This window comes from Anoplophora glabripennis, unplaced genomic scaffold (assembly GCF_000390285.2).
Source record: "Anoplophora glabripennis isolate ALB-LARVAE unplaced genomic scaffold, Agla_2.0 scaffold215, whole genome shotgun sequence".
Lineage (NCBI taxonomy): Eukaryota > Metazoa > Arthropoda > Insecta > Coleoptera > Cerambycidae > Anoplophora > Anoplophora glabripennis.
In genome coordinates this window covers 642667-713290 of record NW_019416309.1, presented here as the reverse complement: position 1 = coordinate 713290, position 70624 = coordinate 642667, and the positions used below count along the sequence as shown (strand labels likewise).

The window sequence follows — 70624 nt, the reverse complement described above, 5'->3', positions numbered from 1 at the left end:
TATCCCTATCAAGGACTTTCCTAAATTCCTCGTTTTACAGTCCACAGATTAAAGGCAGGATCTGTTCACCTTCGATAAACTTTATTTACTTTAACATTTTAATTATACCTAGCAGAGTCAATGAACTAAACTAATTACAACATAAATAGGAGTATATTACTAATGATCTCTTGGGAAGCAACTACTCTGCGACCTACAGCCGCGTCCTGTATTGAAATATCATTCGTAAGTAGAATTTCTACGTATCCACGGTATCCACTTAATGGGTGTTATATTTGTACATCTTCATGTTTAACACCATTAGAGATTTTTAAGATTTTAATAAAACTACTCTGCGGACTACAGCTCCGTTCAACATTGGATTAGAACCGCAATATCCAGTAAACAGTTTTTTTTACTAGATAGCTATAATCTCCATAAAAGTTTCCCACAAGAACATTTGTTACAAACTTAATTTCACCTATTGGGACATTAGTCATAGTACCTAGGGATCAGTAGGTCGCTCTTTGCCAGTAGGTACAGAGCGAAGGTTTGGGCTATTAAACATGGGGTAGAAACTGTATCAGTTTTACATGCGCCATTTTCCGTGTGTTTTTACTAAAAACTAACAATTTATCGAGAATCCCATTATTATGATCCAAACAGTATTATGAAAATACAATTCTTTCAAATTATCGGTGTTCAGGTGGTTTATATTACTGACGGTATAGAGGCTCGATAGACTGTTATGTATTATTCGGTATGCGTTAATAAGAGTAATCTTACTTGTTACGACCATCTCGAACACGCTTTCAATTAACTTTGGAATTTTCTGTAAAACATCACGAGAGAGCAAAGCGAGAACAGTGCGTCACGTTATGTCGACTTCCATGTGATTTGCTTCACGTGGTAAGGGACCTTGTCGACTGTACACCGAACAACTTCTCTGTAAAATATTAGTGAATTAAACACCGAGAAATTAACCACGTGTAAAAGGATTGTGACTAATCTACCTGCTTGAAAAGGGTTAATAATGAAAGGTTTCTTGATCCACGTCATATATCGATAAAAGGTTAGATGTTTTTGTGTATAGGCAGCATATTACTATCTTAACAATTTAATAGGTACTAGGGCAGTTCTGAAATTTAAACAAAGTACAATACGTTTTCACTCCTTTTTTATTCAGCCACTTCATGCTCCAAACCGGTACAAGATATTTTATATGAACGCAAAACAACATAAAAATCATTAAAAATTAAGCCGCTAATGATAAGCACGAAATGAAAACTCATACGATGTGCAATACAGTTTTATATGAAATCGTATCTTTCAAGAAGATTCTCACTCAATCTGAGTCGACCAATAGTTTTGAATCTCCACGCATTTGATCATTGTTTACATGATTGGAAAATACAAGTTAACTTTACACCTATGATGATTATATAATATGTCAAGAGAGGGGTAGAAGCGAAATGCTTACCGTTTCATCTTATTATATTTATTTTAGCTTTCAGTGCACCTTTGTAAATGAGTATTGGGATCATATGGTACCGAAAACCTCTTTACGCAATTGAAATAGCAAATATCAATGCGTGGATGCACAATTAAGAAGTTGTCAGTGATCTTTTTCAATAAATTTTCCTTTAATGAAGTCTGACACTGCAGTCTATAAATCCAGATAAATGTCACAGGTAATTTGCTGCAACAGAAACATTTGCTTTTGAGTCACTGTTAGGGAGACTAGGACTAGTGAGAAACGTTCTGGAATCAAGTGTGATGTTTACGAAAGGGTTTGTTTACGTCTACTAAATGTCCCGCGATATTTTTCGAGCTCCAACCTTTTGATGATTTTTATAACTATATGTTATTCCAATTACTGTGTTTATTAAGAAATCTATAGCGTTTCAATACGCATAAGAGGCCTTTGACGTTTTTATTTTCGCGCCATCAATTTGTAAACAACTTAAAAATGAGAAATATTTGTTATGTCGAAAATGTAAAACCATTTTCATGCTTCGTATAATTCATAATTAATCTGTTTATAATATTAAAATTATGCCTATATGAGTTTATTAATTTGCATCTAATCTTAAACATATTTCACATAATTCGGATATACGGCTACATGGTGCAGCAGCTAAATTCATTCAATATTAGTAAATAAGAAGGACTTGGTAACTTCGAGTGAAATCACAATGCTTAATTAATAATTTGCCATGAAAGTTGGTTAGTACCATTTCCAAAACAATTTTTCTAGACATAGTGACAAGAGAGCTAAAAAATAAGATACTTTCAATGAAATAATAATACTTCATGTAGTTTAAAATGTAGTACTGCTGTTATTTTTCTATAAGCTTTAATTCCCTGGTTGTTTGTGATTGCGCGTGATCAAGAATATAATGAGAAGAATGATATTTTCGTATTATCTATACAGTTCCGCAAACATTTGTGAAAAACAACGCCGCAAATACTAATATTATTCCCCGGTCTGTTTGCCCGAAATTTACATTTCATTAAATGTGAAAAGACTGTTTCGAAATGTTCCAGAGTGTTTTGTTTAAGGGCCCCATATTCTTTAAATAGTGTTTTCCGCAAAGACAAATAATTTCAAACATTTAATAACTGAATAATCTAAAGCTTATCAAATAACTTGATTGTTGCCACCTGAGTATTTTCAAAGACGCCGCAGTAAAACTAATAAACAGGTGCAAAAAACGATCAAACCATCAAGGTTTTAGGTACTGAAATCTACAAAAATACTAACTTTTTTATATATAATTCCACATGTAAATATTCTTATAACATTTACTTGCTTAGTCCTACATTTAAAATTGTTTACTTTTATTTATAAGTACGTGAAAATAATTCTTAAAATGTGGGGTTAGGATAATAGCAAACGCATGTTTTACAAACGCTTTTTTTTAGTTATTATTTTATTTGAGTAAATTTAAATGGTAACAATGAATAAACAAAACATCAAGGATTTTATTTTTGTGCTTACTTTTGTTCTACACGTTTTACTTTTAAAGATTTCAGTACCTAAAAACGCCAGAAATTTCACTATTTCTCGGCCAGAAATATGGCCACCTTAACGCGGTCGATAACATCACACACATTCACTATTATTGCTGTGTTAGGGGATGTTTATATGTGCAATTTTTTCTCCAGCATTTTAGAAAATCTAAGCAAGTTAGAGTCAATATCTCTTCACTGTACCAGTTATATAAATTTATACAATTATTTATCGATATTTTATTTACCTTTATTTATTTTTTTTAATTTACCTTGTTTACCTTGTTTGTTATGTTTTCCTTTTAATTTTTGAAAATCGTTGGGGTCATTATTCAGAAAGGGTGGCTTTTATGTAACAGTTTTATATTTATCCCTTTGGCAGGTATTCATTTTTCATTTTGACTAAAACCATAACAAATTGATATAATCATCGATTTTAACTGGACTTCCTCTAAAATATTGTTATCCAATTCAGTACAGTTGAAAGAATTTAATATGGTAGATGGAAACGAGGTAAATGTTTGAAAAGGTATGTGTGTGCTGTGGGTAGGAAATCTCTAAGGCAAATACACCTCTTCGCAATTTATTTGATAAATCGGTGAAACACAATATTTTCCAGAGTGCATTGATCCCAGCAGCCAGACTGTTATGGGGTATCATTGGTTGCTATTTTTAGAAGCTGCATACCGAGTTAACAAAAGATCCGGTGACAAACAAATAAAAAATATGTTTCTACAGTTGAAAGCCATATGCGATTGCTGCTAGAAATATTCCACTTCACAGTATAAAAGAAAAGTCTAGTGCGTACGAGAGAGCATTTTTTTAAAAATAGACTCCAGTTTCAAGACAGAAACATTTCCTGTCACCGTGTTACGTACAGGGTGAATTTTAAAACACATACATATGTTTAAAATGTCTCTATAATTTGTACGATTCACAAAAAATGTATGATTTTTTTTGGGCGAAATTCGATATGCTGTTTTTCTATATAAATAAAATTTATGCGACACAGAGTTTTTTATATTTGTTGGTTACATTTGATTTTAATTAAGAATATATCGAGTATGACTTTATATCTTATCTATAAATTCCTATTAATTTTGGCCGAAATAGCTCCTACAATTGCATTTAACATGTCAACCCGTTTTTGCTTAAACTGACTACGTACAATATAGTATTTACCTGAGATCAACGAACTTGTTACCTAAACCTGAGAAAAACGACGTCTACCTACCAATATCCAGTGATATATTACTATATAATACGCCTACATGGTCTTGATACACGTTCGAGTAATGCGAGAAGAAATTTACTAGGAGAATAATTAAATTAATGAACGTCTAACATTGGCGCATTCACCATTTATTAGACTACCCCAAGATAGAAGGATAATAATCTCTTAAAGTAAAAGTAAATATAAGAATGTCAAACAAATTAAGGGTCAATTCTTTCTCATGAGGACCTTGAAAATAATTCGTTACACATTTTTAGCTAATAATGACTTTTCATTTTTAATAAATACAAAAATTCACTGCATACAAATTAATTTCCATTGCTTTTAATTTTTGTAGCAAAATGACTTATTTTAACTGGATACAACTGATATGTCCTTACACCTAGATATTTTGAGATAAATTGTCCATTACCACAAGCTTCTCCAAGTCCAAATTCGTCTATATTTAGAAGCCAAGGCTGCTAGCGTAATTAACTCTTCTTTTATTATCTGGCGACTGAAAATTGGAACCGTATAAGTGTTATATCAGCTAAGAATGATGAGGTTATATTTTCTCGATGTATATGTATAGTAAATCCATGACCTGCGACAATAGAGAAATGATTGAGGAGCCCCGCTGTGTACGAGATGGTGTTCATTACAGCCTCTTGATTGCGTGTCTCATCTCTCATAGGCGTAGAAGTCTTGTATATATATATATTGAAAATAATAAAAAGTTTATGAAATAGAATCTGTAAATAGCGCAATTACTTTTTTGTATACAATGTTTTACTGGAATTCCCCAAATTAATGTTAACATGGTAACGTAAAGTAAATGTTGACACAACGTCACATTTCCATATAAAAATGCTGTAAACCGGACGACTATGCTCTCCCCAGGAATCCAAATCAATCCTATTCAAGCGTCGTCAGTTAAAGTTCATTACGTAAAGTTTGTTTTTTAATGTTAACCAAGGACGAGATCATTAGGAGTAATTAGATGCCGTGTTTTTTGCGTTGTTGATATCCCACGACGAAGAAAAGGACAAAGTGAAATAAGTTGATTATTGTGTCTAAGCAACGAGAGTAATTTGGTCTTGATATATTTATTATCTGATACTGTGTTAAAGGATTTGAAAGCAAGAAAAGGACCTTTAACGATATTAAAAAAGCAGCTGTCAATGCTCAAGTTACTAGTTTTTAACCTATGTGTTTGATATCGAATAGTTTCTTCAAGAATTAATATGATATCCCTGTAATGAATGTAGTTACAAAATATTTATAAATATCCATAGCAATAAAGATAAATAAAATACGATTAATTCACTACAACTGAAAAAATGGGTCGGAGACAGCATGAAAAACTGTCAAACACTGACTGATGAACTATTACGTATTATATTACGCTGTTTTATTAATTTACTATTTAAAGATATTTAGCAGTCAGGTTGCTATTCTGGTTTAAAATGTAAATGTTAATAAATTCAGAGACCTTGTATACTTTTAGATCGACATAATATACATTTGATATTCTTATCCCGCTGTACAAATGCCTTCTAATACACACCTGTTCAGTTTAAATACATTTTAATTCAACTAAATAGTCAATAATTTTGAATATGACGCTTTAACAATGTCTTGAAGTATTGAACTTTTCAGAAATTTTATAGGAATAAGAAAAACCACATCTTAGGCCTAGAATGTATACTTTTTTTTCAGGTTCACAGTGGTAAAGCTTTGCAGCGAATAACCCGATATCAATATTTGGCCTATAAGTACTTTGACATTTGACTTGTGTTTATTTTGTATATAATTCTTTTGTTTATGGCCAATAAAATTGAAAGCCAGGTTCCTACGCATAAACATACGAATATCAGCCTCCCGAAACTATTAAAAAAATCTGATGCAATTTCCGATGTATTATTAACAGATTCTTCGGCAACAAATTTTGCAAATTACATCAGATAGCCTTTCATATATCAAGAAACTGCATAAATTTTTTTTAGTATATGGATGTCGGTGCCAACAAACTGTTTTTTCGTGTAGTGCGTTTGAATGAACTGTGCACAATGACTGGATTGCAGTGCTCCAATAACTTTTAAAATTGTAGAGGATTTACTAAAGTTTGGTATGTTTAAATGCTAGTATTTCTATTTTAGATTTTGGAAAACCTAACAATCTAATATAGCAGTATTCATACCAAAGAATATTTTTGAAAAACACAAAACTAGGTATTTATTTTGATAATAACTTTCCCGATGTTTGGTGTGAATATGGTTTTGCTTTTCTAAAAGAAATTCAGGACTAGTATGGGGGACCATTTTCTTAAATTACTACTTCTAACAACTTTGAAGTGTGGTTTAATTTTGACGATCTACGTTGATCAAATGCTGATAAAACGAGACTGTTACTCTTAACGTTGGTCATCTCACTCTAGCAGTCGCCATATTTATAATTAGACAAATTGAGCATGTCCCATATATTTTTAATATCTTTCTCGGTAGTAGGTACTGGAAAAATTAAGCCTACAATAATCTTATTTTTACCTTATAAACAAGCTTATCTTTGCTTTACAGACAATGAATGTTGATCTTGTTAAAAAAATTATAATTGTTCCACATACATTGAAAGCGGAAAAAATGTTTGTGGCATATAAGAATGATTATATTTGTTATTGCTCGTATAAATAGCAGTGACTTGAACCATATCGGCATTTTACGAAAAAATAAAAATTCAAAATTGGAAGCAGTTAGAAATTTGACATACAGGGTGGTGATAAATTATTTTGTAATATTTTTGGGATGAATATTACAAAAAAAAAATAACAAAAAGAGAGAAGTGGGATTTTAATAATACTATCTTTAAAATACGAATAAGATATCTTAAAGCATTTTTAAGGTATTGTAAAATATAAAATATCTACTTTCCCTATTTAAAGGGATATTATTTTCACTACTAATAATTTTTGGAAAAATTTTAATATAAAAATTCATACCATTGGTCCTAAAGTTCTGACTAAAACAAATTGTATTGTACTTTCAGATATTATTGTATGTTTAATACAACATTGAAAGTTTAAGAAAGTTTATAATTTGTTAGTGTTTCTTTCGTAGGGCGACAAAACGTTACAGTAGGCGATATAAAATTTTTACCTAATGATCTTGTGGGAACAACTACTTTGCGGACTAAAGCTCCATTCAGCATTGGATGACACCTGCAATATCTAGCTCAATAGCTCAAAACATGTGGACAGATACCTATTCAAACAGATAGATCATTCGCGACATCTAATACTGATGCTGGTGTAGTTTAATGCTTTAGTCCGCAGAATTTTATTAAATAATACATGAAGGCCTATAAACATAAGTCTCATTAAAATGAATATATGTTGTGGATATATATTTTGCTGATAGTTCTGATATGAAAATTCCATTAAGGACAAAGTTTATAGTAATTCTGCAGGAAATTTTTCAAGATTTATGTAATTGCGAATTCATATTTCAACTACGAGTAGAACAACGAGTTTTGTTAACTAAAACATGAATTTGTAGCACATTTCCGGTAAGTTATTGTTAATTCGCGAAAATTTCTGAATTAAAACACTTTATGAAATTCAAAACATGTATTTAATCAGAACGTATGCGGATACATCGATGAATCATTTGTAGCCCACGTAGGGTAATGGATAGCCTCTGGCAAATCCAGAATAATATGGGTATCCACCATAGTAGGGATAAACAAATTGCGGTTCGGCTCTTGGCACAGCCATGGCTACGGCGACCAAAAGGGCAACGAGGAGCAACTGAAAGAATAATGGGGTTAATAATCATACTGTGACATTGTAAAAAAAGCTGTAATTATTATTATGTTGTTTTAATGAAACTCAAGAACTACGACTTCTCTTAAAGATAAAAAATCGTTTATTACTGTAGTTGTAAAAATTCTAGTACTTACCAAGTATTTGAACATTTAGCTTGGTTTCGAATAGTCTTCAAACTATGCTCCCTGGTTGTCCTGATAAAGCTTTTATAGGTCAAGAAGATGATCTGCATATTGCATATTAAAATTTTGTGTTTTAGATGGAAAACAAAAAATCTAAATACATATTTTATTGCGATTAGTGTGGCGGATTAAACTAGTTTTTTAATATAGTAAAAATACGTACCTGCATATGGTCGACTTTAAATTTCCTGTAGTACTTACATAAATTAAAGTTTATTTCTGAGAAAAACAGTAGGTACATGAAGAAAACTACCAGTAAAACTGATACGGGGTGTACAAAGTTACCATCTGGTTCATTTAAAAAATTATAATCAAAGGAGCATTATTTTAAAGCCCTTTTAATTCTCGAGAACCAAAGATGCTGTTAAAATGAGTCTTCTGCTGGTAATAAAAACTAAAACCCAATTTAAGAGAGTTAATATAGAAAGAATGTGAATGTGAAAAATTAGTAAAGAATGAATCTTAGTACATACATTTTAGTAATATTTTATTCTAATCATATCGATTATTTTAAAAATCCTCCACAAAAATAACTATTGAATTTTTGTTGTTTTATTTCTGTATCGCTCGGCTTCCGATGACCGATATTAGAGATAATTTATTGATATTTAAGGTTATAAATATTATACAATAAGCCGCAACTAATTGGTGCTATTTAATATTCAAATTTAATATTCAATAAAATAAAACTTTATGCATAAATGATGAAGGTTGTGTAATTTTGATATGCAGATAATCTGTGAAAAAAATTGGCAACAAATATTAAGTATTCAAAGTTTTGATAAAATATTAATGTTTAATTAAATATATTTCAGTTTATGAATTTGAAAATAATATTAAAAGATTAGTTTAATTCGATTAATTATTATTATTATTAATTACATAAAATAATTGAAGTAATTATATTTTTGAGAATAAATTAATGTGAATGAAAATAAGTATTATTTTTTAAAGGAGCAATTAATTTTCCAAAAAAGAGAAAGTAGAGAAGCATGCTAATGATTTATTGCTAAAGATTTATCAAAGCTACTACTGAAGATGTCGACAGTGAAGAACGACGAAACGTTTGGAAGCACTGGATGCTACCAGTTACAGAAGTTTATCCGTTCCTAGTGGCTTTAGAACCAGCCACAATAACCGAAATCAGCATCAGTTTAGCGATTTTGATAGCGTTTTGACTCCCATAGAACTTAGCGCGAGAACAACTACGTCAAAGTGACCCGTTGGCACTTTAAGTAAATAATAAACTTTGTATTTTTTAAAATCTATATATAAACAAATATCGGATTCATTTTTTCTTCTTTTTCTTAGGATAAAGACATAATTTTTTTATCGATAGTTATAGAATCGATTGTGTACTGGGTATCTAGTTGCTACAAAGATACTTATATACAGCAAATTTCGACAAACTTCGTCGTCATATAGTTTATACATTTTTTTAAAACAAAAAAAAACAAAAAATAGAAAAATAACAGACATATCAAATATTCTCTTGTCTTTTATATTGATTGGATTAAAAAGTGGGAAACAACACTATTAAGTAACACAGAAATGTTTTTGAAACTTTATTGCCTTAAAAGTAGTATTCCATGTACAAAATCAAATCCGTCTTAATTAATTTAACCAACATAAGGATATCCATAGTTGCCGACGTAGCCAGAGTAGTATGGGTAACCGGAATATCCGGAATATCCGGAGTAGTATGAAGGGTAAAGGTACTGAGGCTCAGGTTTGGGTGCAGCCATGGCTACTGCGACCAACAGAGCGAAGAAGAAGACCAACTAAAAAAAAATATATTTTTATTACAAATTATAATTGTCAATAATAATGAACAAACTTTAACTGCAGAAACAACTTATCTGCGGGTTAAATGTCTAGTCACTAATATTAAATAGTGGAAAATATCTATTTTCGCTTCCTGTTGCAAATTATAATATTTTTGAAATAAGTTATTTTATAAAATTATGTTTCCTTTATTAAAAAATTTCAGGTACCTACTTTATATATCACCTATCAATTGAAATGTTATACTAATTAGTTAATATTATTAATATTTTATTTAAAAAAAGGGACAATATATGGGGAAATTCTTCAAAAACTATCATCAACATCATCCCTGCAATAGGTAGTAAACAGTTAAGATTGTTCGTCAGTCGAACCAGCAGACATATATCTGAGGTGTAGATGAGACAATCGATGAACTATCCCGCTGTTTTTAATAATACTATACATAAGTAGTGATTATACTAGAGATATAAAATAATAATTTTTCGTAAAATACAAAACTGAAAATTAAAAATGCAATATAATTTTCAAACCTTTTAAAATATGCAAAATGTATTTTTTGATGTTCAAAAAATAAAACAATAAAATTTTTATGTTATTTTAAAAAATAAAGAATTTAACGAAAATATGGAAAAAAGTATATATCTAGGTATCTGTGTTTAAAACTGATTTTAGGTATTATAAATAATAATAATAGATATACATAATATAGTCGAATGGATTGGCGTATTAAAAAAAATAACTTTGGAATACAAAATCTAAAATTAAGTAAAATAGTTAAGGCTAAAATAAATCTATACATACGTATTTGAACATTTTCGTTTGTTGTGAAAACTCAGAACAAGCTATGCCTAGAACTAATTCTGTCAAAACTTTTTATAGGAAATGGTATCAAAGGTAGGCGTGTACTTTTCAAGATGGGACCACCTACGGATATAAATTTATAAAAACTAGATTTTTATTTATTGTTGTATTTTTTAAAGAACTGGTAATCCCATTAAAATTCTACTAACAACAATAAATTAAATTAAAAGTTGGTTTCTTTTCAATTAATGGGTCTCAAAATACTATAACAGTTTTTTTTTAATCTTGAGACATTTTCCCGTAAATAATAATATTTCTTTTAAGAGATTATCGACAAACCTGCGAATACTTATCACACATTTCCAGAAGAACTTGTATGAAACACAATACCCACTAAAAATTTAAATCGATCACATCAATCATTTAATAATCCTTATTTTTTACAAATAAAAGATATCTCAGTATTTATCGAAATTTTAATATAGAAATTTAGGAAGTTTGGTGTACAGGGAAATTATATTTCTTTTTTATAGCAGTTTTCTCATCACTTCAAAATCTGGTAGATTATTGAAAAATGTGTACATAAAAAATTAACCTAGTTAAACTATGTGAAAATTAAATGATAATTTAAGAAGTCGTGTTGGTTACTGTGAGACACATTGTTTTGCGATAAAAAATTGAAATAAAATGTCAGTTACAAGAATCAGAGAGAAGAAATTCGTTCATTTATCGTTCAGGTATTCATTGTCATAAAATAATATCAATGGTAACAAAGCAGTCTCATTTTACCGAAATTCATACATAATACCTATTTAATAATTCTGTTATAGGTGACCTAAAACAATATTTCATAACATAAATCCAACTTGTTAGTTATTTCTTCTATATTTTTCTGTAACATAATATCTTTTATTTGTAAGAAACTAGTTTGAAAATAAAATACTGAGTTTGACCTTGCACTTTAGATTTCATAATTCATAAAAATAGAATAATTCTTTAACAGACATTAACTAAATTAATGAAAAATAACGATGACAATATAGGAAACTTACGTGGACATATTTCGTACGTACTGCTAAGTCCATTTGCTTAGTGATGTTTTAACAAAGCGGAAAGTAAATAAAGTGAAAGGAAAAGCAAGTGAAATTACTGTTCTATACTTTATTAAAAATATACACCTATTATTTGTACTATGTGAATATAATTAGCGAAAATTGTATTTGTTTCATTTTGTAATTCCTTCTATTCAAACGTAATATCCGTAGTATCCCCCATAGTACGGGTAAGCACCGTACACTACTTGAGGTGAAGCGACTGGTCCTGGTGCAGGATTAGGTCCTGGAAAAGCTCCAGGAGCGGCAAGAGTGATGGAAGCGACTGCTAGGACCACGAGTAGAACAAACTGCGAAAGAACATTTAAAATTATAGTGTTTTTGAAATTATCGCGAAAAATAAACAAACTTATTATTATTAATCTACTATAGTTCCGAAGCATAATCTGAATAACATGAATAAGACAGGGTGTTTTTTAAGGCCAGGTCACTATTGTTGAAGTTAAAAAAACATTGCATTTATTCAAATAGATATTAAAAATGAATGAACCTTAATAAACAGGAAAGTTATTTGTTTTCTTGAACATTAATTTTTTAACAAATAATTGCAGGGATATTTTGAATTTAAGCTTATTTGAAATTTTAAAAACTATGGTGCCAATATAGCTTTTCGAATTAACTGGAATACCTACGTCCTTTTTCTTTGAAATAACATTGTTAATTGCATATTCTTAAACAATTTTCAAAATACTCAGTGACATCGAAATTCTAAGGTGTCCCTAACTATGCTTACCAGTTTGAACATCTTGAGGTTGATTTTTCTCACACCGGTTGATAGTGCCTGCCGAATTTTACTGACAACAGTTCTCTGACGGTCTTAACATTTATATACACAATTTTATTATTATAATGCATGCTTGCTTTGGTATTCCATTCTCACCTTGATATGAATACAAATAAATAAACAATAAACAAAAATAATGCATTCAACGCACATCTCTAAAATTTTAGCCGCTGTTATCATCGTATTTCCCATTATATCACGACCATCTACGATCAACTTACATCGTTGTTAGGCGTTCGATATGGTACATTATATGTTGTTGCCTTAATAAGATAATAATTATGTTAGATATGCTACAAATGCTGCAGAGAATATGAACCATGTTAGCATTTCAGTATATGTAAGTAAAGAGAAACAACGATAAAAGTTCCTTAAGGAATTGGAAATAAAAAATAAAAAAAAACGGAGAAGATTCGGACTGTTTCGTAGGAGTAGTTTACAATAACAGTTATTTCAAATGAAAGGTTTTCTTTAACATACGATCACAAAAGTGGAGACAAAAGGATGGCGAGGAAAAAATTACTGGAGTTTTTGTGTTCATTAAAAACTTTTTATCGTAGCTATTTTTACAGGTTAAAGGCTAGCCAGTTTTCTTTTCAGATAAAATATAGAATATAACAAAATATCATGTTCCATCCGAGTTTTCAGTCTCAATTAATATTTTGTCCCATTTGCGTTATCGATGTTTGCATCCCGGACATTGGATAGCCTTGAAGATAGACAGAAACGTTGTAGGAATATTATAAACGCAATTTAATGTGACTTAAGATGTATTTCATCCCAGAATTAAACGATAAAAAAATAATAAAAGGATTTTATGCAAATTACTTAATTGTTCTCTCTTTGGAAATAATGGTACACAAACACATTTTAACAATATTTACCGTCTGCAACTGTTAAGACAAAAGAAAAAACAAGTTACTGCAGACAATTTCCATTTGCATTCTGCCAACACCTATATTTGTATTCGCTGCACCAAACGTCAATATAATGCAATAAATGACACTGTGTACGTCTTTATTTTTCACTTATGTAATACGCCTAGGAAAACTAAGAAACACATTACAAAAAACACGTTCAAACAAAGCTGACCTTTTCATAGAGTTATTACGTAAAAAATGCGTAAATATAAGTAAATTCAATTAATTGGTTGATAAAAGGTTATTAAGTACATTGCCTGCAACTGACTTTCTTTCACCGGATGAAGACTTGCAAAATGTTTAATAAAATAGATTTACGCACTTTCTAGGTTTTGCAGGTATATTTTTAAATCTATTATTCTCTGATATCACTTCTTCCTTAGTACTAACCAGATAAATTTTTTCTTATACATAGAAACAAAGATAACGTATTTTATTTTATTCTTTTCAACCACCTTTCGAATCGATCTAGATATTTGTGGTTGGGGAAAACTCATTTTATACAATTTTTGGGCCAGAGGTGATTTACTTAATTTTATCTACTTTACTGTGGCATCTCACAAACCCATAACTATAAATACAATAATAATTCATTTTATTATTCCCGAAAATGTATATATGAAATATGAAAATATATGATATATGAAACGTAAACAAAATTCACAATTGAATAAATCAGTACCGCATGCACATGATATGGAAAAATATTCAAAACGCGCTTAGAATGCATAATATTAGGATACTTTCAGTTTGAAAAACCTTTGACAAGACGGAAGAGCTCTATGTAAATAAAGATTTTTTTCGTATATAAAGCTGTGCGCGAGTTTTTTTCATCAGTACCAATTTTTACTTAACAACTCTTGTACACATCAGTGCACCAACAAATCATCATGTTCAAATTGGTATGTAAAAATATATTTCATTTTTATTACTTTATATTGGTCGTGCCACATCAATATATTTATAGAAAAAAAAAATTATTGACATTATGTAATAGTTTTTTTCATTTTAATTTTTTTTCAGCTAATGCTCCTCGTTGTTCTTGCCATTGCCTCAGTAGCGCTAGCCGTACCAAGGGCCTTCCCTGGACCCAATCCTGGACCTAACCCAGCTGCCGCACCATCTCCACAGTGGTTGTATGGAAGCTACCCTTACTACAGTGGTTACTACTACGGTTAAGGGTTTACAAAATTGTCGTCACACTACCTAAAAACACTGAAGTCGATATTCAAATTGAACACTATTTTTTGGTTTTTAACAAATTAGTTGTATATGGCTTTTTTATTTCTTGAAATAAATATACTGCTTGATTAGAACTAAAGTGTCTTATTATCAATTTCACCTCTACCGAGTATAAGTGAAATAAAATTTGAGAAAAAAAATTGAAACAAATGAAAAGAGGTAAATTCAAAGGGGAGAGCCACAAAAAATTATGTGATTTCTGTATTCTTAGAAAATCAATAGTTTTTGCATTTAAATACCAATATTTTTCATTTAAATATAATGCTACCAGCTTTTGTAAATAAAATCAGTCGTAAAGGCAGCAAATCACAAACATAATGGACTTATAACTTGTGCCCTATTGACATAATTACTAACCATTTTTTAAAATTGATCTCTGCAACAAAAACGTGTCAAAATGAAATTGCACAAGTAACAAAAACTCACTAATAAATTGAGGAAGCTAAAAAATTTGCTGCATAATATAGATCACATATGCCAGTACAATATGATCAATTTTAATGTAAAGTTTACTGGGACAGGGGAATCACATCAAATTTTATTATTTTGATTCACATTATTCTATTAGACATAGAAATGATTATATTATTATTATAGATGAGACGTAGGCAATACTGGTTAATGTCTAAAGCGTCCCTCAGCTAAACTGGCAGAGAGTGACGTGCTAACAACTACTCCGTTAACCAATGCCCTGACTCGCATTGAATTATATCCTCATTACCTAGTAAACAACCGACGTAGGTCTGGTGAATTCAACTGGCGAATGATTCAAACTGTTTAGTAGATATTACTGGAATAGTTCAATGCTGAACAGGGAATTAGTCCTCAGAGTAGTTATTTCCCGCAATAGCATCAGTTTGACATGCTATTCTTTACTATGTAATAATCTTATAAAGTAAGTCTTTTATTAGGTTGAATAAATGTTTTTTGCTTGTGCCGTTATCCAGAAATAGTCCATTTTCTCCAATTTTCAAATACTTCGTCATACCAAAAGATTCTAAAGAACTGTTGCACAGAGAGCATCGAAAGAAGTTTTGCAATATTGCGATTATTACCTTCAAACTTACCACGGTAACTTGTCTACAACCCTCAGAGGATTCAGGTGTGACTCTGATTAAACTTTTTGCACTTTTTTTAAGAGATTTTGCACCTAAGATTGGTAAATCTTTGTGACAATAAAGCAAATATCAGTTAACATACTAAACCAGAGAGAAACAGTTGTATATAATTTATCCTACATAACATACATTATTAAGTGAGATTGCAAGTATGTAATTTATTGCAGACATTATACATGTAAAGTAATTGCAAAATGACAGAAATCTGATTATACGAGATAAATTAAATCATCTACGTTAATTGCGACTCATTTTATTCACTAACCGCACACACTTTAACGATTTAAAATTGTATATACTCAAACTGGTATTCTGCCTACACATGCATCTAAATTAGAGCTCTGTTTAAAAACAATTAACGTGTATAATCGATTAGTGACGATATAATAGCACCAAAACAATCAGATTTGCATACATTTTTTAAATTTTAGATAAAACCATGAAATGGATGACGATAGAGTCATTATTATACATAGAAAAAAAATCATATGTGACAAGAAAAATTCTTTAAATTTTTCCGTAAACATAATAGTAAGCTTTGATAATAACTTCGTATAGAAGTTTGATTTCAAGGTTTTTCTTTATTTTTATCATAAATTAAAGAAATTAACACAAGGAAGACGCAAATACGTTCTGACAGAGAACTTAAAAATAAAATAAAATCGATTTCGTTGGGCGAAAATTTTTGTATCTTGCGCAGTACAGAATTACAACCGTCTCTAATGCAAATAAATTCGACGTCCATTCAAGAAGTGCCTAAATTAGAATACGCGAGATGATCTCATGGAAAATCCTCGTCTGAATTTTTAGTCTCGTGACGAGAATATGTAACTCTGCTTATTTGTTTGAACTAAGTACAAAGGAACTAATAACAAACGGCAAAATATGCAAATGCACCTAGTAATGTATATATAAATTGCTCTGTTTCATTGCAATATAAAGTATTTTACTTACTTCTACAGCTGAGTCTTGAGCAAGTGAAACAATTCGCAAAGATGTTCAAACTGGTATGTACATACACAATTTTTCTAATACTGATATTTGTATAAATATTTAACTTTTTTATTATATCATCAACTGATTAATAAGTTACTAAAATTTTGTAATTATATTAACCATTTTAGACAACATCTAACAATACTAATAGCATCATTCTTATGAATGTGTATCTTCTGTAAAGAGAAAAAAAAATAAGAAAATAGCTATTTATTGCTTAATTTAATTCGTTCTTTAAATAGCATTTTGTTGTTTTTTTACGGATTCTGGTAATTTATTTTATTTTATGTTTGTTTTCCGACTATTTATACAAGCACATTTAAAATTTATTTTTTAATCAGTTTGTAGTATCAGCAGTATGTTTTATAATTTTCTACTCAAATGGAGCAAAATGTTTTCAATTTCTAGTTCACATATTTTGCTGATAAAAATGGATCAGCTTTGAGTGTAAATGAAAAGTACATAATGTAGTTTTTGTAATACTTATAATACTGTATATTCCATTTTGCGACCTTATCATCAGTTTTTCGAAATTTTATGTTTTGTATAAATGACTTTCATGTCCCTTATTATGATTCAATTAGACATATTAGCACTCATGCAATTCAGTATTTATAAAGATTCTACCTCAACTTTGGCATCAAATAGAAGAAAAATTGTTAAATATTTTACAATAGATGTTTCTTCTATTTGTTTTTTATATGTCTCTTATACTTTTCTTGTCAAACTAAAAACAAAACCTAAAGATTTCTATAATATGCATATTATATGGGACATTTCAATTCTTAATTTGGCTGTTTATATTTTCACCCATTGAATAAATTTTATGGTATGGAAAAATCGGTTTTTCAAAACATCGGTACAATTTGATTAGATAAAACTAATATATTATGTAAATCAAACCATTTCAATTTCAGCTGGTACTTTTCGTGGTTCTCGCCCTTGCCTGTTTGGCTCTGGCCCTTCCTAAGGCGTACCCTGGACCTAATCCAGCCCCAAGTCCAGTAGCAGGACCTTCTCCACAGTGGTTGTATGGTTACCCTTACAGTGGTTACTACTACTATGGTTAAACTATGCTTAATCTTCATTCACTTTGAATTCACAAAAATTTAATTTTGTATAACTTGCCTAAATTTGTTTTTCTAACAGATCTGTTTATAAAACCCTTTTTTAACTAATAAAGTTTAGTTTATAGTAAAAAAATGTTTGCGTTTCTGTTATTGATCGAAAATCCGAAAGCTGCTAATCATCTATTATATTGCAGTTATAAAAACACCTGTACAAGGCAGAGAAAATTTATTTTAATTAAAAAATGTGTGTATTTTATTAATGGAGCACTTTGAACATAGGTAGAGTAAAACTTTTCTATTTCTAATATGAATTTGTATATTGAAACATGTAAAACTGAAAAATCGAAAGTGGGAAAAATTGGTAATGCACTTATAACATATTAATTAAATTTTTAGTACATTTCCTTGTCACTTGTCTAAAAATCTCAATGGAAATCTTGAATTATCCTTCCCCCTTGTTTTCAAATCAATGTTCTTCGGAGGAAGAATAAGAAGGCTATAAAGAAGCTCCTAATTGTCCACAAAGTAATGGGAGATCTTTTCAAAGGCCATTCCTAATGTCAAATGGATTAAAAAATACACTCAAACAGTTTGAATTGAATTAACTTTGATAAGAACCACAACCCAATATCTTTTTTATTACTTTTTTGTAAAGAATTTTTAAATTTAATATTTTGTTTAATAATCGCCTACCCTAACTTACTGTACTCAATATACGGTGATATTCTTTGTATCTAAATGTATGATAACACTGACAATATCTGCATATACATACTAATAAACACTAGGCTGAAATTAGTTATGAGAGTCTTTGTCTCTTTTATTAATTCATATTTATTTACTACAAACTCATTACCCACCACGTTTGTAGCACTATAAATAAACAGTGTTTGCTTTATTCATATCCTAAAAATAATATTTAGCTAGTCACATGAATTCAAACTGCTTCTAATAGAAAATTATCCCAACTAGTATGCATTATTTTCATGTACAGTCAAGGTTGTGCATAACTCCACGTCAGTAACAAAAATAGACTATTTGCGATCAACTCGGTAAACAATAAATTGTAAATGTATTGTCTATTTATTTTTTTTTCGTGTCAATTTTACTCGAAATCCATGAACGATATCAAAATTTTGCAAGAAGCAAAAAATCCTCTAAAATAGTGCTAATTTTTAAAATAGTTACGGGATAGCCAGTGGCGCACAGGCACTAGAAGGAGAACATCCTGTATATATATTCTCACTAAATTCTATATTTACATTGCCCTTATATAAAAAATATGTATACCAAATTTGAAGTTTCTAAGAACAACAGTTTTCAAATTATTTGAAAAAAACTAAGTTATCTGTTATATATTTAGAAGACTATATCTCAGTAGGCGTGCATTTTTGTAAGTTAAGCGAGATAGTCTTGTTTTCATCCAAGGAACCTGTGGTCAAGCGTTGTCCGTCCTTTTCAGGGACACTGTATAAATGTATCTGGAAAAATAGTTGAATAAATATTTGTTTTTGTTTCGATTTGCTTCAGTTTTCAATGTTTTCCAATTTGTTACTTCGGAAGAAGCAGAGTTCGTTTTAAGTTTGTCCAGCTTCTTCAAAATTGTTAAATCTCTATTCACGGCAGCCGAAGCGTTTTTCCTTCACAAGAATTTAATGTTTTTATTTATTCCTAACGTATCCTTTACTTTCAATTTGTTTCCGGTGTGTTGATGTATTTACAAACAAAAACCGTAAAAAATATAAACACGTAAAACAGGATGTTAGGATGACGCAGCGCTCTGAATTCCCGCTGAGATTCCTATGAATCGTCCTCCTGGTTTAATTCAAGTCACACAATAAAATTATTTTACCGGAATGATTGAGTTAGACTCGGTCCTTTCGTAAATAATTTATTATTGTTTCGAATTAGTTAATAGCTGACGTATATCGGGCTCAGATTTATGTCCGTTTGGCATAACTTTGCATATTTTCAAAGGACTGACGCGCGTTCACGTAAAAGCGTTCGCAGGCTCGAGTATTCTTAATGTTCTTGACAAATTAATTAAAATTACGTCAATTTTAATCACTGAGGTAAAAATGTCAGTTCTATAATTATTAAATACATGTTTCATCGGTTAACAAATATAGACAGATCCAGTAGCAAGCTCAGGAGATTTGAAACTAAGTAGATTTTTTATTAATCAATCGTTTCAATCCAATTCTACATGGTAATAATATTTTATTGGTGATCATATTTTTATTAATTAATTGAAGTAACAAATGAAATCCAATGGACCAATTCTATTTTATATAATAGTAAAGTCCCATCTACTAAATGACACTAAAATCACTACGCTCGAACCATTCCTGCGCCCAGCGGTTGGGACCACTTTAAATGTTTATACTCCCCTACATTAGATTCTTCATATTTTCATAACGTTACACTACGCACTCCTTAAACATTTCCAATATTAAACATCATCTTTAATTGACAACAATAATTGCAATAAGTATCAGACTAAGCTTGGTGGTTGACAATACATAGCTTAAATGGTGAACAAATTCAATTTGAGAATTTTAGGACAAGTTTGCTTCATTTTAGGTTCACTTTTTCAAAATTTCCAATATTACTGAAAAGGTGTTTGTTAACTCCTTCTAGTAACATATCCACAAGAAAAAATTAAGGGGAGATAAATATGGCTATCGAGTTAGTCACTACGTTTCAGACATGATCTCACCATGCTGTTGGAGTCATAGTTATTCTTTTGGAATATCAGTAATGTACAAGGTGAATATTTTCACCATTAGAGCACTTCTAACAAGAAAATGTTTCTAAATTGAACATATGTTGCAAATATTCGTCAGCTTAAATTAAAACAACTTATCAAAATCGACTTTTATTAACTTTACGTCATACGATTCTTTTATAGTGTAACAACTTTGACAAAGACTAATTATATAATCGAAACGTAGTCAAAATTTGCAAAAAAAAAGAAGTTTTTGTTAATCGCTCCTAAACCCATTACTCTAGGACCTAGACCCAGTTATCCTGGCAACCTAAAATTTGCCTGCCTGGCCCACAGTAGTTTACATCCTGATTCCTCTCATACAGCGTGCTGTGCTATTGCCCTACGACGATATGCCACACCCGGACTACTCCAGTTTTTTACAGACGTCCATGGCCGACTGCTTTTGTTAGCGCGGCGGCACTACGCAGTTAACTGACTGTAAAAGAATAGTTAGGGAGCATAGGAAGCAAATGAAGAAATTATTTATGTGAATATTAGACGAGATTTTTTAAATATGTAAAAACAAGTTGACTCTGTTATATTAATAATTATTTGTGAGTTTACCTGTCATGTAAAAAGTTTAGATTTGTAAATAGTTTTTTTTTTATTGAAATGCCACTTTCGCTTTCCACAGAAAAGAAAAAAAGTCGCTGAAAAATGCAAAAGCATTTTGTAATCGTGTATCAAACAATGTATTTTCTGAAACTATGTTTCAAAGCTTTTACATAAGTTGAAAAATATGTAGAAAAAAATTATATTTATAGTTCATTAACTTGACATCTAATTTATTCATGATATCAATAGCTCAATTTGAACATTAAGCGTTCTTATAGAATATCTCATAATGTTAAATAATTGTTAAAACTAGTAAATTATGGCTTTGTCTTTAACAAAAATTTGAAGGATATCAAAAAATTCGTAAACAAACAATATTTGTTTTAATACAGTTTTCGAAAAAAACCTCCTCAAATTTTTCATTAACAAAACTTACATTTTTGAGAAGTTTTCAAAATGTTGTGTGTCATGTCAATTAAGCATTACAACGCTTATTATTTAAAAATTTTAATTTTAATTTTAAATTTTTCATTTCAATGTGATCCAGTTCATAAAAACAGTATAAATATACTTATTGATCAATTCTCTATATTCGTATTCTTGTTGAAGATTATTTTTCCCCTTGCTCCTTGTCTATAAAGATATCTTCATCAATCTGCTACCTCCAAATTAGTCCTGCCTGATACTCTAATATATTAAATAAATGTGCCATTATGTTAATTTCGTCGTTGTATTTTACGCATATGTCAGTACCCAAAAATATATTGCTCAAATCCTTGCATTATATTTTTTATAGCAAGTTTTGGCGAAAAAAATGTTGATATCATTCCACTGATTGGCCTTGACTTTTGGTAACTCGTCTCTTGTCCTGTGCCGGATATTCGGGCTTTTTTTCTGAAGAAATATTACTTTATAACAACCTGACAAAATGCTGACATCGGTTTAGCATATATTATTATTAACAGGTGGCGTCAGAAATCGGGTACAGAAAATTCTGTTTCGTAACTTAGACAAGTTGTGTTAATGTTTTCACGTGAAAGACTCTTTTTATTATCTAATCGAAAAAAGAAAATATTAGGAAGATCATAACTGATTTGGCCTTAATATTAGAGATAACGTTTTCTGTAACAAGTCGGATATTCTGAATTTATACAATTGTAATCGATATCACCTTTCTTTTCTGTCTTCAGGATCAGAACGGAGACAAAAAATTAACTACTGTTGCATCAATCTAACCACAATTGTACTTACCAAATGCTTAAAGGTACTCAGTGAAATAAAACGAAAATATAATGCAAAAATTTTAACATTTATTGACTACCCAACTAAAAAGTTTACCCCAGTCTTCTATAAATTCACAAAACAAGTGAGGAAATAAAAATACCCGTTAAATTTACCATCCACTTTGAGAGAAAAAAGAATATCAGCTATTTATAACATTAATAAAAATTATTCTTAATGAAATTCAAACAGAACTGAATATCCCTATTTATAAATATTATGTTTGATACAGCTATGAATAATCCAATTGTAATTAGTTTAAAATAAAATGCAGTAAACACAGCGTTAGCGATTTCAATATAAAATCAATTATTAGAAATTCGCAGAAATGTAAATAAACAAATTTCTGCGCATATTTAATTTTCTACACCATCTACCGTTTTTTGGAAACGATAAACTGTGATTTAATATGGTCCAGTACTACATTCCAGAAGGATAGAACTTCATTGCTTAATCGCAATATATAAATATTTATAAGCACAACTCGTTGGTCGTTAAAAATAGATGATAAAACCAGAACTAATGCATTATTCATTGCCATTGCATTAGGTCAGAACAATCAGCTTATGAAATATGTTCTTTATGTAACACTAAATAACATTGTACCTAATTTGATTTAGAATTAAGTACGTACTATCTTTAATTTAGAACTGGGAAAAGATTTATATATCAAATATTTTTAATTGAATACGCTCAAACCTTAAGCGAGATACTCACTATTGTCACGTCACATGACATAGGTATAAATAAATCTGAGAATACGATCATGCATGAGTTAAATAGTTGTAGGAAATATTGTCATTACGTTACGATTTTCATGAGTCAGACACAACGTCAAACACTATTCACTGTTTCATAGAAATTTCCACATTGCCCAACTAGTACCTATTGAATTTCATCAGCAATATCTAGTAAATAGCACGCACCAACATAAAAACACGTATCTGACCTGTTATATTGAAATTGTTGAATAATATACTCGTTCAAAGAAGTATTTTGTATTTTTGTTTTTCTACTATCACCCTTGACAAAGGCCAACGCTTAAAAAACAGCTTTGTAGCAACTGTTTTTGTTCCCACATTTGACTTAACTGATTTTTCCATTTGGTAACCTCCTTGCGATTGGAATTAATAAACATTAACAAGACAAAATTAAATATGAAAAACACAAAACATTTAGAAAAATTGACATTTTACAACGACAGTGTCAAAAGTAATGAATTTTGTCCTTTTGACCATTTTTCTTTAAACACATATTCTAGAATCAGCTCTTGTATTTTTAATCTATTGTAAAAATATTAAGCCAATTCAAACAAATTTTTTCTAAAAAATATAATCGAATTAATATAGAATCTATATTCAAACCTACTCGTACATCTACAATTGAGAGAATCTTCCGATGAGTTAGTTTAACTGAAAGCACTTGTCAATATTTTTTAGGTATCTGTGCAAGAGATAAACTGTTTCTTTTTTGTAACTCAGTAACTTAACAAAAGAGTCAATGAATTACGACTATTATATTTTTTATCTAATACAGCATACAAGAAATTGTTGAGAAATTGCCACAACTCGCTATGTTCCTCATTATTGGACAATAAATTAAAACCAGTCTATTGTTTTCAATTTCTTGCCGGTTTGTTGAAGCTAGGATAGTGTCAATTTCTTGATCAGTGCATTGGGTGATAAACTGAAATACTGAAACGGGTTTTAGAAATAAAATATTGAAGTAGACAAACCACACACGCCTCTAAGGTCTGTTTCACTTTATAATTTTCTATTTTTTTCTTCAATGACGACCAAATTTAAGGCGAAACGACATAATATCTGAACTAACCTGATTTCGCAAGTACGGTGGTAAAAAATGCGCCGAATGCCAAGGTTACATTTGTTTTTATTAATGTTATACATATCATTATGACAGATAGGTGTGATAAATTATTCATTTGTTTTTTATGAGCTCGTTAATGCGCGCCGCTCATTGGACTGTTTGTAATGTGAGTTTTAGTGCCTCCTTTAATGGACCGACCTCTAATTGAGAGTTTTTGACACTTATCATTAGTCGATTGGTTTGTAATTATGTAAAAATAATTTTTCTGTATTAATTTAGATTTTCGAGTTTTAATAAGACAAATTTTACTTCCGCGTTCTAATTTTGTGATGGTTTTAGAAAAAAAACCTTGTAAATTAGAAATATTCCAACGTCAAAGTAGAAATTCAAGCGTAATTTGATTTCATCCGAGGGGGGAACACCTTTTGACTTTTTTCTCACGTAACTTCGTAGAGGAGGGTACAAACGAAGGCCTGAAAAAAAATGTAAAAGAAAATGGCAACGACCGTAAATTCAATCGCTTTATGTTCTAAATTAAAGCGGTTTTACGGGGCCTTAATACAAATTTTACTGATTACCAGTTAATGTTTTGATTTCACGTATTATGTAAACGTCGAGGTGAACGACATTCTGTATTTCAGTTTCCAGGAGAACCGACTGAACTTGAAGCAGTGAACCCTAAACTAATAATCTAATGACTCGCATATCGCAACGGGGTAGCAATTACTTTATATCAAAATATTTTGGGACTTAGGTAAGCTGTGTCCTAAATATGAGCGTAGCTTAGAATGTAAGTAATTTATTGTAGCGAGATATTCAAGAGAAAATTACATTTTTATTTTTCATCCCGAATACGTAGCCAACAAAAATTGAAAAGTCAGTGTTTCTAAAGACCATCGTGGATATCACCAAAATACAACTATTTTTAATCACATTTCTAGAAACTTCAGCCAATATCACCTTTTTTTAAGTAAAAGAGAAAAGTGAATCTTGTATTTCTTATGGATTTTTTCTCGAACTAAATGTGTATACAGGCTGTTAAAAATTCGCTTCTCACTACAGTGATCTCGGAAACCGTAAGAGGTGCGAAGTAGCTTAAATGGGGGCAAAGTTGCGTAATCAGGGTACCAACATTATGCCTCTAAAAAATCAAGGCTAACATAATTAGTTTTCGAAATATTTAAAAAAAAACGAAATTTTGGAAATCGTATTTGTTTCATTTCAGCCTTGTTTGAGGTGATATTGAAAAAAGAAGAACACTCCTGATTACGCAACTTTTACGGTTACGGTTATATGTGCTAATAGCCTTTTGTTACCTTTTAAAATGAACTGTTTAAAATAATTTTATAAAAACAGATTGCTTTTGCATGATAGTGCGACATGTTAATTTAAAGTCACCATACATTTTTGATGATGGACTGAATGAAACGTTGAATGTTAAAAAAATTAATATATTTGCAAGATTTATTAACTAATATTCACAGTCGAGTATAGGCATACATAAAATCAATTTATGATTTAAAATAATTATTTCTGCTGTTTTATAAAATTATTTAGGTACTATTTATTAAAGCACTGTGTTTAGTTTGCAAATCTCATGTGAAATTGACCTAGTTTAGGTGAACTACATAATATCAATACGCCTGATGTGATATGATAACAGAGCACTTCGGCAAAACTAGAATGGCCGAATATGTTAGGGTTTTATTTTATTACTTTTATTATAGTTTTCTGCTTATCGGTTTACGAGAAAATATGTATACGGTAGGCAATTTCTTGACTTTCTGCGTGAAGTATTAAATTTTTGTTACGGTATGTTTGTGTGTCCTCATTGTTCATTTTGTGTGATATGACAAAACATGTAGGATTCGAATCAAGAAAGCGGAAAGACTAACGCCCGCAGTTGTTCTAGGTTATAGGGTGGTATAAAAATTACGAATAAAAAAGGGTAAAGAAATTGAGTTATTTTCAATGAACTTATATGTGTTTCTAAAGGTCAAAGGTGTCCCAGTATAAGTATGACCTCTAATCAAATGTACACCCTACGCGAAAAAATTGAACTTTATTGGACTCACATTTCCATAGCTGTCTTGATAAAAAAAAGTTGTGGATGGTAAATGCAATAATAAAATCATTTAGCGTTTAGAAGAATCACTTAACGATTATGAAATGAAGTAATAATATGCAATATTCATCCTCGGATGTAAATGTTTCTAAAGCATAATTTCAAAGCCTGTTTTTTTTGGAAAAACACGTGTACCAAAAATGTATAAAAATTCAAATCGAGCAGAAGTCGACGAAGTGAAAACAGTTATTTTTTATCAAGGCATATTTTAGCTCCTTATTTACATTGAAATTAAATTCCTATAAAGGTACATGAGGTTTTCGGGTTGTTGACCTCGCTTTCGTTTAAATTCTCATTCATTCCAGAGAAAGCAGAGCTGAAAGGACAGAAAACGTACAAATAAATGCCAATTTTACAGTTTCCTGTTCCACCCACTAGAATGATTTTATACTATTGTCGCTGGTTATACGTCAATGCATTTTTAGTAAAATTTAGGTACACAGAATACTTCGAATATTAACAAACTTGTCAAAAGGATCAAAATTCAAATTTTTTATCTCATCCCAAAGCTTTTTTTTCGTAAATCTACACAAAGAACATGCATTGAACAATTTTCTTCAGTCCTTATACAGCATGTTGACGAATTAAAATAAAAAACGATTAAAACTACTATAATTCTTCAAACAGGTCTTAATATATCCGATAAATTATGTTTTAGGAGAACTTAAATTGGTAATATTTTATATTATGTGCATGGGATCGAGTTTTTGTCAACCTGTCGGAGAAGTTTCCACTTCGTCGTTTTAACCAGTCTGAATGACAACACATGGCTCACATCCTGATGTTAATAATAATCCATTTCACTGAATCCGAGCAAAAAATATGGTAATTTTAATCCTCCATCCCATCCACGACTTTGATTGTACCTCGACCACGCGAACTACATTTGGAACAGGATACGGTTTTATTTGTTTATGCTTTTTATACACATTTAAGTGTAACACTTCTAAGTACGGTCACAACTACAGTGATCGACAGTGGATAGATGTAGATTTTCAATCGTGGTTCCATTCACCAAATCTAACTCTAATTTGGATAGGACAGGCTTATTTTACTTAACGTTGTTATTATAATATTACGGTAGGCGTTACATAATAATAAGAAGAATATATTTAAATATTTTTATGAACCCTTTATTGTGGTCGCTAGAAGGTCATCTAAGAACTCATTAAAGGCGTACGTGGAATGCGAAATGTGAGATTTCGCTTTTGATAGCCGTTTTGAATGTCCCATAATCAAGATATAACATCTCCATTGTAATTGTTACGCCGATATGCTCGGCAAAAATAACAACATTAATGTTATCAGTACGGTATAAATTTGAATTTAATTTTCAATATCAGTAACTAGATTATTTCGTTAAGTTTTTGTAACACATACAGTGGCTATAAGCAGCGACTTATATGCAAATTCTATTTATTCTTCTATTTTCAAAACTGACCAAAACTCGTGGATAGGCAAATTTGACTTTACAAGTACTGGCCTTCAGGAAACTAATGCAAATCTTCATCATTTCCTTGATCCACCCTAGTTTTTGAAGGTTGACTGTTGAAATCACCAGTCGAATTTAGGAAACAATTGCACATGAGTCGAATATCAATTGTCAATATTAAAGGTAACTTGAATTTTATCGAAATATTCCTCAAATTCCAAATTGATGATTTTTAGTGTATTTTAGTTTTATTGGTATCTGTTTCCTGAACAGCAATATAATATTTACATAAAGTAACTTACATTACAATGAATCGCCCTGTATTTTATTTTAAAAACTGAAAATACACTTTATGTTCCATCATTTTTATAAAGACAGTTTTAAAAAAATTCCTATTATAACAAGTTGGCCGTGGAAAAATGACGGATATATATTATTCAGTAATAATTACTAGCTTGCCATTTAACAAACTTCTGTGAAATTTTGTATTGTTTATTGTTATGCACTACAATTTTTGTAAATAACTTTTTTTGATATCTTCTACAATAAAGAAGATATCGTACTTTGACTCACTAATGCCGCACCCTCTATGCGATATCTACAAAACTGTTGGCTGGATACATGATGCCTTTGAATCCAGTGACTCTCCCATAATATTTACGTCATATCTCTGAAGTCGACCACAGTTAGTGTTCTTCTATTGGGAGTTCCTGATGTTTTTCTTTATTTTCTGAGTACCTTTTTAATATATTTTAGTCAGATAGTATTGCTATATCAAATCCTGAAATGTTACATCCTATTATATGCTATTGTTTTATCAATGTGTATAGTCAGGTCCGAATATAATTTGTAATATTTATTCTCTAATACTGTTCGTGGTATGTATGTATAATTGTATATAATATATGGACCTGTATCTTTATGCAATTGATATTGTAATGTTATTGTCTGATGGACAGTATTATACCTACATATATGCTCAACAGTGCTAATTGTTTAAAACCTGATATGATCGAAAGTTTCTGGAAATAAATGGCATTTTTGTGTCAGTCTTTAGAATGTGCTTTTTGTAGGTGTTTGCGGTTATGATCTGATCTTGAGTTGTAAGAATAACACTCACAGCTTCATAGTATAACTATATTTTCTGTAAGAATTTGTATGCTTGTTACTTTTTATATATGTTTTATTATTAGTATTATTTTTGTTGTTTATTAATTAAATTTTAGTAGCACCAACCGTGTCTGTCTGGTAACCTGGCACCCCCACCAAACTTTATATTCAACTGAATTCACATTTGGGTTTTTCTAAAGCTGGGTGACTAAAAAGAGGCATTCCTTGTCGTTACGTATCCTACCGTGCCCAGATTGATATTAGCCGATTATGGCATGGGTTAAATATAAATTAAAATGTGTTTGATATTCAAAGCGAACGCGAGATATTTGAATAATACTGTTTGCGATTCTGGCCGGTATAAATACCGCGAGCGCTACCATAAGCGCTTTTAAATGTGGCTGGTTGCTCTTTATGCATTAGCTTAAAATGAACCGGAACAGTAGCGTTGTGGGAGTCATTCTCGTAAGTACTCGTCGAATTTCGACTTTTTTAAATTGCAAATTCAAATTTTAAAGGTTCAATTTTTTTGTTGTATTTGTAGTTGTCAAGTCATATGATTAACAATATCACAATAATTTTATTATTATTGATATGACAGTAATAATTTTTATTTTTATTTTAATTTTTGTTAGGTTTGAGGGATATATTTATTTTCAGATGCTCTTCCTTTTCTTCTGCAAGGGATTCGTAGAAGCTGCTCCAAAGTTTAACACTTTCTTCGCCTTCAGAGCCCCTGACGAGTTCTTCAGTGGAGAAATTGGCAACATTGTTAACGATATAGGATATATTGGCCATGGTGGATATTCCGACCCTTCCTCAGAATTTATATATTGAACAGTATTAGCAAATTCATTTATTCCTAGTTGTGATATTATTTAATTATTTTTGTACATAAATATATTATTTTTTTTAAACTTTTGTTTTATTTGTAATTATTTTTGAAACTTGAACTGCTTACTGTTTTACTTAAAAGGTAATAAGCTAATTAAAAAATTGAATAATTTCAAATATTTCGAATTTTCACCACCAAGAACGGCGGTGACAGCATTTTTAACATTAAAGCGACGTTTCGCATTGTATTAGCTATGTCCTGTCTAAATTTTGTTCATATAACTCTCTTGGTTTCGACAATGCAATAACTATGTATGTTTTCAGTCACGAAAATTGCATAATTTCAAATATTCATTCAAATTGTTCAAATTTAATAAAAAAGTATAAAAGCTAATAATAAAAAAAACGTATAATTTAATTGACATGAAAAGAAAAATATAATACTCAACAGCATCAACTTATCTTAAATAAGGTTTTAGAGAAGGCACTTTTCCAAATTTACGCTCGGAAATGTTATAGTTTTTTTTTCACATTTGACTTGATATCGGAGTTTCTTGGAGAGGTTTTCGACATATTAACTATGTCATGTGTTGCAGTAAATTGTGATGATAAATTATTCAAGACTTCTTTTCGAAAAACGATCTCTTTCCTTTTAAAAAATAGATAGCGATGTCATAGCTTCTGCATGTTCATTTTTATACCTAGTGAGACATTTTAGTGAGGCATTTAGTGAAATCTCGAAAATTATAAGAAAAAGAGAAACGGTTAAATGAAGAAGATATTATTTTGAAAATTCTTCTGAAATATTTTAGAAAAAAAGAACAAATACTGCAATTTTCGAAATTTAAGCTCCAATAAACTTTTTTTTCTGCGCCATATTGATATGTATGCTGATCGAGATAAGTAAAAAAAAAACATTAAGGTTTTTATAGATTTAAAAAATTTTTAAGCAAAAGAATTACAGTAAATTTTCGGAAATCCAACAATGGCCTTTTTTAAAAAATATGTCAAAAATGGAAAGAAGTAGAGCAATTCTACCAGCGCCAGTCAAAAACTTTCTTTACTCAACCATTTTTCTCTCCTTTAAATGAACCGTCATCTGAAAAACTTTCTACCTAACATCTACCCATCCTGTTGTTCACAGAAAATATAGTGTATTAAAAAGGTGTTATCTTTTTCTGATTACATATTTGTTACATAGATTTTTTTTACTTATGTCCACATTTTGCTTTATCTTAATATCAAGGAAATATATCGCATATAAAAACAGGATTATGGATTACCTTGTATACTAAACATACATTATTACCGTCAATGTCACAATTTGCATGGGTGCATCTTTGCCTAGTACCAGTAAATTTAACTATTAGCTCTAAATTGTATCTGTATCAACAGATATTCGTTAATTATCGTCAGTATTGTAATACTAATAAGATTAATCGCTATAATTTATAAACAAATGTCCGATAATCATAATAGGATTGTTTCAAATTAATGCATACAATAAAAAAAGTTATAGGCGTGGCAACGATGGCAGGTTGTTCTAAAATGATAATACCTCCTTGAAAAAAGACAGTCCAAAATGTATATATACCGAGGTAAGTGATCAGAAGGATAAGTTTGTTAGATACCTGTCAACAAGCAACTATACAAAATGTTCAAATACGTAAGTACAAACAATAAATGATCTTTCAATTTTTATACTTTATTATAAATAGACAATATTTCAATTGATTTTTTTATGCCTCATAATTTTTTTGGTTTGGGAAATATTTTCCAAAAATATTTGACCATTCTTACCATCTGTCTGCAACTAAAATAATTAAAATTGATCTAAATTTTAGGAGAAAAACCTGATCTTTATAAAAGAAAACAATACTTACATTTTTAGGACTAGAATAATTTGTTGGTACTACCCATTTAATAATGTTTCTGTTTTTCCTCAGTTGGTATTCTTCGCCCTCTTGGCTATTGCCTTCGCCGTCGCCTCCGCCAACCCAGACCCAGCTGCTCGTCCAAACCCTCAAGTACTCTCCTACGGAGCCCTGCCCTACGCTGCCTACCCCTACAACTATTATGGAGGAGTCTACGTTTAAAAAATTCCCCGCCAAATTCAACGTCAGCTTTAATGTGTACCACTTTTTGATTCTTTGAGCATTTAATAAAAATTTAGTTTTTTATGAGAGTGTTTCTTTGATGCGGTTTTTAACAAACAACCACCGAGCTCTTCAAATTTTTACAAATGATTATCTATTTATTTATTTTCTAACAGGCATACATCCAAGTTACATGGAAAGTATGATATTGAATAGTCTCATTAAAAAGAACGAAGGAAACTTGATAATACACAAACAAAAAAAATGTAAATAGTACAACAATTGCATTTTTAGATAACCATTTCTTATAAACAACAGAATATTTTATAAAAATTATTAAATAATTTATTACAATTAGCAAAACAAGATGATTTATGATTGATTTTCTATACTGATACTGATTGACATTGAAAGTATCAAGAAGGGATATTATTTTGAGACTTGAAGATGCATCAAAACGTTGGCAAAAATGTATAATAATTGTGTTATTTTAGTTTAATCTTTTTAAATTCATTGTGAATTAATTTCTATGACATGGTGGGAGACAGTGTTGGGCAAAATTAAATTGTTGGACAGTTGAAAATTAACAATTAATTACTGTCACTTATTGTTATTATATACTTCAAACTAACTTATATCAAAAAATCAGACAAGTTGGCCAAAATTGTGATTTAAAGACCCATTTAATTCGACTAAATAGTTAAGATTGGATTTTAACCACCCTCTTCTGAAACATACTGTCTGACAATGTAAGGCTCTTTGGCAGATTAGTCATTAAGGCAGAGGAAAATAAGTCTAGAAGTATTAAAGTTATATAATTGTTAGTTTTAAATGTTTTTTAGAACAATTGTTGCAAGAAACAATTAATATAGATTAATCCGAATAAATTTATTACAACGTGCAATTGATAGTTCAATTGCAATTAATTTTATATCCAATTAAATTAATCGCAATTACTTTTAAAATTAATTATTTGATTGAAAATTTAATTGATTAATCCCCAACATTGGTGGGAGGTTATTTTGAGAATGTTCAGCAAAATTCTTTAAAACAAAAATGTAGTTTGTTATATTTTTTTTTTTTGAAAAACGGATTCTTAACCTTGTAAGCATTTGTAGCATTTTCAGTTTTATTTATTTTGCCAAGCTGAAAAAGAAAAAAAATAAATAGCTGTTTGTCTCAAAAGAAACTGTTGATTTTATAAATTTAGTTTTGTCCCATTAGAAATATCTAATATTACAAAAGTAGATAATTCAGGAAACAATAATCAGTAAAACACATTGCACAGTTTATGTTTCAAAAACCTCTGTCAGCGTTATCAAAATTTTTCAAAAGTCAAACGTAACATTTTCTTGATATTGTGTATCTAAAAAAAATCAACCAATTCATAAATCAAAATTTAAGGAATTATTTGAAGCCCATCTATTTAAAAAATAAACACAGAGTGTTTGGCGTAGAGTTTATAATAAAAAAATGAAAATAGACAAATTATATTACCTACCATAGAAAGGCTTACCTATGCTGAAAGTGAATACCTTTGCTGAAAAAATCAGTATTAGATATATATTTTTACACTAAAAATGTATCATTAGTTGTGAAAAAAGCTTTTATCTAAATATCACCCTGTATATTAAAAAAGTAGCACTGAAACAGCATAGTTATTAATACTTTTTAGAAACATTGATAATATTGTACTGTTAGATTTAATCTCGAAGCTTGATAAATAGATGTATGTTGAAACATGATCATTTGGCAACCTTGTTTATGAAATCATTTATCAAAAATTAATATGCATTTGCTTTTAGCAACATTTCAACGGAAACAAAAGCTTTAGCATTTAATTTATCTCTATTAGAAACAAGAATAGAAAAGTAGAAACATTGCTAATTTTAACAATATTGAATAATTACAAGAGAGATTGGAAGAATATGATGGATACGGATTTTCATAGGAACTAGGAATATTAAAAAAAATTCAAAATATGAAAAATACGGATCTGCAGGATATATTGTTCTATAAAACTGACTATTTCTGAAGTTACGTAGTATATTATGCAGAATGTAATTTTTTCGTGTCAAATAGTAATAATAATAAAATTTTTGAACCTTAGACATATATACCATTCATTGCAGTGTATTTCTAATAGTGAAAATATCTAAGGTTTGATCTTAAAAAATTGTATCTGTTTTTATATAATTTGATTAAATATTTAATGAAAAGGGATAAATATCCTCCTAAGTATTTTCTTAGGCAAGTTTTCTCTTATCTATTAAGAAAAGAATAAAATCAGCAATGCAAGCGTTTTTCAATTAGAGTTATCTAAAAGGTATAAAACAAACTAAAAAATATATATTGTTGTTTTCTTACATTCAAGAAATTAATTGCATCCGTCTTTACAAAACACTTGCTATAATTAGTATTAATTTATACGATGTCGTCTTAATGTATTTTGATTAGACAATCGAAATTTGTGGAACAGATTTAAGTCGGTATCAATAATAAGAAAAAAAACACAATGGGTGTGACATTTTTACATATGGCATTTTGGATTAATGTATTCGTTATAAAAAAATCAGTAGCACAGGTATATATAGCGGTGTAATCGATTAGGAACTTAAGTTTGTTAGTGATTTACAACAAGCAACTCTCCAACATGTTCAAATACGTAAGTACAATTACTTGTATCTGTATGTTTTCCTAAAGCCATTGCTCTTGCACAGGAATATAACGATTTATTTTCTTTAAATTTCACTCGTATCTAAAGAATAAAATACATGGAATTCAAAATTGATTGTATCTTAAGCTTTCTCGGAAAACTAAACTTTACCAAGCCTTACAAACATTTTATTTTTTACAGTTGGTATTCTTCGCCCTTTTGGCCGTTGTCCTGGCTGTAGCTGTTGCCAATCCAAACCCAGCCGCCAGACCAAACCCTCAAATTCTCTCATACGGTGCCCTCCCAGTTGCTGGCTACCCCTATGGATACTCCAGCTACTATGGAACAGTAGTGGTCTAAGGACTGGACAAAACGGCGCAAATCTGGCTTTATCGTGGTACACATCTCTTCAATATGGACAATTTATGTATAATATAAACAAAAATAAAAAATCTTAGTTTTTTACTACATTGTTTTAATTTCTGCATTCTGGTGGATATCATGAAGACTGCAAAGACGCGGTTGTCATCAAAATGATAATAAAAACGTATTTGAAATAGGAGAATTAAAGATCTCAATAATATACTTGAAGATAATCAGTATACAGTTACTTTTCACAAAGTAAAGTATGACAACATATTAGCACTTCGTTAGAAATGAAAATTAAAATAATAAAAAATGTTATTCTGGGTGCGTTTTTGTTGCAGAATATTCTCCTAAGCAAAAACAGCACACAAAAAATATCTTTTATATTTTTTTTCCATCACAATTATACAGAGTGTCCTGCATAAGATTCGAGGAGTGTCCAAAATATTGGAATTTAACCAAACTTACCTATATACAAAGTTACATTTTTTTTACTTTTGTTAAATTTTAAAAAACTTTATGGTTTTCAAGAAAAACCGTATTAACTGACACAAGATTTTAACAGTGTTCATTAGAAAATAATCAAAAAGTCAGTATTAAATTAGAGGGTGGAAATTGGAGACAGGGGTGATAATACACCCCTTTCAGTTTTTTAATTATAGCTCGAAAACGAAGCATAATTTCGCTATTTTTTTTTAGTAGAAGTAGGCAAAGAAAATTGCTGTACAAAAAAACTAGATGAGATTCCCGTCAAAGTGATGCGTTTTCAAAAGTTTTTGGACTAATATTGACTGAGTTATAACCGGCCAAACTTAAATATTTTTTAGATTTTCGTCGTTTTTAACATAATAATGACTATAATTCGTCTTATTTTTACAACAAATTGGTTCTTTACTTAATAAAAAATTATTTCAAAAGTTTTATTTGTTAATAATAAATAAAGATTTTCACAACTTAGAGTCAAGAAAGTAAATAAAATCAAAACATTTTTTACTTATTTACTAATTTTTTGCTTTTTTAAAATTGTTTATTAACGATTTTTTGCATAAAAGTTTTCTTTTAAATTTTTTAAATAAGCCCTTTCGATGGGAAATTTAATTCTCTATAAAATTTTTGCTATGAACTATACCAAAATTTTGCAAAAAAATTTCAAAAGTGCATTTTCACCCCTATCTTCAATTTGAATCCTCTAATTTAATAACAATCCGGGGTTTTTTCATTTTTAATGACCCATCAAACAAGTCATGTGATGAAAATTCTTGAACGTCTTATTTCTTCCTTTTTTGTAAAAAAATGAGAATTAAAACGTATTAGGGTGATCGCGACGAAAATCGAAAAATTGGCTATTTGTAATTTTGAGCGGCCATATATCAATCAATTTTCATCCAAAAATACTTTACAACCTCTTATTTTGAAGGAAATTTTATTAATTTTTTTTTCTATGAAGCAATGCCTATACCCATCTTTACTCAAAAAAAAAACTAGAGGCAAAAAATTTAAAAAAAAAATTAAAAAATCGAATTTTTTGCTTTTTTTCAAATTATTTATTAACGATTTTTAACGTAAAATTTTCCTTTTAAATTTTTTAAATGAGCCATTTTGATGGGAAATTCAATTCTTTAAATAATTTTTCCTATAAACTATAGCGAAATTTTGCTTCGTTTACGAGCTACAACTAAAAAACTGAAAGGGGTGCATTTTCACCCCTATCTCCAATTTCTACCCTCTAATTTAATAGCACTCCGCGGTTTTTACATCTAAAATGACCTTTTGAACGATTCATGCAATAAAATTGATTGAACGTCATAGTTCCTTTGAACCCTGTTTTTTTGGATACGAGTATAATAATAATATTACAATGAATTTAGAATTCTGGTGTTTTTATTTATGAACTTTTAATTTGTTGAATATGTTCCAAAGGTTTATTAATATCGTCGGTTTTGCACTACAAAAAATGCATTCCTTCTCTTAAGAGAGAAAAATGTAAGTCTTCCTTTTCTTATAAAGCTTCATATATATTACAGGGATACTGTTACATTATACATACTTATACTTTCAATACCATAGTCTGTTGATAACAATTGTAAAACATTGGATATATCTTCTTCTGCCCTTGAACATTTCAATATGCAAGTATTTTGAATGGTATGATAAATTTGACGTTTAGTCTTGTATTGTTTTCATCCGAATGGAGGTGTTATAACTATTGAAACAAAGTTTATCACATCGATTGAACTTAATAGTGTCATCTGTATATTACCTCACACTGAAGTTTATTGCTTTAAAATACCACAATACTCAATGAGTCACAGCCCAATATTGAGTTTCAATTAAAAATTACTAGATACGACATATCAACAGTGGCTTTTTGGTTAGATACAATAAAATCTTGAAAAATTTTAAAGCAAATTGTCGCAAAATGTTCAAGCTCCGACCACTCTTGGCAACAGACTGTTTCGAAAGCTACAAATACATCAAATCAGTACTTCCAGGATAAGACAATAAGAAGTGGGTGACACAGTTTAAATTAATACAAACATTAAAAAAATATGGGTGTGCTACAGATTCGTGAGGAGATATGAAATAATTTATGCGTGAAAAAATCGAGAAGCATATATATACCGACTCAATACACCAAAGGGATAAGTTTGTTACTGATCCGCAACAAGCAACTTTTCAACATGTTCAAATACGTAAGTCCCCAATTTTCATAATTATCCGTCTGGTAATAATACTTGTTTGTCTCGCAATACATCTGCAATTATTATTTTTTCTATCCTACGTTTGTGTTTTCAGTTGGTATTCTTCGCCCTCTTGGCTGTCGCTTTCGCCGTCGCCTCCGCCAACCCCGACCCAGCTGCTCGTCCAAACCCTCAAGTACTCACCTATGGAGCTCTACCCTACGCTAGCTACCCTTACGGATATTCTAGCTACTATGGAAGAATTGTGGGTTGAGGTGTGGACAGGAAATGCAAGTTCGTCTCTAATGGTGTATAAAAATGTTTACGTTTAAAAACTTTCCTTGTAATGTATAAAAATAAATAAAAATAGGCTATCTAATATTGAGTTTTAGTTTTTTTGAATTTTACTTGCGCACGAACACCCCAAAGTGTTAGGAAAAATATCTCTGCAACACTTTACCGCAGAAGAACCAAATCTGGTACATGATTTAGGTTTATTACTGGTCTTCTTTGACTATGATTTAAAGTTAATTGAAGCACTACAAGGTGTTCATTGGGGATGACTCACCCCTAAAATAGTACCGAACTTTTTTTTCAATTACCAAATTGAAAAATAATAATATTAATTCACAGCAGAATTTAATTTTAAAAATTTTTTTACTCTTGTTAAATTTTAAAAAACTTTATGGATTTCAAGAAAAACCGTATTAACTGAAACAAGATTTTAACAGTGTTTATTAGAAAATAATCGAAAAGTCAGTAGTAGGCAATGAATTTATCTTTCAAACTAGTCAGTTAGTAACAAAATTATTTTATTTCAACAATTGCCTCTGATTGTTGTTGAAAACATATCAATTACTATTTTTATTATTTTTTATTTTTGTGTTTTACTTAATACAATATTCGCTTATGTAAAAACTACCTAGGTACTTGTTTTCTTTTTGTAGAATTAGGAGAGAAGTGAAGTAAGATTTATTTGGCCAAATGTCAAATTTGAAAGATAAAGCCTACTACTGACTTTTTGATTATTTTCTATTGAACACTGTTGTCAGTTAATACGGTTTTTCTTGAAAATCATAAAGTTTTTTAAAATTTCTCAAGAGTAAAAAAAAATTTAAATTAAATTCTGCTGTGAATTAATATTACTATTTTTCAACTCGGCCAATGAAAAAAAAGTTCGGTACAATTTTACGGGTGAGTCATCCCCAATGAACACCATGTAGTGCTTCAATTAAATTTAAATCATAGTCAAAGAAGGCCATTAATAAACCTAAATCATGTACCAATTTTGGTTCTTCTACGGTAAAGTGTGAGATATTAATTTTTTTCGAAATTTAGGGCCCCATTGATAATTTTATGAGGAGTTCTGAAAGATGCACAAAGAAAATCCTCACAATATCTAAGATTTAATGGAGAAAACATAGAACAAAGTTGGTACAATCAATAAAGTGGTTAATAAGACATTTGTCTAAAAGATACAGTGGACAAAGGACAAAATATAGTTTTTAATCCATTTCAAATACTTAATAGTAAATAAAATGAAACGTTTAATAATTTATGTGCTCTACGTTTTTAAATTTATTATCCCTATACCTTTGTACTAGAAATAGACTATGGACTGTATAGCTATCATATCTTACTAAAGTAATTCATCTTCAATAGTTTCTGTAAATGTCTTTTTAACTTTATAAACATTATGGTAAATTAGTTGTTGCCTTTCCTACATATTTTCATAGTAGATATGTATTATAAAAAGCATTTAGGTAATTAATTCCAATAAATAACATGCAAACAAGTTTCTATCGGAAATGTAAAGGTAGATGATAAGAAAATATGTAGCATCTACACTGTATAGTCAAAGTGTAAGAAATATTCGGTCATGACCGCTGGGCGCAGGGGTGGTACGATCGGAGTCATTTTTGTCGCTTTGTAGGTTTACTATGTTCATTTTCTGTCAGAAATTTTTTTGGTGGTTCTTTTTCTTTCTTGATTTTACTTTATTTTGCTACTTGAATAATTTCAAAATTTTATAATTACAAAATTGAGATATAAATGGGAAACCGTTTCCACTGCTGATTAAATCTAATTTTCTTGTTAAACATAACTTACTGCGTTTAAAAATAGACAAATATATAAAAACAAATTTATTTATTGTTGATTAGCTAGTGTACAGAATTTCCATCCAAATAAAAAAATCATAACCGTAGAGAGCGTTTCAGAAAGGTCCTAATGTTTCAGTAAACCACACCTCCATAGTATCCGGAAGAGTAGTAGGGGGCAGAGTAGGCTAAGGGTACAGCTCCATATGAAGAGTAGACCAATGGTTTGGGGGCTGGTGCAGGGTCAGCAGATGCTACGGCGAAGGCTACGGCCAACAGGGCGAAAAATACCAACTGGAAATGGAAATTTTGTGTTAATCTTGCAAGTTTAAATATAAAATTTCATTCATTCAACTAAATTTAAATTTCAATAATATTTCATTAGGTTCAGTACTGCTTTAATATTATTCAACTTATTTAATATTATTAACTCAAAAAAATATATATAGCAATATTAGCAGTATGTACTATTAATTTAATATAAATATGACTTACGTATTTGAACATGATTTCTAAGTTGCTTGATACAGGTTACTGAACAAACTTATGTCTGCATTGGTTTTTAGATCAATATATATAGTCTCCCATTTTTTTTTGGACACGCATACATTAGTACAATAATGGAACGCGTCTACTCTTGACACGCCCACTGAATTAATTTGACAATACAAATTAATTCCAATTAATTATCGCTTAAGCAAAAAATCGGCAATAGCAGAGAAGGTATTATTCAGTTACAATTTTTCTTGTTGGCAGTTTTTGTCGTCTGTTTCCTTGGTTTCCTGAGAAAGCCCTTAAATGTCCATGTCAACCTCTATTTATGGAAAAATTAAGTTTTGAAGATATATTAAATGTAAATATTTATTATACAGGTTGTCATTTTTTAGCGGTGACAAACAGCATTATATCGATAAGTACGAAAAGTTGAAAAACTTTCATTACAAAAAATTATTTTACAAAATTCTGTCTATAATTATTTATTTTTAGCAATGTTAGTACTTTTTATAATATAAAATATTTTATAGCATTAAAAGTGAATTAAATCATTTAAAAATTTCAAATTTGTCCTAAAGAAACAATGAAGCTTCATAATCATGATTAAAATGGAAAAAAAATTTGTTGAGGTTTTATCACAATTTTACCGCAAATGTAACGTTATTGATGTAAAAAAAATAATTTTTTTTTCAGAGAAGAAAAAGGGTAGTCTGAAAAAAACTGTTTTATAAGTGATTACAGACTGCACAAAAATTAATTAGAAAGTCTCAAAAAATCGATATGAATCGGGGTCGAAATTTGGTTTGGGTCATCCACTTTCATTTTAATTTAATTAAATACCGATGAACAGAAGCATAGGACGAAAAAGCCGAATCATGCTGGAAACAATTATTGGATTTGTTTTCTTCAATGTCCGGAAGGTTTTCCAAAGAAACAAAAAAAAAAATTTTTCATCAATTTAAACGTTATTTGCGGTAAAAAAGTGAGAAAACCTCGAAAAAAATATTTTTTTTTCATTGATTATTTTTCCATGATTATGAAGTGTTTAAGCTCAAAAAACGTGACCTCTTAAATTTTTTCAAAAGTTTGACTGTTTGAAACAAAAAAACAGTTCACTAGATCGAGATGAAACTTCACAGGGTTCTTCTGGGTATATCGAACTGTAAAAGTCATGCTTGACATTAGTCATTTCGTGAATATTTCCAATTCAGCCGCCAATTATCTAAAAAACCATAAATTACCTTTTTTCTTGTTTTTTAAAATTCGTGTAAAAGATGAAAGAATATTTTTCCGAAAAGTTGCGGCATTTATTCCAGTTTTCCAAACTGTCCTTCAATTCTCTGTACGATCATTTGTCGCCGAAATATCGATGATTGAAAACAAAAGGAACCTTTTTCCATTAAAAGTCCCACATTTCAGTGAAAAATGGTCGTATCGAAATTTAAAAAAAGGAAACTGAAGCGTGGAAAATTTGCAGAACTTTTTTGTCGCGCTATTTCTCAGAATTGCATGATAACCGTAGCTCTTTAGAGCTTCAAAATGCTTTTTAATTAATTTTTTGTATTGGCTTTAAATCAGAGTAAAGTCTTAATTAGTAATATGTCATTAGGTAATGACCAATTAAAGATTTATTCCCCACAACAGATATTTGCATACAAACGAAGTGAAANTTTAATCATGATTATGAAGTGTTTAAGCTCAAAAAACGTGACCTCTTAAATTTTTTCAAAAGTTTGACTGTTTGAAACAAAAAAACAGTTCACTAGATCGAGATGAAACTTCACAGGGTTCTTCTGGGTATATTGAACTGTAAAAGTCATGCTTGATATTAGTCATTTCGTGAATATTTCCAATTCAGCCGCCAATTATCTAAAAATTACCTTTTTTCTTGTTTTTTAAAATTCGTGTAAAAGATGAAAGAATTTTTTTTCCGAAAAGTTACGGCATTTATTCCAGTTTTCCAAACTGTCCTTCAATTCTCTGTACGACCATTTGTCGCCGAGATATCGATGATTGAAAACAAAAGTATCCTTTTTCCATTAAAAGTCCCACATTTCAGTGAAAAATGGTCGTATCGAAATTTAAAAAAAGGAAACTGAAGCTGAATAAACAAGCTATCTGGTTCATGCAATGACTTAGCGTGGAAAATTTGCAAAATTTTTTTGTCGCGCTATTTCTCAGAAATAGCTCTTTAGAGCTTCAAAATGCTTTTTAATTAATTTTTTGTATTGGCTTTAAATCAGAGTAAAGTCTTAATTAGTAATATGTCATTAGGTAATGGCCAATTAAAGATTTATTCCCCACAACAGATATTTGCATACAAACGAAGTGAAACGAATGACACAACAAAGGAAAATGTCAGTCAAACAGCCAAGCGCCGAAGGAAAACCTGTGCCTCGTCACTATATTTGCCTACCAGAAGATCGCGAACCCAAAATTGCGTTTTACAGACACCCATACCACACCCATATTGAGACCAATGAGCAGCAGTAGGAGACACCGACACCTGTTTTCACTAATGTTTTGTTTTCAGTTCCGGCATCTATTTCAGGTTTCATGCCGAAACTGAGCCAGATAAATTAAATGTGGTCAAGCAAGCCAACTATTTTAATATTAATAGTCGGAGATTAATTATATTTTGTATGTTTGCATGTATCATTTAAATGTAATGTTGTAGGTACATATTTACATATGATAGAAAATTCAGAAGGCAAGTTTTTTTCTACCTGTGAAAAATTTATAAAAATAATGAAATAAATCCTTCCGCCAAAATGATCACTGAAGGCATATTTTTAATGGAACTAATTTTGCCCCTGAAAAAAAGCAGGCAAATACAAAATTCAAAAACACCACTATATTTTAAAAAGTTTCGAAAATCTATTCGTAAAACTTATAATGATTTTTCAATTTTTAATTATTTTTGAAAGTTTCAAATTGTTTGTGTTCACCTGTTTTCATAGTTAGAGATATTATATAATGTTTATTCTGTTATTATATACTTCATTTAGAATTTATAGCTAACAAGGATGCAAAATCAAAAACAAATCTTTTACCGTTCAACAAAATAATTGCGGCCTCTTTTAATTTTCTTTTAAGGGCATTATTTTCCATCTTGAAAATTTCAGCAGATTCTCACTGAATTATACGATCGTTTTCTCAAGCGTTATGGCAAATTTTTTATCTCTAAAATTATGATTTTTTAATGTAATCTTTATACTCGTCTATTATAATTTTTAAAAATTTTTAGTCCAATACAATGCTTATTGCATTCATATACAATTTTTCGAATTTTGTAAATTACTATTTGGGCTGACAAGTAAAATATTATTTTATTCTAATAATAAATCACTTACCACCTATTGTTCTTATTTTTTCCGATAATACAGGAATACATGGAATTTTTATTATTGCCGTCATTACCGCTTACTGTCTTACAGACTTTGTTTTAGATACTTTTAATATTTTTAAAATCTGTGTGAACAAAATCCTCATGGTATTGATTGTCTGTTAGTACATTTTTTATGAATTTCAGTTCATTAATAAAAATATCATGTTTTGAGTAGATCAATTTGGCTCTATCGTACAAATATTTAATTACACCTTTCTATATATCAAAATGATGAATTTTTAAATAATTCTCAAAATTTAATATTTTTGCTTCAGAAATAATGAATGAAATACCAACATAGTCGCATCTTTCAATAGATAATTATTTTCATGAATAAAAATTAATTTATTCAAATCCGTGAAGTTCATTTTTTTGTTATTTAATTAAAGGTGTATTTTAATTTTGTTAATGAGCAAAGCTTAATCACAGTCCACGCAACAATGGGCGTGGTCAACTAGGTGTAGTTTTTAGCACCTAATACATTCCTACCAAAAGTGTGAACTAGTATATAAATTAAGATTTAAGCTGTGAGCGACATAAGTTTGTTCACTGTCTTGTAACAAGCAACTTCAATCAAAATGTTCAAATACGTAAGTACATAATAAAATTGTCGGGAATTAAGACATCACTACTATATTTTTTTACTCTTATTTTAAACTAAACTTAATTGGGATCAAATTTAAGAAAAAACTTAAAAAATTGTTTGTTTGGAATTTTTTATATACAATTACTTTCGTGGAATTTTTAATACCATTTAACTACAGGTGTTTTTTTACTTTTTTTACATTTAAAATTTACAAAAATGATGAAAATCTGTAAAGGTAAGTGGATTATTATTATCTTCTTTTTTCAGTTGGTATTCTTCACCCTCTTGGCTGTTGCCTTCGCCGTAGCGTCTGCCGACCCCGCACCAGCCCCCAAACCACTCGTCTACTCCTCCTATGGAGCAGTCCCTGTAGCCTACTCTGCTCCCTATCCATACGCTGCTGGCTACTATGGAAGTGTGTTTTATTAAGCTACAACCACCACCGAAGGAAAGGAACTACTACGGCTATGATTTGTAAATTTTCACCCACCTAAATTGTTTAATTTGTTTGTTAGAAACAAATACGTTAAATATATTATGAATTTTATCATACACTTTGTATATTTATTTATCTTTCCGAAAGAAAATAATGACAATGTTCTTATTTCTTCTTGAAAATCAATCTGCACTTGAGCTTTTGTATTTGATGTATACATTGGTGACAACCAATGACACTTTTTTTATCAGAAGTTGTACACTAACAGTTGGGTCAAAACTTAAAATTTTCGTAGTTTAGTCATTGACTAAATTAGAAATTTTATCATGTTATCAATCATGTAAAATTCCTTATACGAATAAGCTAATTTTACATTTACGAATTTGGTGTTAAAGTAACTATAATGTAAGAAAAATGTACAGTGAAAATTAACACTAAAAAAAATGTTTGCTACAAAAAAATGTATGCATAAAAAAAAGCAATTATCTTACTTAAACCAAGGATACATTTATTTAGTATCCAATTGCAGATCTATTTAATTATTTATGCACAATTTGAGAAAATATATACCTACGTTTATTTATTTGTGTATATGTATGTATATAAACTTAAATCTTCTTATTAGTGAGATTAAAGCCTATTTTTTAGATGAAACTCTTTTTTCTATGTATATAAACATATAAGTTTGAACTATAGTAAGTAAAATTTCTTCTAGTATATGTACTTGCAGACTAATAAATTATTGTTTAAAGTTAATAATTTTTTACGTGTGTCTTTACAAAATTGGAAGATTTCACAGAAATTCCAGTCTTTCGATACGTTTTTTTTCGTTTATGTTCGAGAAGTAAATTATACATATAATGTACCACATTAACTGTTCAAAATACGTACGTAAGTATTCATGGCAATCATGAAATTGTAAACAATGTTAAAACCATATTAACGCAATGTAGCCCGACAAGAATTTTAACCAGTGTTGCGGTAGGTCCGGGCAAATTTTTACTATCCGATTTGCTCTTATTTTAATCGAACTCGTCAGAAGGTGACCAACTGCATGAACAAAGGGTTTTATCGTATATAAGCTGAATTTCTTGACACAAACGGCAGAATCTGTCTCAGACAAGCAGCATCACCTCCTCCACTTCAACATGTTCAAGCTGGTAAGAATTATTGTCTTAATACTGCATTATATAATTTTCCTAGATAACCTTAAATAGAACACCCTGTACATTTTACTATTTGAAAAGAACAGTATCTGAGAATTACAATGGTATAAAGTTTGATCTTGAGTTTGATGGATCATTTATAAAAATTTTGCTATACCTTTTAACTATTTCTATTGCTATTATTATTACTATCATTTAGATCACAGCACAATATTTTCAGGAAAAATAATATAGCTACCTGAAAAACTACACCTTTTATATGGTAAACTAGGAGATATTGATACATTTGTATTCTTTCAGTAGCTATATTTCTACCTACATCGTCATAATGTAGTAAATTGAAATTTTGTTTTAAATTAGACAAATAAATCTAGTTTTCCACTATAAATCATAATATAGTCATATTAGTAAATATGAAAATGTGTCAATTCCTCAATAATCCAACTTTGTTCCAATTTTTTTCTGTCTAGAATTAAATATCGTAAATATATAACTGTGTAACAGTTTTGCCTAACCAAAAATCTCAACTTTAAAACAATTTTTTTTTTCAGATCGCTTTCTTCGCCATCTTGGCTGCCGCTTTCGCCGCCCCCAAGCCAGACCCAGTGACATTGACTTATACCGTTGGACTACCTCTAGGCTACAGTAGCGGTTACGCGGCACCTATCAGTTACTCCTCCATCGGCTACAACAACTACGCACCATACGCTTCTGGCTACTATTACGGAGCGTCGCCTTACGCTTACAGAGGACTCTACTTGTGAAGCTTCGACGGGTGATGAATAGAAGACGGACTACGACTGATAGCCTTAAGCAAATTGTGTGTCTAGGAAATGTCAAAATTCGTGTCTGAATAAAAGTTAAAGAATTTATTTTATGTTTGTTATTAATTATACTGTATGTGCATATACCTATGGTGGTATGTGTAAACCCCAAAAAGTATACCCCAAAAAAATATGAGATGCAGAAAGGATCCATACGAGACCATAATGTAAAAAATAAATAAAACAGACATACAAGACAAGACACAAAATATTTGTCTATACGCTACTGGAATTTGTTCAGCTGTAATACCCGGATACAGTCTATTTTACACACAAAAAAATGACGAACTAATAAACAACTAACATTTTATTGAGGGCCATTTTGCCTTGCTTCTTCATAAATTAAAACAATATCCATTAATTTTGCATTGTCATAGACATTTTTGATTTAAACAATAAACCACAGTAATAAGAGCCCCAGGAAAACCACAGTAATACTGCATAGCAATACGACATTTGCCAAATTGATTCAGTTTTCATAGTGGTTTTCTGGACATTGTTTTCAAATTAAAATTAAAAGGTAAAAATTAGCCTAATTAGTATATTAATCTGTCAACCATTGACGGAGATGTTGGGGACACAGTCACTGTAAGATCCCCAGAATTTCACGTTATTGAGAAATCTGAAAATTGGATAAGGGCAATTAAATTTTATCTGCTAATGTAATTTCTAAGGAAAAGAGGAGTCTTCGATTTTATTCGGTGTTATAGCAAGATTGAATCAAGTAGTTCATGACATAATTGTCGCATAACTAATAGTAGGTAACTAAAATGTTATCAGTGAAATAAAATAAATGATTTCAAACAGGCATTACCGCACATAGTTAAGAGCTATTCATGGTCAAAGAACATAATCAAATCATGCAAATTTGAAATATATGTATTGTCAGTACTGGTCCAATATTATAATTAGTTTAGTTATTATACTCCACCCATTATTTTAATGTAAGGGTACAGGAACTATAAGGTGTATATAAGGCAGGAGCTTTTGGCGATATGTATCAGTTTATCCCAGCCAACTGAAATATCAACTAACAAAATGTTCAAATTCGTAAGTACAGACAGATTTTTTTATGTAAGGCAATTTGGATAATCAATTTGGCCTATTTACTTTCTCCTAACAAGATCGAAAACATAAATAAATTGTTTACTATATTCCTATTACAGAAAAATTGATTTTTGAACTGTAGTTGAAAAAAAAACATTTACAAACAATAATTTTCTCTAATTTCACAAACCATTTTCATTATTTCAATATTTTTGCTGTATTTTTAAGTTGTTTTCTATCTCTGTGTTAATATTTTCACTGTACAGCGGTAGACAAAAAAATGTTAACTTGTTAAAAACCCTGGTTAGGGGGGAACATTTTATTGTCCACAACGGTACACAAGAAACTTATTTTAAATCTTCTTTCAGTTCGCCATCGTCTTCGCCGCCGTCTTGGCTCTGGCCGCCGCCTCACCAAAAGCTAAACCAGGCTTCGTAGCCGCTGCCTACAGCGCCCCCCTTGTAGCCCCAGCTGTCGCCCCCGTAGCTTACTCTGCTCCCCTAGCTTACTCCGCCCCAGTAGTTGCCGCCGCTCCTTTGGCCTACTCTGGTCATATCAACCCCCTAGGTGTGCATATCTACTAAGCTGACTCCGTAGCCGGATTAGATTGATGAATTTTTGGATATTTATTTTGAAATTGAAATTTGATTTAGGTTAAATAAATTGTATGATTTATTTCTTTCTTTTTATTCACCTAGTGCAATTTTTGAAGTGAGTATTATAAGGGTACCAATTTCATTTGAGCCCCATGGGATGAATTTTTATGATGTATATTCTATATTTCATTACTATTTGGATTTGGTACAATCTAAAGCAAAAACTATATTTAAGTGACATCGAGTGGTATAGTGATTTGTCATGGTCAAAGAAATAATTGTACTTAAAAGTCTGTTTTATTACTAAATACTGGAAATCCATCTGAATTTTTATTTTACACGAATACGAGGCTATTCTCAAGAGAAAACCCAGAAGCTTTGTGGTGGGTCAGATATAACACACCAATAACAAAGCAAAGAAGACTGAGCAAATATCAAAGTCAAATACACACACGCACACCATGTAGTATATTAGTATTTTCGCAAAACAAAAAACAGCTTTTTTTGTCAAGCAAAACTCACGCATTGACCTTGCCTGAAACCAAGATCCTTGTGCGAAGAACAATACATTCAGTAGGACGTTGACACAACTTATATGTAACAAGGAATCAGATTAATAATCGCTTATAAAAAAAACTTCTCAATGACCTTGCCCAAATTAGGAGTGTATTGTAATCAGCATCACTTCAGTTTGGTATTATTCTTAGATTAAATGTTAATTTGACTGTATAGTTAATTTAAATCACTGACACACTTAATTTTTTCAGAGATATAATTTTATGTGTGGAAGTTTGAATATATCTCGTGTTGACAGATGGTAGGTGGATTATATTATATAATTTATTGTATAAGTGTTTTAAGTAGCATTTTATCCCCGCAAGAATGTTTAAACGCGGGAACGTAGCTGCAATACAACGTTTTATCCATAATCTCATCACAATCATACTTGTGGAGTCAGAATTATTGGAATTTAATAAAAAAGTGTTCGTACGACTTGATATTTCTTACTAGTACTCAATAAAACGTGGTAGGTTTTGTTATACCTACTGGTTGCTATGGTACGTGTATTATCAATTATTTAATAATCAGTTCTATCTGAATTTGGTAAAAATGCAAGAAAGTAATTGTGTTCCTGTGGCTTTTGAAGAAGGTACCCTCAAGAGTTACTTCATTCCAGAATATCGCAAATCCAAAAGCATATATATCATTGTATCAGGCGCACTTTAACAACTTTATTGGCCAATAAAAGTGCTGATCTTACAACCATCAAACGGCATGGTGGATGAAAAAGCTCCTCTGTAGCAGAAAGGTATTTTGATGAGTCTTTATCTAACAAATTTGATATTGCAAGGAAAATCCAAGGAAAATATAGCTGTTCCTTAGAAGAAGATACATCCGTAACTGGTGCAAATTCTTCACAACCTTCGGCAAATGTAATGAGTTCCGAAAATGATGGCAACAATGCTACAACATACATACGGAAAGGAAGTTAACTGTGATAAAACAAAAAATAAATAAATTAAATTTATTATAGGTTTATTATTTTTTCTTTATTATACTAGTGAAATAAAGTTGCTTGATTCCCCTAGTGGATAAAGTATCACTTTAGACAGTTCATATGTGTGGTCCGATTATAAGGTGATTGTGGATCATATTAGTCAGTTATTAATGATTCAATCAAAGAAAGTAAGATATATGCAGTTGCTATTTGTTTTATACATATTTTCTAGCAGAGTCAGATATGTAGACTTAAATAAAAATGTAAAAGGGTTAACTATATAATGAACTTTGATCAATTCTGCATACGTGCTAAAGCTGCTCCATATCATTGATGAGGATTATAGTCGAATCCTAAACCCCTAATAAAATATGCCAGGGTAATTCAATCTATCTGCACTTTGTTGCATAATGAAACCACGTGTAACAGATTTGATTAATTCATAGCTATCGATTATAATGCATATATGTGCATTAGATTTTATAATTAGGTGATGCAGTGTTTCATAAGCTTTAGCAGTTTTAATTCATTTTAGCAATTAAAAATCATCGGTTGTTTTCCTTCCATAAATGTATTTTTAATATGTACTTGTTAAAATATATATATATAATATTATTAGCTCTAGGGTGGCCAAAACCCCAATGCTGAATAAGTAATCTTCCAAATTAATGAATCTTTGACCTTTGAAACACTTGCTTGATTAATCGTTAGGAAAGGAAGGACGAAAAACTATACTATCACTGTTCTTATTATTTATTATTTAATTTCAGTTAAGTGGAAGCATAGGAAAGCTCGATGTTGGCCTGGTGCCGTATATAGTAGGGGCACCATATGGTATGGGCCCACTTATACGTGTAGAATCTACTACTGTAGAAAGTGGTTCTCCTGCCGGTAGGTAAGACTTGGTCACATTACAGTCTGATGCTACTGCCAAGAAAACCAAAGACACAATCGCTACCTAAAAGATCCTGAATTACGTACATACTTATAACAAAGACTCCGAAACTACATCGTAAATATTAGTTGAGAGTAAAATACAAGAAAGTTTTCGTTAAAAGAATCACAACCTTTGCAATAAAGACTAAATCCTTTTCAATGTATATTAAATATATCCAATAAGGACAAAAATTGCTACATATACATATTTTTTATAGCTAGTTCCTGATTTATTAGTAAATGTAGTTTCTTTCAAAATGTTAAATATTATCTTAGAAATAAATACCAATTACTTACCAATTTTTTCATGTCGGTAACTAGTGTTGTGATACAATTAAGTTCATGATCTGGCTTTATATACAACGATGCATGTGCTTGTCATGTAAACTGTATTGTTTGTAGTTAAAAAAAAACACAATGTACACCCACAACAAAATTAATCATAAACAAAAGACTCACTGTCTCTTTGAGGTATCGCATGGTTGTATAAAATCGCTAGCTGAAAGGATATGGGGAAATATTCCAGTTATATACACTTTTAGCCTTCAATCAGTGGCATAATTAAATCAGCGTGGGTAGCAAATTTGAGTATTAAATTCAGTTCCATTTCATGGAAATTTTCGACAAATAGGCATTGCAAATAGTGACATGTGAGAAGCTGAAACAAGTTTTTTCCTATATATCATTCATAGAGACGAATAAATATAAAATCAAACAACACTGTAAAGCTAAATAAGCAAAACACTTTTATTACATTTATATAGTTTATGTAGATAATTGTAAATTGTGACTACTTCTTCGAGAGCAGATTTCCAGCAACAAAATTTTTTGGTAAGCTAAAAATAGCTTAAATCCTGTTGATACAGTGGAAAGTTCGTACCAAATTTGTTTCGGAAGCGACAGAAAAACACCAATTAAATTATTTTCATTACTAAACCATGTCTGTTTTAATTACGAGCTTAAATGAGGATGCGGATGTGGGAAAGGGGTTGATAAATATGGGTTTCGCCTCGACCTAACTGATTTGCGGAGGTTGTAGAGTATCAGACATACATTTACTACGTTCTGGGTACACAGCTGATTAGGGCAAATAAAATATAACTGGAAAATATTTGACATACTTACTCTCATGACACAGTTTTTTCTATATTTACGTACTAACATTAAGAGAAAATACGTTTTTTCGTCAAAGAAAAAAATTTAATTCGTCGTAAGTCGTATAACTTTTATGAGATTGTCATAAATACGATACAAAAAATGAACTGAATTTAATATATTGGAAATCTACGATGGGCACTATTTATACAGTGACTTTCATACCTAAGGTTGCTTAAACACAATACATATATTTCTAAAATGAACTTTCAGAGTCGATAATGTTCCTAAAAATAAAAATATATTTTATTAACAGATTTTATAAGGAAGCTACAGTGGTTTTGACAAGAGAAAATTAATTTTTCTTCAGGAAAGCCGTTAAGAAAATATATTTTTGAAAAACTGGATTCTTTCTAATAAATTTAATAAGTACAATAATACAAGAGTAATATTGTTATTTTCAACTTTTCATAGATATCTCTTATAATGAGGAAGAGATTGCTGAAAGAGTATGACAACAATAAACTTTAAACACTTTTGGCCATATCCTTCTCATTATTTGAATATCAAACCTTATTATACTACTATCGAAATAAATGAAATAGACCTCTGAGATTGGAAACCGATATTAAGAAAACGTAATGGCGAAAAAATTTAAAATTTGGACCATATATAGCCTCACTATTACTCTATTATATGCTAAAATTTCAGTTAGTTTCGTTTTCCCATTTTTTAGTTATTAATGAAAATGTTGAAAAAATCACGGTTTTCTGCCTACAAAATTGATACCTCTCACTCGTCGTAATTTTTTTGTTAATTGAGAAAAAAAAATCCAAATTTTTACTGACGATAAGTCGAAATATTGTCTTTAGTACTCTGAAGGTGATTTGTCTCAAAAGTTCTTCTTTTTTTTTATATATTTAAGTATTTTTTTTGCCAATACGTTTTCTTAATATCGGTTTCCAAACTCAGAAGTCTATTTCATTTATTTCGATAGTAGTGCTCTTTGAAATTTGTAAAAATATACAGGGTTGTGTTAAAAAATATGTCAGTTTGACTTGTATCTCCAAAATGCAATATTATTTTGTTTTTGTAACTACAATTTTTTAATCACAAGAAAATTTCCTGGCCCATACCAACTACGAAAGTAAAAGAGGGGTAGAATAACCCTGTGCAGACACATCTTTTTTAATTTCGGCTCTTCCCGAAAACAATTACTCTTTTCGATATTTGGATGTCTCTGAAATATCTTGCATATAGATCTGCACAATAAAAAAAGTACCTCTTGAGAAGATATCCTATGGTGCTACTTTATTCCATAGTGAGGCTTGTGGTGCCACCTAGATGTGTCTTTATTTGTTAGAATAAAATCAGAAGCACGAATTGAACGGATCCTGCGTTAAAAATATTCCAAATCAATGAAGGTGAGCATGATTTGCGTTGCAGTGTTGAATATTATGCCTCACATAAAACGATCGATGCATACATATGCAACCTTTAGCTTTATTCCATATTTTTTTTAATTCAAAAAAATGTTTACATGCTTTTTATGTTATTATTTGTAATTTATTTTTATTTGCTATCATTTTCGCATATTAACCTAGTTTAGATTTAAATTTTATATGCGTTGCCCTATTAATTAAAATTATTTTGTAAAATTGTATTTCCGTTGCAAAATTGATTTTTTTTATGAAGGCTCAAACCCCAGAAAAGGCGCATTTCCGGACCAAAGTTTATATAAACGTCCTCATGGCAGGCCCAGTATATGAAAAATTAGAAGATTTCTAAAAATTAGCTGTGTTATATACAGCGTATATCCTTGTACATGAAACATCGAAATAAGCAAATTTAACTAAACTTACTTTTATCACAAGTCGCTTCATTCAGCCATTAGAGGATTTCAAAGTTGACTTTTTTTAAATATCGCACTCCCTTGAAATAATCGGCTAATAATTTTTGCCGGGATTTGCTATATTTTCTATTTTTTTGTTTCATAGATGAAGGGTTTGTTTAAAATGTTTTGCTCTTGTAAAGTTTTTGTATTTGTAATAGTTTTGGGTTAATTAATCTTTTTTGTCAGATCAACAATTAATGACGTTATTTCAAAAATAATTTAAACAAAATATCTATTGTACACGAAATATTGGGACACCCTGTATATCCAGCAAATTTATAGAAGTTTGAACAAGTCTATTAAGATAAAGAAAAAATACCATAAAACATTTCGATTAAAATACCCAAATCGGTGATGTCTGGAAGAAAATTACTAAATTTTAAAACTGACTTGTTATGTCATCTGCAGCACCCAGAATTCATTAAGCTTCCGTACCAACTGCGTGTCACTTTCTACCAGAATATAAATTACTAGCGCCCGTGTTCTGTGTCAAAGCTTTCCCAAAATTCACTTTCGATATGATCCAATTATATAACCGATTAGCTCACCGTTACCCCACTGTTTCAATTTACCGGAGACTACTTGATATGCTGTTAAGAAAGGCGGCAGGGTCACGGTCAAAGTCTTTGGACGGCCTTGGTGTCTTTATGTTAACGATCTAGCGTTATTGATCAGTTCAGTTAGTTGTAACAGTTTCTTAGTTCATGTTAACATTGTGTCACTTTTGATTTAATCTAAAGTCAAATATAAAAGAAAAATATTTTCCGGACTAACGGATTAAGATTGAAGTCGACGCTTTTTGGATATTGTTTAATTTTTTTACCATAAATTGTGATTCTGTGTCATATCTGTAACTATTTCTGAATGTATTGCATATGCAACTCCTATTAAGTTTTTTATTTATTTTACCTTTTTCAAAAACATTTTTAACGATATATGTCATTATTTGAATGAAAGATCAATAGTTCTACTGATTGGGTTAAAGCAGTCACAGTTTCCAAAAGGGCTTATTCTTCCTGAAATTTTGAAACGTTTCAGAACTAGTGAAAATAGTCTGAAGGTCCCTTTTAAATCATTTTTGAAAACACTGAAAGTTCCTGACGTAACATAAGTAAATACACTTTCACAGAGAACAATATTTATTTACAAATAAATAAGTACAACAATTTCCAAGACCTTTCTTAAACGACTACATAAGACGCCGAGTAAGGAGAGTAAGCAGAGTATCCTGCAGCATAAACTGAAGGAGCGTAGTAGCTGGCATATGGAAGCGAGTAGGCAGAAGTATAGGCTACAGGAGCTGCAGCTACGACAGGTGCTGTATATGCAGCGGCTATCACACTTGGCTTGGGTTCAGGTTTTGCCTCAGGCTTTGGCTCAGGAGCTGGAGCGGCCAAAGCAACAGCTAAGACGACAGCGAAAACGAACTGAAAACGAGAAAAAATTATAATAATTAAGCAACGTACGTTGTAAACAAATTATGAAAAACATTTCTAGACTAACTTCAAGTCATAAACTTTAGAACAAATAAGATTCACTTTCGTCTTGACAAAACACACACGAATTTCACAAAATTATACCATTATCACTTTATTTCACTTACAAGCTTGAACATTTTGGTAGTTTTGTTGGTAAAGTTGCTGTAGCAAGTACTGACACTTCGATAAACCAAACTGGTACCCTCTGACTTTTATATACGATATATTTAGTGGGGTGAAAAGATTTAGGGGTCACCTAAGTATATTCGGCGACAATTAAAATGCAAGACGTATATTGTTTGTTATGGGATACACAATGTTTTGAAATAGTACCTAACATTGACAGTATTACGAGCGTAATTTCACAAAAAGTACTTGGTCCCATTTTCGAGGAGCATACGAAAGCACCATGAGACACGTTGGTGTGGAAGACAAGGAGATACACGCTGGAAATGGGTTGGTACACCTGAGGAATATTTTAACTGCAACCGTTATTTGTGCAAGAAAATTTCTTTTCTTTGGGCACACGTAACCTGAATGAAAAATTTGTAATAGTAGCTAACATTCCTTATAAGAGCAATAGTATGAAGCCATTGTGATAAGCGAAAGGTGGCCATATTCCTGGCCGAGAAATAGTGAAATTTCTGTCGTTTTTAGGTACTGAAATCTTTAAAAATAAAACGTGTAGAACAAAAGTAAGCGCAAAAATAAAATCCTTGATTTTTTGTTTATTCATTGTTACCATTTAAATTTTCTCAAATAAAATAATAACTAAAAAAAGCGTTTGTAAAACATGCGTTTGCTGTTATTCTAACCCCACATTTTATTTTCACGTACTTATAAATAAAAGTAAACAATTTTATATGTAGGACTAAGCAAGTAAATGTTATAAGAATATTTATATGTGGAATTATATATAAAAAAGTATTTTCGTAGATTTCAGTACCTAAAACCTTGATGGTTTGATCGTTTTTTGCACCTGTTTATTCGTCTTTAAAAATACTTTGATAAGCTTTAGATTATTCATTTATTAAATGTTTGAAATTATTTGTCTTTGCGGAAAACACTATTTAAAGAATATGGGGCCCTTATTTAATGAAAATATGTATGTAAATAGAGTATCAAAAAGCATTATATTATAAGTACCTAACTGAAACTGTACAGTAAGTTTAATTTTGATATACAGAGTATAAAAATAAGCAAACCATTTTAGATAAACCATACTTCATTAATAAACTGTTTCCAAAATTTTGTGGAACTTTTCTTATTGAAAAAAATTAAAGTATCTGCAACAGTGCATTTCTAGATCAAGGTTTATATTTTTTGCTTATTTTTGTCTAAGCAAGTTTCTTTAAAGTATTTACATTTCCTCAAGAGGACACCTTGAATGTTTTGAAACTAGTTATACTTAATTTGATCTATGTACCACTACAACTTGAAAAAATAAATAAATAAACATTACCAAAATTTTATTTATTAGAACGTCATTTTTTTACATAATTTAAATAAATTAATTCATTTCTGGCTAAGAACATTAAATCATTTGCATCCATAAAAAACTCGATCTTGATCTATTTTCAATGATGATACGATTTCCAAAATATCTAGTCTAGATCTTCACACATTTCCTATCAACATTAAAACATGTTGTCGTTTTGTCGCAAATTACTAAAATTAGCTATGTAGGTATTTCTAAATACACATGTTTATAACCTATAAATATTATTTACCATTTAATATAAAACTGTAACAGGATACTTAAAGGCAAAAATTATTGCTGGATTAATTTAATAATCACCAGTTAATGTTCAAAATATTTTGGTATTAAGACGGAGTTATTTGTCCATATTAATATTTATTTGTTATACATAATAATTCTTAAAGTATGAGGAAACATAAAAAGTTGATGTTTCAGAAATATCTAGCTGACTACTGTTATGTCATCATGTTGCTCTTTTTTCATTTATTCAAAAATGATTGCTTCCACGACCTGTGCTAATATTAAAGAACGATGTTTTTTTCGGTTATTATGCCATGGTCTTTGTACCAGTCACAAAATTATTTTTCACTTCCTTAGCCTTTATCAGGAATCTTTGACCTGCCCTTGTTGTTCTCGGGCTAGGTACTATAGGGGAGAGCCCGCTATGAGAATCTCTAGGTGCGCCCTGATGTTCATGTCAAGCATCCAAACGTTTCGCCGTTCTTCACCTTCAGTGTTGTTGAAACATTAAAACCGATTGTTGAAGGGAACATAAGTGAGAACCATATTTTTAGTAACCATATCCACAGAAAAGAAGTTCTTTATTGCCTATTTCTGATCTTTATAATAGTTACTGGCTTTTTTGCATTTCTTAAGTAAGCTCCAACCACCTGAAGACTTAGTTTTCCATATACAGTGTGTTCGGTAGGTATAATCCATTATGATTGGGATGTTAGTCAACAGAGTAGTTGTTTTCTACAACATTAGTTAAAAATCTTTGAAGATGTTTGAGGCAGAGAACTTGGTCACTATATCTGTAAAATTATGCATTGCAGAATATAAATTAATATGAACATTTTTTCTTAAAAGCGACATAAAGAATTACCTCTTGAAATATTTCTACACATTTAAATATACTTCAAAAGATTTTTCTTCAAATTTTCTTAAAAAAGGTAAATTTGTGTCATTTATTACAGTTTTTTTGTATTTGTAGACAATTTGGATCACTGGGAAGGGTAAATATTAAGACTTTAAACACAAAATTCATCAAAACCATTTATTGTCATAAATTAAGCAGGGTCCATTAATTACACAACCACATAAGGTGCAGCGTACGGAGAATATGCGGTGTATCCTGCTGCGTAAACTGAAGGTGCGTAGTAGCCGGCATATGGGAGTGAGTAGGCAGAAGTATAGGCTACAGGAGCTGCAGCTACGACAGGTGCTGTATATGCAGCGGCTATCACACTTGGTTTGGGTTCAGGCTTCGCTTCAGGTTTTGGCTCAGGAGAAGCTAAGGCGACAGCCAAGATAGCAGCGAAAATGAACTGAAAACAAAAACAACAGTTATAAGTTTGACAAAAAATACAGTCTCCATGTTTTTGTTACTAAAATCCGTAGATAAGTTAACACACAATAAAGAAATTATTCCACGAATAACTTTCACGTGATACTCAACAACAAAGTTAAGAAATTCAACTACACCACTTTTCCTAAGTCGATTCTGTATTTCAGCTAACTCAATATACGTTAGAAATTGCTTCAAATTCACTTACAAGCTTGAACATTTTGAAGTAACTTTGTGTCTGGTACAGGGATGTTGTTTGATAAGTTGAGTTGCAATTCACCTCTTTTTATACACAAATATATTTCCAATACCAATAGTGGCGTAGACTTCTAGTGGGGTTAAGATGAAGACACGTAAAGACGGTGGAAATTTTAAAATGCAAGACGTAGCAGTACTTATCACGCCTATTACAATGACCTGGAGGTTCGTTGTGAAATAATATTTACGTGTGGATGAGGTTGGTAAAATGCAATGTCATAATTAAATTTTGGTAACGATTATTACTGAAACACTAAATCATGAAAAATATAGCTACCTAAAATGATTGGAATCGCTCATGAAGATTTTAATTAAAAAAAATTGATTTGATTGAATAATTATTTGATTTTTTGTCCAGTGTAAAATGTGAGACTCCCCACAATATTTTTTTAATGTTCAACTGTTAATTACAGAACAAATAATAATAAAAGGGAAATCGGATATTAGTTTTGTTTCTCTCTTCCTTAAAAAGGAAGGTTATTAAAAAGTAGGATAATTATTAATTTACTGGGAGAACTGGTCACAATTAAATAATTTGTTGTAAAACAAATTTGTTTATAAATTTTTTTTATTATGATCGTTTCGGCATTTTTCCCGTCAGAAAAAAAACAATAATAACCATGGATTATAATATTTTTCCTTACGTAAAAATTAAAATAATTGTCATCAAGTATTGATTAACGTATTTTCCTATTAACCATATTATGTAAAACAATAAAATAACTAAATTTTCTTATTTTCTTTTATATTGTTAAGACAATATATAAAAATTAATAGCGTCAGAAAATGAATTGAAATGTGAATTGAATTCTGACGCTATTAATTTCAGTATATTGTATTAACAATATAATAGAAAATAAGAAAATGTAGTTATTTTATCGTTTTACATAATATAGTAAATAGGAAAAGATGTTAAACAACACTTGATGACCAGTTATTTTAATTTTTACATAAGGAAAAATATTATAGTCCATGGTTATTATTATTTTTATCTGAAGACGAGGAAAAATCCCGAAACGATCGTAATAAAAATTTTTTATAAAAAAAATAGTTTTACAACAAATTATTTAATTGTGACCTCTTCTCCCAATAATTTAATAATTATTCAAGAAATTATATGGTCAGGAAAAAAAACTTTATATAAAAAGTACAATTATTTATATGCGGATTAATTAAAACTGTTTAATGTTTTAGGTATTATTATAGTGTTGAGACTTTATTAACAAAAATAATAAGCAAAACACAAAAATAAAAACACAATTCGTATTGAACTAATGATATTTATTTAATATATGATATTTTATGTGGTTAACAGATATTATGTTTTTAATTTAATATTAATTTAATTTATATAACTCTTGGCATTATTTCATGAATAATCAGTTATTATTTTTCCCTATAAACTTCTATTCTGAAATTTAGCGGTTGAAGCAATTGCGATTTCAACTCAATCTGGACGTTTTTGGAACCAATGCCACCGTTCAAAATCCTGGGATAGCCACCATGACTACTTGAATCTTGGTTTAGTACCTAAAAAAAATATTTCCCTCATCATCAGATATACAAAATCAAACTTTACAACAAATTCAATTTTTTTTTTCTAAAAAGTTGCGACAAATGAAATCGAGACACAAAGATTCCTATCTGTTGATTTGCGGGAAACAACTACTTTATCAACTATTATATACACCATCAGGCACCAATAATATATAATAAATAGCTAGTAATAAATAAATTATTCCTTATAAGAATTAATAGAATATAAAAAAAAGATGAAAGAAATATGTCAAAATACCTTAATACAATTGATAGCTGTCGATAGTTCTCCAGTTTCTGGCACATTTATTGTCTTTTCTATAGGTAAAATCGCCGCATCTTCGTATACATTTGACAACAATACGGATTCGCTTCTGTAATAATAAATAATACCAAAAAATGAAATTAGTACCTATAATTACAGGTTGTCGTAAGTTCATGTGAATCACATGAAAGAACCAAATGCCAAAAAAAGAATTGTGATTTGGTACGAACAGATTGTCGTATAAAGATACAAAGAAAATGCAAAGAGGTTGAAGTAATAAGAAAAACGTACTTACTTTTTATTATCGAAGTTATCACACTGATCTATGTTATGAGTGTCACTTATTCTCGGTCCTACGTTTGCTGACCAGGAACCTACAAGAAGGGAGAGCAAAACAATTGCAATTTTATACGCCATGTTAATCAAGATGGGTATCTAGAGTAATAGTACAAGACTACCTAAACTATCATGAAGCAGCTCGAGTATATATAACAGAAGAATCAGAAAAAATGTTTATCTTTATGAATTTTTTCTTTAAAACCTTGATACGTAGTTAATAGTTATTACAATTGGAAAATCCCTAATAGATTGATGGTTATCGCAAATCTACAAATGTGACACCTAGATGTTCTAATTTGATATAGAAACTAAAAATCTTATAAGTGCTCATTAATATCACGAGTATTTGAACATGAAATTCGTACTGATTTGTTTCTAAACTAATAACTCCTGTCCAAAGTTTTACTCTATAATTTCCATCAGAAGCAGCTTGTACTTTTTTTTCTGTTTAACTGGGTACCTACTTAAAATAAATTAAATAAATTCTTCTGAGCTACTTTACTCTCCTCTCTCTTACTTCTATATAAAAGGGCACTAAAGAACTTTTATGGAAATATTTTTGCTTAAAAAGACATTGTACTAGAAATGTAGTTGTTTTTTAAACTAAAAAAATCGAGTGTAAGTTAAATGCACTATTTTGTTAGACTCAAATAATATTTGCAACTTTTTTTATAGCAGGAAGCATAAATTAGGCTTTGGGAAGCATGTCAACTGTCATGACATTTACGACTCTGCCACCTCACAGCTCACAATACCATAAGTTTGTCGTATACTAAGAATGGAATATAGAAAGAGAGAGTAAGAAGCCAAGAGACTTAGGGCATTTGGAAGTGTACTCTGTTTATGGCTGTGTTATGTTACTTTCAATTCATTTTGTATTTTTTGTTTTAAATTAATTTTTCATTTTGTATTTTTTGTGTTAAATTTATTTTAAGTTTTCAGTGTTTTATTTTGAATTGTGTTGAAAGATTAAAATTTGTAAAAAGGTTACGTACATGTCATGGGTAATTATTATTAAAATCTCATTAATGACAAATTAGATGAAAACATATTTTTATGTATCTAAATTTCCAAAAGATAAAATTCTCCCGTTAACGGAGCTATAATCGTAAGGTCAGAAATTAAGTGAAAAGTCAATAACATGACTTCCTTCTTGAATTTCACAACTTATACCTTCATGCAGTTGACAGTATTAAAGCTTTTCCAGCTTTTAAGACTTAGATTTTTAGTCATTTTCAAGTAAACAGACAATTTTTACAATACAGGACATTTTTATTCACTTAATAACAAATTTACATTGCACTATACCACGACATAAGACGATAGATACGGCGAGTAGGCTGTATAAGCCGCGCTATAAACGGATGGAGCTACATAGCTCGCATAAGGAGCACCATAAGCTGCTGTATAAGAGACAGCTGGAGCAGCGACTACGGGAGCTGTGTAAGCAGCTGCAACCAGTCCAGGTTTGGCAGCTGGTTTTGGAACAGGTCCAGGTTCGGCGCTGACAAAAGTCACAGCTAGGATAGCAGCAAGAACAAACTGAAAAAAAAAATAGTTACTAATTTTTTTGTAGATGTTAACAAAATTTTTCCTTGTACAGCATTCGTTATGGTCATTAAAGCGAAATATTCAGTTGAAGTGAATTGATATAAGTTCACTAAACTGTACACTAAAGAACTTACAATTTTAAACATTTTGTTGTTGGTGGTCGACACAGCAAGACAGTATGATTTAAACATCTGTTCTTCCGCATTTATACAAGATTCCTACAAATCTATTTTTAGAGGGGGTGTAAAATTGGAATATTCATTACAAGCATTAATTAATATTCATTTGTAATAGTACCTACATATAACATACGTACGTTGTGAAACAGACATTGATAGACAGCACGCGTGTTCTGCATAATATTATCACAGGCAACTCTTTATATGGAAAGAAATTTAAAATGGTTTGCAGAGATATGGGGAATTCATCTTCTGCACGTGTTACACTTGATTCTGGTGAAAAATAGTTATATAATGTAAGTTTACAGTCTAATTGCTCCATACTCCTACATTGATCCATGGTCGTGGAAAAATTCATTATTCTACTTTTTTTTAGAAATGTAGCTTATCCTCTTATGTCATGTTTTTAATATTGGAAATACATTATTTCATATAGGCACATCAGAAATTTAGCTAATGATCTTGGAAAGAAAGTGTGACCAGGAAATCTAGCCCAAAAATGACCATTTCATGCAGAATTCTTCGGTCAGTCTGATTTTTTGTGAGCAGATAATAAAAATAGTACAGAATAATATGTATGTTTCTCTGTAGAACCGTCAGAAACAAGGTTACACTCGAAAAAAACGCGAATTTCTACTAAGACGGCATGTTTGATCAACTTTTAAACAATGTCGCCTGATTTTTCAGCGTGCGGATACGGTACTTATTATTCTACACTATTTTTACTATCTGCTCACAAAAAATCAGCCTGACCGAAGAATTATGCATGCATATTTCCTGGTCTGTGTTCTAGTATGAAACATGATTGTATTTTTCGAAAAATTGCCTACTGTGTATTAGAAATTTTATTTAAAATATTAACCTAGTTCAATAAAATTCATTTTTTTTTTCTAAAAACTGTTATGAAATAAAATCAGTAATGTTCTTCGATATCAGAAATCTAGGTCTGCAAAAAATAATAATGAATACTGTTCCATCAATGGATGGTGTGCGTTATCAAAATAAAACAAAGAAAAGTGTTTATTTGGCTTAAATTATATTTTTCTAAATAATTATAATATTATTTCATTAGAAATTGTACAAGTAAAATATTTATTATTCTGTGACGGGATCTTCATCTTCGTTGGCCCAAATTTCAATTCTGAATTTCAAGGGTTGATTCCACTGTGAAGTCAGACGAATCTGGACATCATAAGCACCAATGCCACCGGAAACAATTTCTGCGTATCCACCGTGATCACTTGTGTCTGTATTGGTGACCTAAAGTAAAAGAGATGGTCATGCATTTATAAAAAATTAAAAAATTCACCGTTATGTACTTCACTTCTAAAATTCTATAAACGTTTTTAAAGAATAATACCCTTACTGGCCCTTTGCAATAGGTTTTAAGAGTAAGAAAATGATTAAAAGGCTAACCAAATTAAATTGTCTCACTTTTAACCCAGATAAAAAAACAGAAAATTCTTCTATTCTATATATACGACACCTGCAAATTTCAACACAAAACACACTTAATTTTGATAAAAAATTACTATTTAAATCATATTCTTATGAAATTCAACATATTCCTCTAAAGATGAATAACGTCACCATTCTTTAGGCGTGATTTTGTTTTCTTCTTGTTGAATGTGTATTTCATTCAAGCATAGAAATGAGCGTTCTGAACTTTTATCTCTCGCTATTTTTATCAGTTTAATAATGGTTTGCTGTACAAATACTTAATTTTAAAAAACTTTCTTACTCTCGAATTTCTAGTAGATACCTACTACAATATTTTTGACAAAAGGAATAAAATATTTATATATTTCAGTTTTGCTGACAAGAAAATGTTAATTACCTTAAGACAAGTTATTGGATGAGTGTTTAGTCCACTTTCTGGGTAAGTCACAATCCTAGTCACTGTTTGCAATAATTTTGCTTCTTCGTAAATGTTTGTCTGCAAAAGATTCAGCTTCCTGAAAACAATTAGAAAAAAGTTATTAAAACGTTAAAATGTTTCTTTTATAATATATTACAAATCCGTTTAATTTCTGTTAATTTATGACGACCCTGTATGTCATAATATTATAACCCCAACAAATTTTTTTATCTATGAACATTTTTTAGTGCACGTGCTTTGCTTAAAATTGTTTTTCCAACACAACTTGAGTGTGCAATTTATCGCTTCGAAACAATCTGTTTTAAATTGTTATAAAAATTTAATCTGTTTATTTAAACATATAAATATCTGATATCTGATAATTTTGAACTAGATGTTGTCACAAAACTATAAAATATGTTCATTATTGTAAGGCAACAAAAAAAAATCAAATTAATTACCAAATATCAGTAATCATAAAGAAAAATATTATGATGTATAAGAATAAGAACAATTCGAAAAAAAATTATAAATAAAATAAAACATATTTAAAAAAACATCGTTCCTAATTTTGGGAATCAAAGCATACTTTTTATAACTGCCAGTTAACTGAATTGTGTGGTTTAATAATTTATTTTTATTTGTCTATTTTTTGGTCAGACAAACTTAGCATCATAAAATAACTGGGAATTTGGGGGCAATTTTTAATTTTAATATTTTTTCAAAATGCCTAATTGACCGGATAGAAAAATTAATCAATTTACCTAATAATTTTGTTTCTTTAAAAAGTTATGATTTAAAAACAAATGTTTAATTTTTGTATGATGGTTATACAGTTTCAGTGGCAAGAGACTTACGCTGTGGTAGGGTCACACTGATTAATATCGTGGCTATCGCCAAGTCTTGTGTCGACGTCGACAGGCGATCCTACACAAGATGCCACTAGGACAGCAATACACACTACTACGAACTTAAAGTTGGACATGTCTGCAAACGATACAGGAACACTGAACTTCAAGAGTTAGACCTATTTTTTTTTATAACAAATCGTGATTTTTTTATCATAAGGTGGCCCTCTAATCGCAGAGCGATCTGATCGATAATTCTATCGGCAAAAAAACAAACTTATCAAGGATGTAAGCATAAAAGGAAGAAGATCTTTAATAATGGAATTATCGTGTTTCAAGAATCAGCATAATTCAAGAAGAATCATATTACCAGTGAAAGACAAAGGCTGGCTGTTTGGTCTAAAACTAGTGCCACTATCATTTTTTAGACAATATAATATTTTAATACCTTTAAAGTAAGGTTAAAAGGGAAGTAATGAACAATTTTACCTTCACGTTATTTTAATGTTTAACAGAATATTGACATTAATTAAAAAGTTATGAGAGCCTATAAAACACACCTACAACCTTGCGTTAAAAAAATATAATCTACCAAAAATAAGTGACAGAAGTGTGTTACATTTCGTTTGCATTTACAATTCAAATCTATAAAACTCGCACGCATACAGGGTCCGCCACTTAAACGTTCCCAAACCTGTATCTTCTATAATTTTTAAGATATAACAGTCGAGGTATCAGTTCGAAGGTCTTTTCAAGACCTCGTGAAACAACCGTTTAATTTGTAAAAACATGTTTCAAGGAAATTTCGTATTAAGGATCGTTAAAATTTATAAACAAAGTGATTGTAACAGCGAATGTTGAAATTTTCTTTTTCTTTAAGTATAAACATTTTTAATGCCATCTGATAGACCAGGAAAAGAGTTTTAATATATATCGATAACTTTTGTAGTAACAAAACTATACAATGTTGATCATTTTGTATAAAAATACAAATATCTTTGTTGGTTGATAAAAAAAATTAAAACTGCGTAGCTATTTGCAAAACTATAGGAAAATACAAATAAAAAAACTATTTTTGTTCCTTTTCTTTAAAACAGAGATTTTTGCTGCAACATTTTGTCTTTCAAAACCATCGTTGAGTTATTTTTAATACAAATCTATTATGTTTTCACTACATTCTTTGACATAGGGAGTATTGTAGATAAGTATATGTTTCTATAGGGGATATTTTGTGATCACTTGAATCCCGTCAGGGTTGGTTACATTCTTAGCAACAAGGTATATAACTCGAAGCCAACTTTTGTGATTTATTTCTTTCATTCTTTGTTTTCGCTTTTAAACTAAATATGAATAACTTATCTTTAGTTTAGAATCAGAAAAATAGAAACCATGTTCTTCGAATTCATTTCTGAATTAAAACAATTATTTTCCAGATAAAATACTCCAGTTCTAAAGTAAATATTTATCAATTTACTGCAGCAAAACATTGAGATCATCATTACTGATATAATTAGTCATTACTGAAGTCTAGAATTGTTTGATTATGACGTTTAATAAGAAATTTGTTTCAAATAAATAAGATATATTTTCACTAAACCGGAGTAAAGAAGTTGACAAGAGTTTTGAAGACAAAATAACATTTCAAATGTGGTTAATTGTTACAGTGTTACAAAATTTAAATAAATGACCCTATCTAATAACCACCTGATAGACCAACGTGTTTAATGAAATTGAAGTGATGAACTGCACTGAATCAAGCTTCAACTTCTATTTCCTTAAACTGAAGACCTATACGTGGGCTTCACATGTTAATTGCAAGTTGCTATATCCTGGTACAAGAGCTTGTCTTGTCACATATTTTGAAACATCTTAAAAATAGATTACTGTATCATCAAGAATAGCTCAAGGCCATCGGTGTATTCATTTAAATTACAACTAAGGAACACTGACAATTTAATTCCTCAAATTGTAAATTATTCCCAGAATAAGCTGTGAGAAATATAGCTGTCACAATTTTCGTGTGTTGTATAAAGACGTAATTATTCAAAATCAGGTTTTGTTATTCGGAACTACTACCCACCACTGACCATTAGGAGAAAATCTTACAAAATGATCTATATAAAAAATGCAATGATCATTAAGCCAAGGTCAGTATAATCTGAGGTATGACAAAAATGATAAATTTAGCATCTTCCCAACATTAATTATATTATTTAAGAAATATTTGTGCGCTTAAATATAACCGAAACTGAATTTGTCTTCGAATACCAGTTAGAAAGAATTATATAAAAAATCGATTTATAAAAAATAAAATAACGACAAACTGACGCATGCCTCACAATCACCATTAAACTTGGTACTAAAAATAGGTATGTTTATGCACCTTGTTATAATATTTATAAATGTAGTACGTACGTTTATAAGAAAAAAAACTCATTAATTGTATGGGCCCATTTAAATGTATTTTATTACTTAAAGTCAAAATACAAGCTCTTGTTAAACGATGACAGTTTATAACTATCTTATGCTTCGGCCCAAATTTCAACTCTGAAATTCAGTGGTTGACCCCACTGTGAAGTTAGACGAATCTGGACGTCATAGGACCCAACCCCACCGGAGATGACCTCAGGGTGTCCACCATGATCGCCGGTATCCATATTCATGACCTAAATCAAGAAGGTATGCGTAAGAAAAGTAAAAAAGTGTAAATGAGTTTGATTAATATCTCTAAAATGTTGGCGCGTATTTTGTGAAGTGAAAATGAAAACTGTACACGAGTGATTAGAAAAGGTTTCATAAGTTTGTAATAACTGACAGGCATTTAAACAAGTTGTTTCAGTAAATAATTTAAGATTATCTGTGTAAAACTATTAGTAAGAGTGTCAGAGAGATCATTTATACTATGCTAAATAAATAGTGGGCCCAAAATTGACCCATGGGGTACCTCGGAATATGCAGGATATTCCCTTTCTTTATGACCACTATAATGAACTTATTATATTCCACTAGAATTTCAACAATAGAGAATTTTGAATAGATTATTTAGGTTTCCTCCAGTTTTGCATGCTTTTAAGTTAAATTTGTTTCTGTTGAAAACCTATTTCAGTACATACTGTATCAAAGTTTGTTACCTTGAGGCAGGATATTCTATGGGTATTTAAACCACTTTCGGGATAGTTCAGGGTCCTGGTAACAGGTAACAAAAACTTAGCTGGTTCGTAAATGTTTGTTTGAAGAAGTTTCACTTTCCTAAAAACAGATAAAATGTTTTAAAATTAAATTGTCGCCAAGACGCTTTGGATAAAGTCACATTTTATATTAGTATTCCATTTAGTTTGATGCGTGAAAAAAAACTTTGGAGTCATTTTTGAGAAAATCTATGTAAATAAAAATGAAATTATTGAAACATAATAATAATGATGAAGTAATCAAGGAGGAAGCAAACTTAAAGTAAAAAAATAAACTTACGCCGCAGCAGCGTTGCACTGGTCTATATTGCGGTCATCAGAAATTCTTGCGCCGATGTCGACAGATGCACCTACACAAGAGGCAATCAGGATAGCAGCAACTGCTGAAAATAACTTGAAATTAGCCATGTCTGCAAACTATACAGAAACAATGCACCACATCAGTTGGGCCTATTTTTTATACCAAATTTTGCATTTTTTATCAAGATATGACTCGCAATCGCATGATGATCTACACGACAATTGTTAATTGTCGGCGAAGAACAAAGTTATCCGGGACGACAAAGGAATTTTAGGAAATTTTTTTAATATCTAATGCGATAATCGTGTTTGAGGTGTGACATACACAGGTTTATTTGCAGAAGTTCTTATAAAATTGGGCAAACAATTTGTCACAAAAATGTATTTTCTCTGTACGAGGAAAGTGATGACAACAAGTAAAGCAAAAAACATGATTTACATAGGTATAAAAATTGTCACATATCTATGACATGTAAATCAAGAAGTAAAGGAAATATTGGGTTCACACTTTTTATTTTTATACAATTTTTTTTGTACGATATGGACAAGCAAAGTGTGTTAGAATTTATGATTATATAAAATAATTTTGAAACAAAAACGTTTTATCAGGTTTATGTACAAGAAGTTCTAATAGCTGGTCCACCCCCACAGAGCCTGGACCGAGAACAACAAGGGTAGCTAAGGCTAAGGAAGTGAAATGTAATTCTGTAACTGACAACAACATAACAACCCAAAAATTTGTCTATTAATGCCATAGAAAAGAATGAAGTAATTTTTTGGCCACGTGTTGAGAACAGACACCTTCGATTAGTGTTATTATGTGATTTGTATCATTTAATAATCTGCCACTGAACGAACACATCTTTGATATACCGAAATCATAAATTTGTCTAAAATTAAGTCTGAACTCGAAATTCTTGTATGCCAAAAGAATCCGGTTCATAGACATTTGCATGATGGTGTCATAAATATTTTTGAATTAAAGTAGATTTCTAAAATAAGCAAATAAAGGGAACTGGAATTAGTTCGAGAAGCTGTTTCTTGAATGTTTTTAATTAATAGATCTTTGAGTCACTGTTTTAACTTTTATTTTTCATAAATGATAATGTATTCATTCAGGTCATCCCAAAATTGTTAAGCTTAATAGACTTCCAATGTAGTGAAAATTTGAATAAATGCAATTTTAATATCTGTTTTGAGGAACCTATTTCAAAATTAAAGATGTAAAATATGATCTATAAAAAATAGTTCCACAAGGAGGTTGTATTAAAAACAGACTACTAAATAACGGATCAGATTTATTATATGATTACCAGAAGGACTTATGCGTATATTTTATCTCGATCATAATTTAGAAGATTTCTTTTATAGGGAGCATAACTTTGATCCTAATTAATTGTGAATTTATTACATCATTTTACATATCATTTAGAAGTGAATTCAACATTGCAAGTTTGGTCGTAAAAAAAGTGTTTACCTACGTGGATTCAATGCATAGGATACAACTTCAGGTAATGATACCAGTGACTGTTGGCGAAAATTAAAGTGATCTTATTTTGGTAATTAAGTGTGGGACAATGTCCTTTCTTAGGGGATGATTTCTAGGCGTTCATTGAGAACTGTCAGCATGGAAATTTTTCTAAAAATAAAAAATTAAAATAAGGGTGTCCCCAGATATCAAAAATATTTGCATATTTGTTTTTCGTGATTAGCTAATAGATAGATACAGTTCTATTAAAAATAAAAAACATCTAAGTAACTGTATGTTTCAGTGGGATGTGAAAAAAATTGTTGTGCAAATTTATGTGCAAACCATTTCCAAATTTGAGTGTCCACCAACTCCTATTTTAGTTTTTCCCAAATTTTATTTGATAGATTATCAAATGAAAAATTAATTCTTATCGTTAGGGTTTTATAGGATGTTTATAAAAACAAGTGCCAAAAATA

General features: G+C 30.2%; 15 protein-coding genes and 1 long non-coding RNA gene across 16 annotated transcripts; 7 read left to right on the top strand and 9 right to left on the bottom strand.

Moving 5' to 3' along the window:
- Window positions 1-7815: 7815 nt before the first annotated feature.
- On the bottom strand, window positions 7816-8245 carry LOC108912213. The gene is made up of 2 exons (XR_001964530.1): window positions 8159-8245; window positions 7816-8006 (listed from the first exon to the last, which is right to left on the bottom strand). It is a non-coding gene; the product is annotated as an uncharacterized LOC108912213 (long non-coding RNA).
- Window positions 8246-11938: 3693 nt separating this feature from the next.
- On the bottom strand, window positions 11939-12751 carry LOC108912207 (neuropeptide-like 4). The gene is made up of 2 exons (XM_018717387.1): window positions 12641-12751; window positions 11939-12197 (listed from the first exon to the last, which is right to left on the bottom strand). The coding sequence occupies exons 1-2, from the start codon at window positions 12650-12652 to the stop codon at window positions 12042-12044; spliced, it is 168 nt and encodes a 55-aa protein (XP_018572903.1). The 5' UTR covers window positions 12653-12751; the 3' UTR covers window positions 11939-12041.
- Window positions 12752-14399: 1648 nt separating this feature from the next.
- On the top strand, window positions 14400-14927 carry LOC108912209 (neuropeptide-like 4). Its single transcript, XM_018717389.1, has 2 exons — window positions 14400-14513; window positions 14635-14927. Exons 1-2 carry the CDS (start codon window positions 14502-14504, stop codon window positions 14788-14790), a joined length of 168 nt encoding a protein of 55 aa, XP_018572905.1. The 5' UTR covers window positions 14400-14501; the 3' UTR covers window positions 14791-14927.
- Window positions 14928-16866: 1939 nt separating this feature from the next.
- Window positions 16867-18170, top strand: LOC108912208 (neuropeptide-like 4). The gene is made up of 2 exons (XM_018717388.1): window positions 16867-16978; window positions 17885-18170. The coding sequence occupies exons 1-2, from the start codon at window positions 16967-16969 to the stop codon at window positions 18035-18037; spliced, it is 165 nt and encodes a 54-aa protein (XP_018572904.1). The 5' UTR covers window positions 16867-16966; the 3' UTR covers window positions 18038-18170.
- A 13129-nt stretch (window positions 18171-31299) lies between these two features.
- LOC108912190 lies at window positions 31300-32151 on the top strand. Its single transcript, XM_018717369.1, has 3 exons — window positions 31300-31324; window positions 31544-31637; window positions 31918-32151. Exons 1-3 carry the CDS (start codon window positions 31300-31302, stop codon window positions 32123-32125), a joined length of 327 nt encoding a protein of 108 aa, XP_018572885.1. The 3' UTR covers window positions 32126-32151.
- A 5577-nt stretch (window positions 32152-37728) lies between these two features.
- LOC108912219 lies at window positions 37729-38155 on the top strand. The gene is made up of 2 exons (XM_018717397.1): window positions 37729-37782; window positions 37886-38155. Exons 1-2 carry the CDS (start codon window positions 37771-37773, stop codon window positions 38042-38044), a joined length of 171 nt encoding a protein of 56 aa, XP_018572913.1. The 5' UTR covers window positions 37729-37770; the 3' UTR covers window positions 38045-38155.
- A 1746-nt stretch (window positions 38156-39901) lies between these two features.
- On the bottom strand, window positions 39902-40424 carry LOC108912215 (neuropeptide-like 4). The gene is made up of 2 exons (XM_018717394.1): window positions 40365-40424; window positions 39902-40163 (listed from the first exon to the last, which is right to left on the bottom strand). Exons 1-2 carry the CDS (start codon window positions 40374-40376, stop codon window positions 40005-40007), a joined length of 171 nt encoding a protein of 56 aa, XP_018572910.1. The 5' UTR covers window positions 40377-40424; the 3' UTR covers window positions 39902-40004.
- A 3836-nt stretch (window positions 40425-44260) lies between these two features.
- LOC108912224 lies at window positions 44261-44890 on the top strand. The gene is made up of 2 exons (XM_018717402.2): window positions 44261-44342; window positions 44606-44890. Exons 1-2 carry the CDS (start codon window positions 44331-44333, stop codon window positions 44765-44767), a joined length of 174 nt encoding a protein of 57 aa, XP_018572918.1. The 5' UTR covers window positions 44261-44330; the 3' UTR covers window positions 44768-44890.
- A 1006-nt stretch (window positions 44891-45896) lies between these two features.
- On the top strand, window positions 45897-46786 carry LOC108912229. The gene is made up of 2 exons (XM_018717406.1): window positions 45897-45934; window positions 46492-46786. Exons 1-2 carry the CDS (start codon window positions 45923-45925, stop codon window positions 46702-46704), a joined length of 225 nt encoding a protein of 74 aa, XP_018572922.1. The 5' UTR covers window positions 45897-45922; the 3' UTR covers window positions 46705-46786.
- Window positions 46787-47754: 968 nt separating this feature from the next.
- Window positions 47755-48486, top strand: LOC108912226 (cuticle protein 12.5-like). The gene is made up of 2 exons (XM_018717404.1): window positions 47755-47814; window positions 48180-48486. The coding sequence occupies exons 1-2, from the start codon at window positions 47803-47805 to the stop codon at window positions 48393-48395; spliced, it is 228 nt and encodes a 75-aa protein (XP_018572920.1). The 5' UTR covers window positions 47755-47802; the 3' UTR covers window positions 48396-48486.
- Window positions 48487-55005: 6519 nt separating this feature from the next.
- On the bottom strand, window positions 55006-55498 carry LOC108912221 (neuropeptide-like 3). The gene is made up of 2 exons (XM_018717400.1): window positions 55434-55498; window positions 55006-55257 (listed from the first exon to the last, which is right to left on the bottom strand). The coding sequence occupies exons 1-2, from the start codon at window positions 55443-55445 to the stop codon at window positions 55012-55014; spliced, it is 258 nt and encodes an 85-aa protein (XP_018572916.1). The 5' UTR covers window positions 55446-55498; the 3' UTR covers window positions 55006-55011.
- Window positions 55499-58059: 2561 nt separating this feature from the next.
- On the bottom strand, window positions 58060-58607 carry LOC108912222 (neuropeptide-like 4). The gene is made up of 2 exons (XM_018717401.2): window positions 58564-58607; window positions 58060-58335 (listed from the first exon to the last, which is right to left on the bottom strand). The coding sequence occupies exons 1-2, from the start codon at window positions 58573-58575 to the stop codon at window positions 58096-58098; spliced, it is 252 nt and encodes an 83-aa protein (XP_018572917.1). The 5' UTR covers window positions 58576-58607; the 3' UTR covers window positions 58060-58095.
- Window positions 58608-59925: 1318 nt separating this feature from the next.
- On the bottom strand, window positions 59926-60854 carry LOC108912227 (probable salivary secreted peptide). The gene is made up of 3 exons (XM_018717405.1): window positions 60710-60854; window positions 60409-60523; window positions 59926-60143 (listed from the first exon to the last, which is right to left on the bottom strand). The coding sequence occupies exons 1-3, from the start codon at window positions 60829-60831 to the stop codon at window positions 60000-60002; spliced, it is 381 nt and encodes a 126-aa protein (XP_018572921.1). The 5' UTR covers window positions 60832-60854; the 3' UTR covers window positions 59926-59999.
- A 1165-nt stretch (window positions 60855-62019) lies between these two features.
- Window positions 62020-62469, bottom strand: LOC108912220 (neuropeptide-like 3). The gene is made up of 2 exons (XM_018717399.1): window positions 62439-62469; window positions 62020-62295 (listed from the first exon to the last, which is right to left on the bottom strand). Exons 1-2 carry the CDS (start codon window positions 62448-62450, stop codon window positions 62056-62058), a joined length of 252 nt encoding a protein of 83 aa, XP_018572915.1. The 5' UTR covers window positions 62451-62469; the 3' UTR covers window positions 62020-62055.
- A 1033-nt stretch (window positions 62470-63502) lies between these two features.
- On the bottom strand, window positions 63503-65358 carry LOC108912198. Its single transcript, XM_018717378.1, has 3 exons — window positions 65199-65358; window positions 64321-64438; window positions 63503-63743 (listed from the first exon to the last, which is right to left on the bottom strand). Exons 1-3 carry the CDS (start codon window positions 65324-65326, stop codon window positions 63579-63581), a joined length of 411 nt encoding a protein of 136 aa, XP_018572894.1. The 5' UTR covers window positions 65327-65358; the 3' UTR covers window positions 63503-63578.
- Window positions 65359-67629: 2271 nt separating this feature from the next.
- Window positions 67630-68815, bottom strand: LOC108912204. The gene is made up of 3 exons (XM_018717384.1): window positions 68658-68815; window positions 68321-68438; window positions 67630-67855 (listed from the first exon to the last, which is right to left on the bottom strand). Exons 1-3 carry the CDS (start codon window positions 68783-68785, stop codon window positions 67712-67714), a joined length of 390 nt encoding a protein of 129 aa, XP_018572900.1. The 5' UTR covers window positions 68786-68815; the 3' UTR covers window positions 67630-67711.
- Window positions 68816-70624: the final 1809 nt, after the last annotated feature.

Bases quoted from the DNA above. Each gene is read 5' to 3' on its own strand.
- LOC108912227 (XM_018717405.1), bottom strand. From the start codon at position 60,831: ATGGCGTATAAAATTGCAATTGTTTTGCTCTCCCTTCTTGTAGGTTCC. The intron at 60,524-60,709 runs GTAAGTACGTTT...TTATTATTACAG, and splicing joins GATAACTTCGATAATAAAAA to AAGCGAATCCGTATTGTTGT. The intron at 60,144-60,408 runs GTATTTTGACAT...TATTTTTTTTAG, and splicing joins CAGCTATCAATTGTATTAAG to GTACTAAACCAAGATTCAAG.
- LOC108912190 (XM_018717369.1), top strand. From the start codon at position 31,300: ATGGGTGCATCTTTGCCTAGTACCA. The intron at 31,325-31,543 runs GTAAATTTAACT...CCTTGAAAAAAG, and splicing joins TGCATCTTTGCCTAGTACCA to ACAGTCCAAAATGTATATAT. The intron at 31,638-31,917 runs GTAAGTACAAAC...GTTTTTCCTCAG, and splicing joins TATACAAAATGTTCAAATAC to TTGGTATTCTTCGCCCTCTT.
- LOC108912198 (XM_018717378.1), bottom strand. From the start codon at position 65,326: ATGTCCAACTTTAAGTTCGTAGTAGTGTGTATTGCTGTCCTAGTGGCA. The intron at 64,439-65,198 runs GTAAGTCTCTTG...AATTGTTTTCAG, and splicing joins CAGTGTGACCCTACCACAGC to GAAGCTGAATCTTTTGCAGA. The intron at 63,744-64,320 runs GTAATTAACATT...CTTTTACTTTAG, and splicing joins ATCCAATAACTTGTCTTAAG to GTCACCAATACAGACACAAG.
- LOC108912204 (XM_018717384.1), bottom strand. From the start codon at position 68,785: ATGGCTAATTTCAAGTTATTTTCAGCAGTTGCTGCTATCCTGATTGCC. The intron at 68,439-68,657 runs GTAAGTTTATTT...ATCTGTTTTTAG, and splicing joins CAGTGCAACGCTGCTGCGGC to GAAAGTGAAACTTCTTCAAA. The intron at 67,856-68,320 runs GTAACAAACTTT...TTCTTGATTTAG, and splicing joins ATAGAATATCCTGCCTCAAG to GTCATGAATATGGATACCGG.